Source organism: Vicia villosa, unplaced genomic scaffold (genome assembly GCF_029867415.1).
Source record: "Vicia villosa cultivar HV-30 ecotype Madison, WI unplaced genomic scaffold, Vvil1.0 ctg.005349F_1_1, whole genome shotgun sequence".
In the NCBI taxonomy this organism is placed as follows: Eukaryota; Viridiplantae; Streptophyta; class Magnoliopsida; order Fabales; family Fabaceae; genus Vicia; species Vicia villosa.
In genome coordinates this window covers 6075-78163 of record NW_026706609.1, presented here as the reverse complement: position 1 = coordinate 78163, position 72089 = coordinate 6075, and the positions used below count along the sequence as shown (strand labels likewise).

Sequence of the window (72089 nt, the reverse complement as noted above, 5' to 3'; positions counted from 1 at the left end):
GAAAAGCTTCTTTTGATCATCATCCATTTCTTGCCTTGTAAGCTTTACGCCACTAGCTTTCACTGGATGTTTGTAACCATCCATCAGAAGATCCCATAGATCAGCATCCAGACCAAGAAAGTAACTTTCCAGTTTATCTTTCCAGTATTCAAAGTTTTCACCATCAAATACTGGTGGTCTTGTATAACCATTGTTACCGTTGTATTGCTCAGCAGAGCCAGATGTAGATGCAGGTGGATCTGTTGGAATTTGACCAACCATCTTTTACTGAAGCGTTTTTCTCTTCCTGAATCTTTTCTAAACACGGTTAAGTGCTTGCACCTTAGAACCGGCACTCTGATGCCAATTGAAGGATAGAAAAACACTTAGAAAGGGGGGTTTGAATAAGTGTGGTCTTAAAAACTTGAACGATAAAAATAAATTGCACAGTTATTTTTATCTTGGTTCGTTGTTAACTAAACTACTCCAGTCCACCCCCACGGAGTGATTTACCTCACCTGAGGATTTAATCCACTAATCGCACGGATTACAATGGTTTTCCACTTAGCCCACGACTAAGTCTTCTAGAGTATTCTGATCACAACTTGATCACTCCAGGAACAACTGCTTAGATACCCTCTAAGACTTTCTAGAGTTTCCTGATCAACACGATCACTCTAGTTACAACTGCTTAGATAACCTCTAAGACTTCCTAGAGTATTCTGATCAACACGATCACTCTAGTTCCTTACAACTTAATGTAATCAATTCTAAGAGTATTACAAATGCTTCTGAAAAGCTATAATCACAATTGTGATATTTCTCTTAACGTTTAAGCTTAATCTCACTAATATATTACAACAGCAATGTAGTGAGCTTTGATGAAGATGAAGTTTCTGAGCTTTGAATTGAACAGCGTTTCAGCAAGTTAATATTCACAGAATTGGTTCAGAGTTGTTTCAGAGTTCGTAACCTTGCTTCTCATCAGAACTTCATACTTATAGGCGTGTGAGAAGATGACCGTTGGGCGCATTTAATGTTTTGCGTGTTCCGTACAGCATTGCATTTAATGTTTCACGCTTTTGTCAACTACCTCGAGCCTTGTTCACGCTGTGTCTACTGACGTTGCCTTTAATAGCTTCCAACGTTCCTTTTGTCAGTCAGCGTAGCCTGCCACTTGTACTTTCTTCTGATCTGATGTTTGTGAATATAATATTTGAATATCATCAGAGTCAAACAGCTTGGTGCATCGCATCTTCTTCTCTTCTGACCTTGAAGTGCTTCTGAGCGTGATACCACGAGAACTTCAGTGCTTCTGCTTCTGATCTCAAGTTCTTCTGATGCTTTCATAGACCCATGTTCTGATTCTGCCTTGACCATCTTCTGATGTCTTGCCAGACCATGTTCAAATGTTGCATGCTGAACCTTCTGAGACAAAGCTTCTGAGCGCTGATTTGTGCATACTCTTTATATATTTCCAGAAAGGGAAATTGCAATGTATTAGAGTACCACATTATCTCACACAAAATTCATATCCTTGTTATCATCAAAACTAAGAATATTGATCAGAACAAATCTTGTTCTAACAGATCGTTGTGAAACCGTCCAAGGTATCGAATTAGATCTGAAGGTAGATCGTTGTGAAACCGTCTGAGGCATCAACTTAGATCTAAAGGTAGATCGTTGTGAAACCGTCCAAGGTATCGAATTAGATCTGCTTTTCTTGTTGATAAGTGATTTGGAGAGGGAGAGCTCTTCAGAGTGAATTTTTGGTTTGATTACATCTGAAAGGACTGCTTATCTGAATAGGATTCAAGGTGAACACTGCATGTGATTGAGAACATCTTTGCTGAAGACACCTGTCTACCTGAAAAAATCAAGTTAGTGATATGCAATGTTTATGATGTATGTAATGTATGAAATTCTCGAACTAAAGGAGAAATATGCATGTTATGTAGTGTATAAATATGTATGATGTATGATGTATAATGTATGATGTATGATGCATGATTTATGCTGTATGATGTATGATGCATGATATATGATGTATGATGCATGATTTATGCAGTTTAGAGCGTATCAAGCTTCTGATTGGGAAAATAAATCCCTGCTAGCCATCTGGAAATGAAGGCATTGTGATTGTTGTCGATCTTCGCTATCCTGCTTGAGTACACTCAGTTGGGAACTTCCTTATGAACCAGGATGTTCTATTGAAGGATCTTTGATTACCGCTCGGGGATAAAAAGTAATTTGAAAGTTCTGACTTTGATGTCCTTTGAAGTGGTAATGAGGAAGATGCATAATCCTCCAATGCACTATTTGACCAAGTCCTGGTGTGGAGATCACACCTTCTGGGGATAGTAATCTGGACAGCCCTACTGGGGAATAAGATTCCTCGAATCACTTTGGAGAGAAAAATCTCATTGAGAAACATGCTGAGAAATGCATTTCTGTTGAGGAATTTTTCTTTTGATGCTGGTTTTAGGATGATGTCCAAATGATTGGGACATTACCTGAATGTTATTCCTGTTTTTCCTGGTAAACATCAATCATATTCAAATGCACATGTTCATTCAAAATTATCATTGGGACGTTTACGTATTCAAAACAGAAAAAGTGAAAATGTTGATTTTGAGCATAAGATGTATTGATTTTTTGAAAAAGAGCCATGATAGGCTGATTAGCACAAGGAGACAAAAAATCCTAGTAGTAGGAAATTGTCATAAAGTTTTGAAAAGTATTTATAAAGAGAAATAGTTATGTGAAAACAATCCAGTCGAGTTTCAATTCTGCTATTGCCAATCTGTCTTCGAGCATCTCATCCCTTACTTGTTGGAAGAAAGTAATTGGACTGATCGGTGTCTTTGATGTGTTGAATCTTGAAGGTGAGTAGGTAAAATAAACGGGACATAGTCGTACGCTTTATTCCCTAACTTTTGCCTAGGCTGCCCTTTCAGGTTTTCAGCCTACCAGGATAATTATTTTTTAGTCTCTAATTTTTGCTTGGATCGCCCTTTCAGGTTTTCAATCCACCGAGACACTCAGTTTTGTCTAAGTCGTCCTTTCGGGTTTTCAACTTAGCGAGCTTTTCTTTAAGCAAAGTACTTTTTGACTATGTCCGCATTTACAGGGTACGGGAAATCTTCTCCATCCATAGTAGTAAGCAACATGGCTCCACCGGAGAATACTTTCTTGATTACGAATGGTCCCTCATAAGTGGGAGTCCACTTGCCCCTGGGGTCACCTTGTGGTAGGATGATGCGTTTGACCACCAAATCACCGGCTTGATATGCCTGACCCTTGACTTTCTTGTTGAAGGCTTTGATCATACGTTTCTGGTACAACTGGCCATGACAAATAGCCGCAAGTCTTTTTTCATCGATCAAGTGTATCAGGTCCAATCGAGTTTGAATCCAATCGTCTTCGTCTAGATCGGCTTCTTTCATGATCCTTAGGGAAGGAATCTGGATTTAATTGGGAGAACTGCCTCCATACCGTAGACTAAAGAGAATGGAGTTTCCCCTGTTGAAGTACGCGCAGATGTGCGATAACCATGAAGAGCAAAAGGTAACATCTCATGCCAGTATTTGTAGGTTACTGTCATCTTTTGTATGATTTTCTTGATGTTCTTATTGGCAGCTTCTACGGCGCCATTCATCTTTGGTCGATATGGAGAGGAATTATGATGTTTGATATGGAACTGCGTGCAGAGTTCAGTAATCGTCCTGTTGTTTAAATTTGTGCCAGTGTCTGTGATGATCCTTTCAGGGATGCCATACCGACAAATGAGATTGTGCTTGATAAACCGGGCCACAACATTCTTGGTGACAGAAGCAAATGAAGCTGCTTCTACCCACTTTGTGAAGTAATCAATAACGACCAGGATAAAGCGATGTTCGTTGGAGGCAGTAGGCTTGATTTCTCCAATCATATCAATACCCCACATTGCAAAAGGCCAAGGAGCCGTCATAACGTTTAATGGAACTGGAGGTATATGCACTTTGTCGGCATATATCTGGCATTTGTGACAGGTTCTGGAATGATGATGGCAATCTGTTTCCATGGTTGACCAGTAGTAACCTGCTCTTAGGATTTTTTTAGCCATTGTATGTCCACTTGAATGATTACCGAAGGCACCATCGTGTATGTCTTCCATGATCTGTTTCGCTTCCTTCTTGTTTACACAATGAAGTAAAGTCGAGTCATGGTTGCGTTTGTATAAGGTTCCATTACTTAGGAAGAATTTGGCGGCAAATCTTCTTAGAAACTTTATATCGTTAATGGATGCCCCTTCAGGGTACTCCTGGGCTTCGAGATACCTTTTTATTTCATGGAACCATAGTTTGTCTTCCATTCCTTCGGTATCAATCTCATTGCAATAGGCTGGTTCGTCTTGCCTGTAAATGGTGATCATTGGCGCCTCGTTGTCCCACCGGACTTTGAACATGGATGACATGGTAGCTAAGGCATCAGCTAGTTGATTTTCTTCGCGCGGGATGTGTTCAAAAGTGATCTCTTCAAAGTAAGGAATCAAACTCAACACATATTCTTTGTATGGAATTAGGTTTGGGTGCTTCGTGTCCCATTCCTCTTTGACTTGATAAATCACAAGTGCCGAGTCTCCGTAGACCTCCAGGAACTTGATTCTTAGATCAATTGCAGCTTTGAGACCCAGAATACATGCTTCGTACTCGGCTATATTGTTAGTGCAGTTGAAACACAATCTGGCAGTGAATGGTGTATAATTTCCTGTAAGGGAAATGATCACAGCTCCGATGCCATTGCCAAGTGCATTAGAAGCTCCATCAAAAACCATAGTCCATCGGGATCCTGGCTCGGGTCCTTCTTCCAGTTCTGGTTGTTTGTAGTCGGTGACTAGCATAATGTCTTCATCCGGGAAATCAAAGTTTAATGCCTGGTAATCATCCACTTCTTGATGAGCCAGATGATCAGCTACCACACTTCCTTTGATTGCTTTTTGCGAAGTGTACTAGATGTCATACTCTGTTAGAATCATTTGCCATCTTGCTATCCTTCCAGAGAGCAGGTTTTTCGAACACGTATTTGATTGGATCCATTTTGGAGATCAGGAAAGTGGTGTGATTTAGCATATACTGTCTTAGTCGGCGAGCTGCCCATGCTAAGGCACAACAAGTTTTTTCGAGTAGTGAGTATCTTGTTTGAGCTGCTGACGGTGCGTCTGAGTGAATTGAAGTTTGAAAATTTGTATGATGGTACTTTGAGATATATGGAGGTCCATGAAATCCATTTGAAGTCTCAAAAACTTGTTTCTCCTGAAAAAACAATAAACCCTGATTAGGGACTGTTTGTGTAGGAGACAGTTAAGCGTACCTGATTTTTGTGCAGTGCTGAGTCTCTGCTAATCATGTGATATTCAGAAGACTTCTAGAACAAAAATCTTGAAATTTTTGAATGCAAAAGTTTGATTTGATTGATGGTACAAAACACGGAGAATTGCACTGTCTGCGGTTTGACTGTCAACTGACCGTTCAGAGTGAAATTTCAACAGTCAAAGTTAATATATTTTTTTTTGTTTTGTTTTATTTTTTGTTTACAAAAGATTTAACTATGTACCAATTGCGTCAGTACTATTTATCTGTAAATAAATATCAAATAAATAGCGTGTGTGAAGTGATAAACAGTAATTGGCGTTTGTGTAAGAATAAATCCAACAGCAAGCCAAAATACCGTGTAAGAAAAATTCTAAAAACCAAGTATTCATAAATCAGGATATGAAAATCCAAGATTATATGAAACTCTTAATTTTTAGATTGAAGTTTTTCTTGAAAAAAGATGTGGGCAAATTTTGGGGTATAATGTTAGAACAAGATTTGTTCTGATCAATTATCTTAGTTTTGATGATAACAATAATATGAATTTTGCTTAAGATAATATGGTACTCTAATCCAATGCAATTTCCTTTTCAGGAAATATATAAAGAGTATGCATAATTCAGCGCTCAGAAGCTTTGTCTCAAAGGGTTCAGCATGCAACATCAGAACATGGTCTGGCAAGACATCAGAAGATGGTCGAAGCAGAATCAGAACATGGGTCTATGGAAGCATCAGAAGAACATGAGATCAGAAGCACTGAAGTTCTGATGGTATCACGCACAGAAGCACTTCAAGGTCAGAAGATCAGAAGATGCTTTGCACCAAGCTGTTTGACTCTGATGATATTCAAACGTTGTATTCACAAACATCAGATCAGAAGGAAGTACAAGTGGCAAGCTACGCTGACTGACAAAAGGAACGTTAAAAGCTATTAAAGGCAACGTCAGTAGACACAGCGTGAACAAGGCTCGAGGTAGTTGACAAAAGCGTATAACATTAAATGCGATGCTGTACGGAACACGCAAAGCATTAAATGCACTCAACGGTCATCTTCTCCAACGCCTATAAATATGAAGTTCTGATGAGAAGCAAGGTTAACGATTCTGAACAAAACAACTCATATTAACTTGCTGAAACTCTGTTCTATTCAAAGCTCAGAATCTTCATCTTCATCAAAGCTCACTACATTGTTGTTGTAATATATTAGTGAGATTAAGCTTAAACGTTAAGAGAAATATCACAATTTGTGATTATAGCTTTTAAGAAGCAATTGTAATACTCTTAGAATTGATTACATTAAGTTGTAAGGAACTAGAGTGATCGTGTGGATCAGAATACTCTAGGAAGTCTTAGAGGGTATCTAAGCAGGTTGTAACTAGAGTGATCGTGTGGATCAGAATACTCTAGAAAGTCTTAGAGGGTATCTAAGCAGTTGTTCCTGGAGTGATCAGTGTGTGATCAGAAGACTCTGGAAGACTTAGTTGCTGACTAAGTGGAGAACCATTGTAATCCGTGCGATTAGTGGATTAAATCCTCAGTTGAGGTAAATCATCTCTGCGGGGGTGGACTGGAGTAGTTTAGTTAACAACGAACCAGGATAAAAATAACTGTGCAATTTATTTTTATCAGTCAAGTTTTTTAAAGCTACACTTATTCAAACCCCCCCTTTCTAAGTGTTTTTCTATCCTTCAATTGGCATCAGAGCGCCGGTTCTAAGGTGCAAGCACTTAACCGTGTTTAGAAAAGATTCAGGAAGAGAAAAACGCTTCAGTAAAAGATGGCTGATGAAACTGCAAAGTCTACATCTACATCTGGCTCTGCTGAGCAACACAACGGTAACAATGGTTATACTAGACCGCCGGTATTTGATGGTGAAAACTTTGAATACTGGAAAGATAAACTGGAAAGTTATTTTCTTGGTCTAGATGGTGATCTATGGGATCTTCTGATGGATGGTTACAAACATCCAGTAAATGCCAGTGGCGTAAAGCTGACAAGGCAAGAAATGAGTGATGATCAAAAGAAGCTTTTCAGGAATCATCATAAATGCAGAACTGTTTTGCTGAATGCTATCTCTCATGCTGAGTATGAGAAGATATCTAACAGGGAAACGGCCTATGACATATATGAGTCCTTGAAAATGACTCATGAAGGAAATGCTCAAGTCAAGGAGACTAAAGCTCTCGCTTTAATCCAGAAGTATGAAGCCTTCAAGATGGAGGATGATGAAGACATTGAAAAGATGTTTTCAAGATTTCAAACTCTTACTGCTGGATTGAGAGTTCTTGACAAGGGATACACCAAGGCTGATCACGTAAAGAAGATCATCAGAAGCTTACCCAGAAGATGGGGTCCTATGGTGACTGCATTCAAGATTGCAAAGAATCTGAATGAAGTTTCTCTGGAAGAGCTTATCAGTGCCTTGAGAAGCCATGAAATAGAGCTGGACGCAAATGAGCCTCAAAAGAAAGGTAAGTCTATTGCATTAAAATCCAATATCAAGAAATGCACTAACGCTTTTCAGGCTAGAGAAGAAGATCCTGAAGAATCAGAATCTGAAGAAGAAGATGAACTGTCCTTGATCTCCAGAAGGCTAAATCAACTCTGGAAGAACAAGCAAAGGAAGTTCAGAGGCGTCAGAAGTTCAAAGAAATTTGAACGTGGAGAATCTTCTGATGACAGAAGATTTGACAAGAAGAAGGTCATGTGCTATGAATGCAATGAGCCTGGACACTTCAAGAATGAATGTCCAAAACTTCAGAAGGAAAATCCCAAGAAGAAGTTTCATAAGAAGAAAGGTCTTATGGCAACCTGGGATGAGTCAGAAGATGATTCAGACTCTGAAGATGAGCAGGCTAACTGTGCGCTGATGGCGACAGAAGATGACGGATCAGAATCTACATCAGAATTAGATTCTGAAGAGGTATTCTCTGAACTTACTAGAGATGAGTTAGTTTCCGGTCTAACAGAACTTCTGGAATTCAAGTCTCAGATTAGTCTCAAATACAAAAAGCTGAAAAAGCTATTTGAATTTGAAACAAAGAAGCTTGAGTTGGAGAATTCTGAATTAAAAGAAAAACTTTTAAAATTATCCAATAATGTTGGATCTCCTTCTGATTCAGAAAAATCCACTCCTAGTCTAAACCATATTCTGAAAGAATATGATTTAAGTTTCAGGAAGTTCTTATCTAGAAGTATTGGCAGAAGTCAGCTAGCTTCTATGATATATGCTATGTCTGGAAACAAAAGAGTCGGCATTGGTTTTGAGGGTGAAACCCCATACAAACTTGAACCTGTTGATGAAATGAAATTCACATACAAGCCATTGTATGATCAGTTCAAGTATGGCCACTCCCATGATATTAGGCACACTTCACATGCTCAAAGTTTTCACATAACACACACCAAAAAGCATGTGACACAACCTAGGAAATATCATGAAACTCACATTAAAAATTATCATGCTGTTCCTCCTATTGCTTACAATGTTAAACCCAAGTTCAATCAGAACTTGAGAAAATCTAACAAGAAAGGACCCAAGAAAATGTGGGTACCTAAGGATAAGATTATTCCTATTGCAGATATCCTTGGCTGCAAAAAGGACAAAGCACAACATGTCATGGTACCTGGACTCTGGATGCTCACGACACATGACAGGAAGAAGGTCTATGTTCCAAGACCTGGTGCTTAAGTCTGGAGGAGAAGTCAAGTTTGGAGGAGATCAGAAGGGCAAGATAATTGGCTCTGGAACTATAAAGTCTGGTAACTCTCCTTCCATTTCTAATGTACTTCTTGTAGAAGGATTAACACATAACCTCTTATCTATCAGTCAATTGAGTGACAATGGTTATGATATAATCTTTAATCAAAAGTCTTGCAAGGCTGTAAATCAGAAGGATGGCTCAATCCTATTTACAGGCAAGAGGAAGAACAACATTTATAAGACAGATCTGCAAGATCTTATGAGTCAGAAGGTGACTTGTCTTATGTCTGTTTTTGAAGAGCAGTGGGTCTGGCACAGAAGATTAGGTCATGCTAGTTTGAGAAAGATTTCTCAGATTAACAAACTGGATCTTGTCAGAGGACTCCCTAATCTGAAATTCAAATCAGATGCTCTTTGTGAAGCATGTCAGAAGGGCAAGTTCTCCAAACCTGCATTCAAGTCCAAGAATGTTGTTTCTACCTCAAGGCCATTAGAACTCTTGCACATTGATCTGTTTGGCCCAGTCAAAACAGCATCTGTCAGAGGGAAGAAATATGGATTAGTCATCGTAGATGATTATAGCCGCTGGACGTGGGTAAAATTCTTGAAACACAAGGATGAGTCTCATTCAGTGTTCTTTGATTTCTGCATTCAGATTCAATCTGAAAAAGAGTGTAAAATCATAAAGGTTAGAAGTGATCATGGTGGTGAATTTGAGAACAGATCCTTTGAAGAATTCTTCAAAGAAAATGGTATTGCCCATGATTTCTCTTGTCCTAGAACTCCACAGCAAAATGGAGTTGTAGAACGAAAGAATAGGACTCTGCAAGAAATGGCCAGAACCATGATCAATGAAACCAATATGGCTAAGCATTTCTGGGCAGAAGCAATAAACACTGCATGCTATATTCAGAATAGAATCTCTATCAGACCTATTCTAAATAAGACTCCTTATGAATTATGGAAGAATGAAAAGCCCAACATTTCATATTTCCATCCTTTTGGATGTGTATGCTTTATTCTGAACACTAAAGATCATCTTGGTAAGTTTGATTCCAAAGCACAAAAATGTTTCCTTCTTGGATATTCTGAACGCTCAAAAGGCTACAGAGTATACAATACTGAAACATTGATTGTGGAAGAATCAATCAATATCAGGTTTGATGATAAGCTTGGTTCTGAAAAACCAAAGCAGTTTGATAATTTTGCAGATTGTGATATTGATATATCAGAAGTTGTTGAGCCAAGAAGCAACGCATCAGAAGCAGAGCTTCTCAGAAGCAAAGAATCTGAAGATCAAGTATCAGCTTCTCTGGAGAATCTAAGCATTTCTGAAGAACCATCTGTCAGAAGATCATCCAGACTCATCTCTGGTCATTCAGAAGATGTCATTCTTGGAAAGAAGGATGATCCAATCAGAACAAGAGCATTCCTTAAGAACAATGCAGACTGTCAATTAGGTCTTGTATCTTTGATCGAGCCAACTTCTGTTGATCATGCTCTAGAAGATCCAGACTGGATAATTGCTATGCAAGAAGAACTGAATCAGTTTACAAGGAATGATGTTTGGGATCTTGTTCCTAGACCAGATGGATTCAATATAATCGGTACAAAATGGGTCTTCAGAAACAAGCTCAGTGAGAAAGGTGAAGTGGTAAGGAACAAAGCCAGACTGGTGGCTCAGGGTTATAGTCAGCAAGAAGGGATTGACTATACAGAAACCTTTGCACCAGTGGCCAGGTTAGAATCTATTCGTCTATTAATTTCATTTGCCACTCAACATAACATCACTCTCTATCAGATGGATGTTAAGAGTGCCTTCTTAAATGGTTATATAGATGAAGAAGTTTATGTCCATCAACCTCCTGGTTTTGAAGACTCTATGTCTCCTAATCATGTTTTTAAACTAAAGAAATCGTTGTATGGATTGAAACAAGCTCCCAGAGCTTGGTATGAACGCTTAAGTTCTTTCCTTCTGGATAATGGTTTCACTAGAGGAAAAGTGGACACTACTCTCTTTTGTAAGACCTTTAAAAGGGATATTTTAATTTGTCAAATATATGTAGATGATATTATTTTTGGAACATCTAATGCTACACTTGGAAAGGAGTTTGCTGAGTCTATGCAGGCTGAGTTTGAAATGAGCATGATGGGAGAACTCAAGTATTTCCTTGGAATACAAATAAATCAAACATCAGAAGGAACATATGTTCACCAAACCAAGTATGTGAAGGAACTTCTGAAGAAGTTTAATCTTCTAGACTGCAAAGAAGCCAAAACTCCTATCATCCAACATGCATCCTAGGTAAGGATGAGGTAAGTAAGAAGGTAGATCAGAAGTTATACAGAGGTATGATTGGATCTCTTCTATATTTGACTGCTTCTAGACCTGACATTCTGTTCAGTGTTTGTTTGTGTGCTAGATTCCAATCAGATCCTAGAGAATCTCATTTAACTGCTGTTAAGAGAATTCTAAGGTATCTGAAAGGTACTACTAATGTTGGCTTAGTTTACAGAAAATCTAAAGAATACAACTTAGTAGGATTCTGCGATGCTGACTATGCTGGAGACAGAATTGAAAGAAAGAGTACTTCAGGAAGTTGCCAATTTCTTGGAAGTCATTTGATCTCCTGGTATAGCAAGAAGCAAGCAACTATTGCTCTATCAACAACAGAAGCAGAATATGTCGCTGCTGCTGGTTGCAGTACACAGATGCTCTGGATGAAGAGTCAGTTAGAAGATTATCAGATATATGAGAGTAACATTCCTATATTCTGTGATAATACTTCTGCTATATGTTTATCTAAGAATCCTATTCTTCATTCAAAGGCTAAACATATTGAGATTAAACATCATTTCATAAGGGACTATGTTCAGAAGGGTGTTATATCTTTAAACTTTGTGGATACAGACCATCAATGGGCTGATATTTTTACAAAACCCCTAGCTGAAGATAGGTTTAAGTTCATTCTGAAGAACATCAGTATGGATTTATGCCCAGAATGAGAAGATGTGAAGTTCTTACGTATGAGTATCTTCTGAAATGAATGTGGATTTTTTTTTAATCAGAAGTTCTGATTGAAATCTTTTAGAAATTATGATTCGGTTATTACTAACGTTTCATTGTCTAAGTTGATTCAGAACCTCTTTTAAAGCAAAACAGCTGTAACGTTTTATCTCGGGATGGTAAACCTGTCGTTACTGTTCATGAATAAGCGCGCGTGCAGTTGAAGGGACGCCGACCATAGGTAACTGTGCTAGTCACCTCATTTGTCTTTATTATCTCTCCTCATGTCACGTAACATTAAATGCTATCCATCATTTGTTTCATTTTATTTTCTTTTAAATATTCTTCAAACGCTTCTCCTTCCCTCTTATTTTTTCTCTATTACACTCTGTCTTTGTTTTCCTTCTCTATCTTTTTGCATTCATATCAAACCCTAGCTGTTCATTATCTGCAAATCCATCATGAACTCTTCATCAAGCCCAGGAAACCATGAAAATGATCAAAACAAAAAGAGAAAAGCTGTTGAAACATCTTCTTCCAAACCCAAAAAGATAAAGATCACCTATGACCCTCTCAAGGTGAATCCATTCGAAGCAAAGTTATCTGGAAACTATTCTAGACGTGTGTTTCAACCCCCTGGTGAAAGCCCTCCATCATCTCCATCTTCTTCCTCATCTTTTTACCTTCAAGACTCAACTTCCTCCTCATCTAACCTTTCCTCTTCCTCAACCCATTCCAAAGAAATCTCTTCATTTTCACCTGCTGAGAATGTTGTCTCTGATAAAGATTGTGGAAGATCTGCATCAGAATCAAGTCTCCCTGACCCCTCGCCTGGAAGCCCAAGAAGCAGTCAATGATGCGTTTTCACTCCTTCATGGCAAGGAAAACTGCAACTAATGACAGGGTTCAAGACATGCTGGCACAGATTTTGTCTTAGCTAGGGTCTTAGTCTTTGGTCTTAGTAGTTTTCTTTCCTTGGTGCATCTGCTTGTTAAACATCTTCTCATGTAATATCTTTTGATTATCAATGAAAAGTTTCTGTGTTTTTACACTCCAGTGATTTTATTTGTCGTTTTATTCATCTGAATCTTTTGAAATATTCTTTTTGATGTTATGACAAAAAGGGGGAGAAGATAAATGATAAATGATTTGATTAATCTATCAGTTGCTGGGTAAAGCTCCCACACATTTACTAACAAGAACTGCAAGTTCTATATGGTTTAAGTGTTTTGCAGGTATAAAGAAGTGAAGAGAATCTTCAAAGCAAACACAAGAAGCAAAACCATAAGAAGTGTTATTCTGTAAAAAGAATAAGCTCATGGAAACTGAAGCAAGCTAAGTGCTGTCAAGCTTCAGAAATCAGAAGCAAGAAAGAAGAATGAATCAGAAGCACTGATAATAGAATTTGATCCATATTTGTCTATTTGCTCTGACAAAATTCTATTTGCTCTGATACATTATTTTAGCCTATATGGCTCTGATACATATCATGTGTTCTAATATACATTTTATGTTTTGACTCGTTCATGCTGACTTTTGTCGTTTAGTTTTTGTTCTGTAACATTTCAGGATGTAGAGATGCTCTGATGATGCTCTGGTACATTCAACAATGTTCTGATACAAATCTAGCATGAAGTGATGTTGGTAGAAATTCAAAGTTCTGAAGCTATCCGAGGGAAGCAGAAATCAGAAGCTGTGAATGTTCTAAAGATCCAGAAAACTCAAGTTCTGAAGCTGTCCTAAATGGAAGCAGAAATCAGAAGCTGTGAATGTTCTGAAGATCAAAGAAATTCAAGTTCTGAAGCTGTCCTAAATGGAAGCAGAAATCAGAAGCTGTGAATGTTCTGAAGATCAAAGAAATTCAAGTTCTGAAGCTGTCCTAGATGGAAGCAGGAATCAGAAGTTGTGAGTGTTCTAGGGATCTAAAGAAATTCTAGTTCTGAAGCTGTCCAATGGAAGCAGAAGTCAGAAGCTATGAATTCTCTGAAGACAGAAGCATATGTGATCGTCTCTACCGAAATAATCAGGGAAGTCTTTTATTAAAGTTCTTCGAGTATTTATTTCAGGGGGAGATTATTTATCTCAGGGGGAGATTGTTAATCTCAGGGGGAGACATATTCATATGCTTAGGCTATAGCTGTGTAATTTGTCTTTTGCCGTCTGCTCTTTCTGATCGCAAATTCATATCATTTATATATGTTTTTGTCATCATCAAAAAGGGGGAGATTGTTAGAACAAGATTTGTTCTGATCAATTATCTTAGTTTTGATGATAACAATAATATGAATTTTGCTTAAGATAATATGGTACTCTAATCCAATGCAATTTCCTTTTCAGGAAATATATAAAGAGTATGCATAATTCAGCGCTCAGAAGCTTTGTCTCAAAGGGTTCAGCATGCAACATCAGAACATGGTCTGGCAAGACATCAGAAGATGGTCGAAGCAGAATCAGAACATGGGTCTATGGAAGCATCAGAAGAACATGAGATCAGAAGCACTGAAGTTCTGATGGTATCACGCACAGAAGCACTTCAAGGTCAGAAGCTCAGAAGATGCTTTGCACCAAGCTGTTTGACTCTGATGATATTCAAACGTTGTATTCACAAACATCAGATCAGAAGGAAGTACAAGTGGCAAGCTACGCTGACTGACAAAAGGAACGTTAAAAGCTATTAAAGGCAACGTCAGTAGACACAGCGTGAACAAGGCTCGAGGTAGTTGACAAAAGCGTATAACATTAAATGCGATGCTGTACGGAACACGCAAAGCATTAAATGCACTCAACGGTCATCTTCTCCAACGCCTATAAATATGAAGTTCTGATGAGAAGCAAGGTTAACGATTCTGAACAAAACAACTCATATTAACTTGCTGAAACTCTGTTCTATTCAAAGCTCAGAATCTTCATCTTCATCAAAGCTCACTACATTGCTGTTGTAATATATTAGTGAGATTAAGCTTAAACGTTAAGAGAAATATCACAGTTTGTGATTATAGCTTTTAAGAAGCAATTGTAATACTCTTAGAATTGATTACATTAAGTTGTAAGGAACTAGAGTGATCGTGTGGATCAGAATACTCTAGGAAGTCTTAGAGGGTATCTAAGCAGGTTGTAACTAGAGTGATCGTGTGGATCAGAATACTCTAGAAAGTCTTAGAGGGTATCTAAGCAGTTGTTCCTGGAGTGATCAGTGTGTGATCAGAAGACTCTGGAAGACTTAGTTGCTGACTAAGTGGAGAACCATTGTAATCCGTGCGATTAGTGGATTAAATCCTCAGTTGAGGTAAATCATCTCTGCGGGGGTGGACTGGAGTAGTTTAGTTAACAACGAACCAGGATAAAAATAACTGTGCAATTTATTTTTATCAGTCAAGTTTTTTAAAGCTACACTTATTCAAACCCCCCCCCCCCTTTCTAAGTGTTTTTCTATCCTTCATATAACAGTAACCCTAAACCCTAACCCTAATATTTTTTGTTTTAATTATTACTTATGCCAAACCCTATTGGGGATCCGCTGGTTTCATTTTCCCCTTCCCCATATTGCTATTGTTATTGCCATATTAAACTGCGTGGTTAGTAATCCTAGGGAGTGCAAGCCTTGTCAATTGAATTAGCTAATTAAATTTACAAGATAAAATATCTGAATTAATCACGTGATTGTTGCACCCACACACACTTTTGGGGTAACCTCTCTGTTGCCTGTTGCCTTGTTGCCTTGTGTTTTTTGCAGAATAGCCATGTCCGTCGAATACGAGGATACCTCAGCCATGTTGCCTCGATAAATAAAGGTCATGCGACCCTAATGATGCTGCCTTCGATACACTAACATGACCTCGACCCTCGGAAGTTGCCTATGAAAAAGGCTGAGGTATCTTCTGGTTGCCTACGAATAAGGCTATTCTGGTCTTTCCCTTAGACTACCTGCCCCTCTATGGCATGGGTCAGTCTTATGGCGAACGACATTACGACGACCCTTTAACCTCCAAATGAAAGGCTTTCTGCCCTCTTATGGTAAGGATAGACCCTTTCACCCTGAAAGGCTAAAAGAACTAATTCTCAAAACTATAAGGTAAATTTCCCTTAATTGCTTTGCCTTGCTCTAAAGTTTTTTTATATTCTTTCTCAAAATTTTTCAAAAATGGCTACGCTCATTTACGAGCTAAAGTCCACTTTCCTTCTTCTTCTACATTTCTGAAAACAAAAGAGCAAAGCAATTAAGAGCCCATGGAAAACCATGGATGCAAAGGGTGCCTTACACCTTCCCTTTGAATAATTACCCCCCGAACTCAAAATCTTTTTAAAAGGTATTTTCCTGTTCTTTTAGCCTTTCCGATATTTGGATAAAATAAAAGTCGGTGGCGACTCTTGCTTAACCGCGACATTTTCGATTATAAAAGTCAGTTCACCGTATTACAGAACTGGCGACTCTGCTAGGGATAAAATTCGATAAAAGAGGGGTTACCTTAAAAGTTTAGGATTCACTTTAAATGTTTTCTATTGTTTGTTTTGCTTGTTTTATTTTTCAGGGCTGTTTTGGGAAAATTGAAGGACGAATCCTATTCCCAGACTCAAGAACACGTAAGATTAGGAGCGACATAGTCATGGAGACCCCCCTTGTGCATGCTTGGGGTTGGTCAAAATGAAGTTCGCGCTTGAGTTAGGCCTCCACTGGTTATTGTGTACCTCTTTTGCATGAGAGAGGTTTATGCATGTATCTTTGGGTGCGTCGGAGCTCAAGGACCTTTAGTCACCTTTAACCCATCTTGACTTTTAGGAACGTAGTGGGAGGGCTATTCTTGATGCATGCCAAGTTATGGTCGCTACCCGATACTACAGCTCAGATAGGTTTCTTCCTAAAGTATCATTGCGTGGTATGCATGTACCATGTACGAGGGTGCTTTAGAGGGGGCTGACAATTCTGAGTCACTTGGTAGAACCCGTTGATGAAATCTCCTTATCCATAGAAATACCCTTGGGAAGGACACCTGATCAGACTCCATGCAAGCCTTAAGCCAAAAATCGCGTGACTTGTGTGACTTGCTTGACTGGTGTGACTTGTTTGTGTTTACTACTAACCTTCATTTCCTCGGAGGTTTTGTTAAAAGGACGTGTTTGCCCTTACTATCTCACGCTGTGCCTAACGAACTGCATTCGCATAACATTCATGACATCATAAGCATGACATGATTTAATTAACCCTTTCAAGGATCTTAGGAATTTAGGGCGCACAATTTCAGGTGCTCTTATCAAGGACTGAATTCCTATCTAGGGGCAAGAGGATTTATTTTCCTCTGGCCACGTACCTTCCAATTCAGAGACACAGTACCTATCAAGGGGCAAGAGGATTTATTTTCCTCTAGCCATATACTTTCAAATCCAAAAGTATCCCGAATCAGAGGCGATGACCCACTCGATATGGTGAGCTTGGTTCTCAAAGAAAGACGTTCAAAGACAAAGATTAGATTTCTTCAGACAAAGACGCAACCAAATCATTTTCTAAAGTTGCTAACTAAATTCTTTAAAGATCCTTGAAAACATTTCATTTGCATTCATAACATCGCATAACAGGTTTCCTATGATGGGTTTCTCATCCTTCCTCGCTGTTTATTTCAGCATCATGGATCTCGAACAATCAGTTAAGGATCTCCAAGCTCAAAACACTGAGTTCCAAGCCTTAATTCTGAATTTGTCCAAGGGGCAAGAAGAGCTGAAAACCATGCTGACTAAAAAGAAGAAGAAGGGTAAGAAGACTAAGGTGAAAAAGCTTAGACCAATCTTGCAACTCAGAGATGCTGAAACCTCTGAAGACAGTGACGAAGATGAGCAAGATGATGATGCTAGTACCAAAACTGAGGCAAAAAGTAACCATGATTCTGCCAAACCCTCTGAAGAAGAAGAGGACTACCACCATGAGGATGAACATCCTGATGACAAATATAAGTTGCTGGAGGAATGTATGAAAGCCATAGAAATTCAGAAGGTACCTGGACTGGATTTTGAAGATCTAGGACTCGTCTCTGGAGTTGTTATACCTCCGAAATTCAAGATTCCAACTCTTGCAAAATACGATGGAGTCTCTTGTCCTAAGCTGCACTTGAGGTCCTATGTAAGAAAGATTCAAGCTCGTACTACTCATAAGAAGCTATGGATCCATTTCTTCCAAGAAAGCTTATCTGGAACTCAACTCGAATGGTACTATCAATTGGAAAGTGCTAACATCCGTACCTGGGAGGATTTGATGGGTGCTTTCTACAAACAATATCGATACAATTCCGATCTTGCACCAACTCGCATGCAACTACAAAGCATGTCTATGGGACCCGAGGAAAGTTTCAAGGAGTATGCTCAGAAATGGAGAGATCTAGCTGGAAGAGTCAAACCCCCCTTAGCTGACAGAGAATTGGTCGATATGTTCATGAATACACTGACTGGTCCTTTTTATAGCCATTTACTTGGAAGCTCCTCGTCTGGTTTCACCGACCTCATACTGACTGGAGAACATGTTGAAAATGGTATCTGAAGCGGAAAAATTCAAGTGACTACATCCTCAGGTACTGCAAAGAAGCATTTCAATGGGAGGTCAGATTCCAATGCTGTGCATGGGCAGAAAAGGATAAACCAGGATCAATCTATTGGGGCAATTCTGAGCTCCACACCGGCGCCTCAACAAGGTCGTCAAAACAAACAAGATAGACCCCGACGTCAATTCACAAAGGTCAATATGTCGCTAGCTCAAGCCTTACAACATCTGCTAAAGGCAAATTTGATCACCCTAAGGGATCCTCCTAGGAATCCTAACACCTCTGCTCCTAGTTATAAGCCCAATGCGAGGTGCGCATATCATTCTAATAGTCCTGGACATGACACAGAGAATTGTTGGCCGTTGAAGAACAAGATCCAAGATATGATCGACGCTGGCGAAATTGAGTTCGACACCCCTGCAACTCCTAATGTGATCACTGCTCCCATGCCTAATCACAACAAGATTGCTAATGCTATGGATGGCTAGAAGGATGAACTTTTTAGATCATTAGATTTATTTTCATTTGCAATTTCTATTCTGTTTGTTTAAACATTCGAATTATGATAGACATTATCTATTTTAATAATCATCATCAGTGCATTGCATATGTTTGTCTTGAATACATTATTTCGCTATCACTCATTTTAAATTGCGTATTTACTTTGCATATGTTTTGTGTTTATTCAACTCCTGCTAAGCTGTAAGCCTTTTGTGGGAGGATGACGAAAACGATACCGCAACCTCATACAATATGCTTTTGAACGGACTATGTTGACGATGTACAGGCATTGTTTCAATTCCTAAACAGTGGAGATATAAGGATGTTAATCCCTCGTTAACCCCTTTGAGCCTAAGAAGTAGAAGTTCTTTCGTGTACTAATTGAAAACCCTTGATCATAACCTGGGGCAGGGTAGTTCTCAGTTAATTTGGTTGTGCATTCTATTTTAAGAGAACCATTCAATACACCTTTCAACAAAGGTTTCAATCGCAAACGTTCAACCGCACGCATCAAAGAAGTGGTGGAAATGTCAATCAAAAGCCAATGATGGTCCATCAATCATCAAACAAGGCAGTCAATATCTTTAAAAAAAGAAAAAATGAAAAACATATATACAAGGAAAAGCCTGCTAAGTAAAAAATCAAAAGAATGACTTAGGCAAAAATCAAGGCATCCCGCTGACTGTAAGACAGTTCAGGCAAAAGTTAGGGATATCAAAAAGATGAAAAAAGAGAAGTCAATAAATTCCTGAACAACTCAAAGTTGTGACTACCAAAAGGAGGAAGTGACTACCATCTCAAAAGTTCTCTTTACCCGTGAACCATCATCATTATCAAAGGTGCAAATCCAAAAGTCTCTTGGAACCTGAATGCATAAGTTGAATTAACTGAGCTTAGGACTGAAGATCATCATGAAGAGGGGTGGGTACAATCAAATTTTGAGCCATTATCCTTTGTTTCTTAAACCGTGAACCAAGCCACGTTACAACCCTTGAAAGTCCTAACTGAAGCATGGTTAGTTCGAAAGCATACTCTTACCAAAAAGGTACCCTGACTCCTTAAGGTTTACCAAAAATACGGAGTTGATATTTCGTTTTACAAACATTACATTATTACAAAAATCATATTTTTACAAGTGTCATGTTTTTACATCTCATGCTTTAATGTTTTTTCTAAAGGAAAAATCAAGACAAACGTATGCATTGCATCTCATGAATTCATTATTAAAAATATTCTGCTACATAATTTCAAATGTTAGCATCAGAAATAACTTGCACAGGGTACAACTAATGACTGAAAGTTATCCCGACAGACAAGATTACTCCGAGAAGCAATGTCTCCTACGTATACAAGGGGCATGGCACGCTTCGCCCAATCAATCTGGGGCAATCCAGTCAAGATTCAAATAATCTCTCAAATTCCAAAAAGTCAAAGGCATACATCACAAGTGGATTTCAAACTATTTCCCGACCAGTCAGGGGCATCATACTAAGTACTAGGGGCATGTCACCCATAGTGAACATCTCATAAAGTCCTCGCGAGGCGAATATTTCCAAGCTTCCTGCTAACTGGGGCAAATCTATGCAAGTCCAGTTCAACTCCTTGATCAATACTCAGTGGCGTGTCCTGAATCGAGTAGTAAGTTACTATGATACTGGGGGCAACTTTCAAGACACCCACATCTCCTCACAGAGCCAGGTTCACAAGATCATATGCCCACAAAGTAATCATTAAGAAGATATCTTCGAAACATACTCGTCCAACAAAAGACATGGCTCCTCAACAGAGTTTACCTCTTCAACATTGCCGGTTCCCCGACACTTTTCTCTTATCCAACACGGGTTACTAATACTTTGTGTCCCCAATCAGGGTACATCAAGTTAATGATCATCCCCAAGCGGAAACCATAAATCCCTAGCTGTACTTCTTCAAGACAAGATCAAACGACAAAATCACAATGATACAGAGATTTATTTTCTCAAGATACTCCAAATAGCATAAATCATTTTCATACATCATGTGTCATATTAAATTCATACATAACATACATACGCCTCATTGTCTATGAATAACATTTGCATTCATAAACATTACAATACATGCATCACAACATTGCATACAACTAATATTCCTTTTTCAGCCTACCTCTAGAATCAAATAAACATTGTCTTCTAGATATAGTGCAGAGATAATCAAGTCAAAGATTTAATTCTGACGCTCATTCAAGATGAAGATTTAGTTCTGATACTTAATTTTGGATATCTTCCAAAAATAGCTCAGAGATAATCAACACATATATCTAAATTCTGATACTTAGTTCCGGATATTCTCCAGAGATAGTTCAGAAATGATCAAGACAAAGATTTAGTTCTGACACTTAATTTTGGATATCTTCCAGAGATAGTTCAGAAATGATCGAGACAAAGATTTAACTTTGACACTTAATTTTGGGTATCCTCCAAAGATAGTTCAGAGATAATCAAGACAGAGATTTAATTCTGATACATAATAGTTCAGAGATAATCAAGATAGTTATTTAATTCTGACACTTAATTTTGGGTATCCTCCAAAGATAGTTCAGAGATAATCAAGACAGAGATTTAATTCGGATACTTAATAGTTCAGAGATAATCAAGATAGTTATTTAATTCTGACACTTAATTTTGGGTATCCTCCAAAGATAGTTCAGAGATAATTAAGATAGAGATTTAATTGTGACAATTATTTCGAAGATAGTTCAGAGATAATCTAGACGACGATTTAGTTCTGATACTTAGTTTCGAGCATCCTCCATGAATAGTTCAAAAGACTTAGATCTAATTCAGTTACTACGAATGGTGCTGACACGATCAATCTCCAATAAACTTTCTCTCAAGGCCTGGATGGCATCTTTAAGCCCATCCCCGACAAGAGTCCCTACTTCAGCTAGGGCAAATTTCTTGGTATTCTAGTGTTCAATCATCTTCCACCTTCAGATACCGACTGGTGTACAAACCACTCTACATCTTCAGGTTTAAGATAATTGAACAGGGGCAGCTATCATACCCCAAAATTTTCCCATACTATTTCTCTGATACAAATCCAAATCAATATACAAAGCTCCTCGACACATTCCTCTACAAAAGGCTATAAAACTAGGGTTTTCATTTCTTCAGAGAAAAATCAAGTTCTGACAACCCAAGTGGACCTCATAACTTTTCATATGATTCAAATAACCTCTATGCCAAATTTCAAGCCCTGATTCAAAGGATAGCTCAGTCAATGGCCCAAACGATCAATAATCGACTGGTTGATCTAAAATTCAAACAATGGTCAAACCACAGTCAAAACTCCTGATTTTTTGTCAACATCCTCATATTGAAGTATCATTCACCATTTGATCAAAAATTGATCATGGTTCATCAAGGAAAGAACAAAAATCAATAAATAAGAAAGTTTCTAAATTAGGGTTTTGCATAGGAAAAGTCAACTGAACTTTGACCAGCCATAACTCTCATATGGAACATCAAAAAATTTCCATCCCATGCTCATTTTGAAGGAAATTTGATTCTCTACAAAATTGTGTCTCACATGCCAAGTCTAAAAATACTTCATTTGAGAGATATGGATCAAAACATTATAGGTCCTTTTCAAAAGTCAACAAAAAAGACACTTTTTTCAAAAGGACATAAAATGAGCATGGAAAATATTTTTGATATGAGACCAAAGACACTGGTTAGAGGACTCTCTAAGGTTTCTAAAAAGCCCTAGAACACTTCCATACCTTAAAAATTGAGAGAGATAGGCCTTGTCAAGATTGGACTATTTTTTAGGGAAAAATGTGAAGAAACTTGAAACTTTTTGCAAATGGGCCCAAGTTCTTTTTACCCAATCTTGATCCACAAGTCATTTAAAGTCTCAAATCAATCACCACGAATTTTTTAACATTATTTGATTTTTTATGAATTTTTTATCATTTAAAATGATGATTAATTTATATAAATCATATGAAATTCAAATATTCAAATGGAGATCTTATTTGAATCAAATCCAATCATCATTTAATCCCATATTTCACACAAATTCGTGCTCCTCATGAGTGATAAAAAATATTTAAATTTGGCAAAAGTAGAAAGATTGAAAAATCATATTTCAATCAATTTCCCAATCAAAGATTTAAAGGGATTCACTCCAATTTTGTTAACCTAGATCAGTTTGTTATATAAGCATAACATGACCAAGGATTAGAGGATTTTGCTGGACACGGTTTTGCAGCCAGAACAGCTTTGGTTAAGCTCTCAAACTTTTCAAAAATTCTGAAACCGAACTCAAGGTTAGAGGAAAATTCCAAGCGCTCCAAGCATTCCAATACATTCTCCTGTGTTTCTTGAAGCTTTCTAGACCATTACCTACAATCAACACGCTCAGAATCATCATCGTTATCCCACGGTTTGCGTTTTTTCTTTTATCCTTCGATTACATCGTTTCATGCCTCATCAATGAATTTGAGTTGTATATTTGTGTTTGTTACCATGCCTGGAATGATTCTGGATAAGTAATTTTCCTGTTATGTGTGCATCCGAGAATTCACCATGCTAGGGTTCAGAACTTTTGATTTGGGACTTTTTGATTTAGGGCGAATTAGGCTTTGATATAGGTGTCATTGAATTCGTATGGCCAAAACGAATCGGATTATGGTGTTAGAATTCGTTTTTTACGCATGTGTGAGGTTTTGATAATTCGCAGGTGTAATAAATATACGTTTTTACAGCTAATCTGTAAAAAACGCTGTAAAAGATGAGACTGCAGGTGACAGCGAAGAAGATGATGTGCTGTCTTCGTTTCATTGGTCCGTTTTGAATTTTCGCGCACAAATTCACCATCTCATTCGCTTCCTATTATAATTCGTTGGGAGCACTTAATAAACGTGAAGCGCAGTTGGTCGGAGTGGTGAGAAGCGCTTGCTGATCACCCTAGAGTCAGGGGTTCGACCCTTGGCTCTAGCATTCTTTTTTTGTATTTTCTCTTTACAACATCTCACGCAGCTCGCATACAAAAGGACCACCATACACCTCTCGCTCCCAGCCGTTAGATTACTGGGCCATCAAATCCAACGCATGCTAGGACGCCAGTGCACCATAAGCCTCACACGCCTGCCCACATCCAATCATAAGCTGAGTTTCCTATATTTTTTATTTTTATTTTCTTTTACATAGTTTTCATTTATTTTATTTCCTTTGTTTAATTTATTTATATACTTTTTTTTCTTTTTTTTATAATATATTTATTATTATGTTTTATTTATAATAATTTTATTTTATTAAATATTTATTTATTTAATATTTAATTCACATGTTTGTTCTAATTATATACTTATTTGTTTTCTTATATTTAATTATTTATATTATTTATAAAATTCATATTCCAAAAAATCCATAAAAATTATTTTTACACTCGATTTAATTTTATTATCCCGATTTAATTAATTAGGTCGCGAGACCAATAATTAATTAAATCGTTCGTGTTTCTTATTTACTTTGTACCCTAATCAGGTTTACGAAGATCCTGTCCTACACTGAAAATATTTCTGTTTCTATGCCTTTTCAGGGTCGACTTTCCAAATACCTTCCGACTACGCGCCCGATCAAGACTCAAAGCTAAGTACCCTATTTATTTTTAAAAGTCTATTTTGTTTCCTTTTGATTTTAGGGTTTGCCCTTAACTTTTCTTGAACTATGCCTACATTCACCCTCTTCTTTTCTGCCTTTGCCTTCCTTTTTCAGGGTTTACCTCCGAGGCTTCCACCGATCGCCAACCATATCAGATCAAATGCCGAGCTAAGTATTTTGTTTATTTTATTTGTTTTCTTTTAATTTCTTTATTCTTTTATTTTTAGGGTCAACTGTGTTTGCCTTCGAACCGATAACGCACTCACTCCTCTGTTTCTTCTTTCTTGTCCAATTTTCAGGGTTTGTCGACTGTCAAAGCTACGAGTATCGGTAACCCTAAACCCTAACCCTAATATTTTTTGTTTTAATTATTACTTATGCCAAACCCTATTGGGGATCCGCTGGTTTCATTTTCCCCTTCCCCATATTGCTATTGTTATTGCCATATTAAACTGCGTGGTTAGTAATCCTATGGAGTGCAAGCCTTGTCAATTGAATTAGATAATTAAATTTACAAGATAAAATATCTGAATTAATCACGTGATTGTTGCACCCACACACACTTTTGGGGTAACCTCTCTGTTGCCTGTTGCCTGTTGCCTTGTGTTTTTTGCAGAATAGCCATGTCCCTCGAATACGAGGATACCTCAGTCATGTTGCCTCGATAAATAAAGGTCATGTGACCCTAATGATGCTGCCTTCGATACACTAACATGACCTCGACCCTCGGAAGTTGCCTATGAAAAAGGCTGAGGTATCTTCTGGTTGCCTACGAATAAGGTTATTCTGGTCTTTCCCTTAGACTATCTGCCCCTCTATGGCATGTGTCAGTCTTATGGCGAACGACATTACGACGACCCTTTAACCTCCAAATGAAAGGCTTTCTGCCCTCTTATGGCAAGGATAGACCCTTTCACCCTGAAAGGCTAAAAGAACTAATTCTCAAAACTATAAGGTAAATTGCCCTTAATTGCTTTGCCTTACTCTAAAGTTTTTTTTTTATATTCTTTCTCAAAATTCTTCAAAAATGGCTACGCTCATTTACGAGCTAAAGTCCACTTTCCTTCTTCTTCTACATTTCTGAAAACAAAAGAGCAAAGCAATTAAGAGCCCATGGAAAACCATGGATGCAAAGGGTGCCTTACACCTTCCCTTTGCATAATTACCCCCCGAACTCAAAATCTTTTTAAAAGGTATTTTCCTGTTCTTTTAGCCTTTCTGATATTTGGATAAAATAAAAGTTAGTGGCGACTCTTGCTTACCGTACATTTTTCGATTAAAAGTCAGTTCACCGTATTACACTCAGATTAATTTTGCTGAATACACATTCTCCAACCAGTTGATCCATCAAATCATCAATTCTAGGTCACGAATACCGATTCTTGATAGTAACTTTATTCAACTGTCTATAGTCTGCACACAATCTCATAGAACCTTCATTCTTCTTTACCAACAACATCGGCACACCCACAGAGACACACTAGGATGAATGAATTCTTTCTCCAACAACTCTTCTAATTGACTCTTCAATTCAGCCAACTCAGATTCCGACATACGATAAGGCGCCATCAACACAGGACTAGTTCCAGGAATCAATTCAATAGCAAATTCCACTTCTCTCTCAGGTGGAAATTCTCTAACGTCTTCCGGAAAAACCTCCAGATATTCACGTACAACCGGTAATTCACTACTCACAACTTTTCCTTTCAATTCCATTGATGCAAATAGCATAAACACAGCAGCCACGTCTTTAACCGCCTCGCCCACCTGTCTAGCAGTCATTTCCAAGTCCTTAGCACCAGCAGCTTTCGGAAAAATAATTGTCTTCGTAAAACAATTAATATGAACCCGATTGAATTCCAATCAGTTCATTCCCATAATAACATCAAGTTGTTCCAACGGAAGGCACACAAAGTCCATTCTGAACTCTCTACCAAAAATATCAATCGGATAATTCAAACAAGCAAACGAAGTAGTCACTGAACCCGACGCAGGAGTGTCAATAACCATACTTCCATATATATCAGATATTTGTAAATTCAATTTTTTAGCATAATCCAACAAAATAAACGAATGAGTCGCTCTGGTATCAATAATAGCAATTAAAGGTGTGCCATGGATAAAACACGTACCTTTAATCAACTGATCCTCAGGAGTAGTCTCGGACCCAGACAAAGCAAAGACTTTTCCACCAGCTTGATTCTTCTTCGGTTTCGTGCACTGTGGATTGTTATGACCTTCTTCATCGCAGTTGTAGCAAGTCACACTCTTCATTCTACAATCGAAAGCAATATGACCCACTTTACCAGAATTGAAATACTTCTTCTCTTCACTCTTGCACTCATTCCTACGATGTCCAACTTCACCATATTTAAAACAACTAACAGGAGCACTAGAATCTCCACCACTAGGCCTTTTCCAATCACCAGCTTTTGGATTTTCGCTACCATATAGCTTACCTCGGTCCATATGTTTCTTCCCTTTCTTGTCAACCAAATCGCGAGAGTGAGATGACTTCACCTTGATATTATCCTCCTCAAAGATCCTACTACAATCCACCAAATTAGCAAATTGACAAATCCTCTGATACCTGATCCCTTGCTTGATCTCATCACGAAGACCATTCTCAAATTTGATGCACTTCGATAATTTTCTAGCCTCATCATTATAGTAGTGAGTATAGTACTTAGAAAGTTCCACAAACTTGGAAGCATACTTAGGAACAGACATATTACCTTGCTTCAGCTCCAAGAACTCAATCTCCTTCCTTCCCCGAACATCTTCAGGAAAATACCTCCTTAGGAATTCTCTCCTAAACACAACCCAAGTGATTGCTACACCATTAGCGTCAAGTTCAGCTCTAGTAGCAACCCACCAGTCATGAGCTTCTTTAGATAACATGTGAGTAACATACCTCACCTTCAGGTTCTTAGTGCAATCAATCACCCGAAAGATCCTTTCGATTTCCTTTATCCACTTCTGAGCACCATCAGGATTGTGAGTGCCTTTGAACAATGGAGGATTGTTCCTCTGAAATTCTCCCAGCTGTCTGTTAGCACCAAGTCCAGCTCTGTTGGATTCCCTCCCAGCACACAAGCAATCATGCCCAAAGCTTCGACAATCTCTTCATCGTTTCTTCCACCTTTTCTAGCCATTGTTCTGTAATCACAAAACAATTTCCATTAGAACAGAAGTATCGACAGTATAAACATCACACTAGTCGTATACAAGGGAATAATAACAATAAGACACTAGTCACAATGACCAACTATGCTCTGATACCACTATTATAACACCCTTATAAACCCCCACATAAATTAATATAATGTTCATAGTAAACATGAAAACAAGGATGTCACAATTTTAAAATAAACAAAACCCCAATCGATTGTCATGCTTTACGAGGAACGAAATACTAATTTTAATAAATCATGTTCAACACAGCGGAATTTATTTAAAACGGAGTAGCATAATCTTCACTGATGCATAAACCAATTAAACATAATCCAAAACCAACAAAAATAAGAGTATAAAAATCAACTCTAAACTAGCGTTCCCCAGTGTTACAAATCAGAGTATGACACCGACGCAACTAACAGACTAGCCTATACCCTATCCTTATCAAGCTCAATAGCCGCTACTCCTCAATCTGAAAAATGTTAACAATAAGGATGAGTCTCATTCAGAATTAATAAATGTTATAAGTTCATAAAAAATAAAACATCATAAGCACATTATTCACCCAACTACAATATATTTAGATTTTCAGAAAACATTCATCAACCACACCAAATACAATTAACCACATCACTATGAAATAACACTGGAAATCTTCCAATCATGTTATAGAAATATATATACAATGCACTGACACTATGCATGTGGTACCAATTCGTCATGGGATTAACCCATCTGACCGATCTAAACATCACCGAGATACGGCCATGTCAGCACTAATTCCACACAATTAGAATTATGCTATCCACTTATCCAAAACATGACCTGGATTCAGCCACCAAAATGAGTATGAATGCATGCATAACATATGACATACTATAAGCCTCGGTTTTTTTTGGGACGCGAACTGACTCTTCTTTTATTATTTTGAATTGTGAAAATCAGAGAGTCGCCACCGACTTTTATTTTATCCAATTAAGGAAAGGTTTATAAAAGAAACAAAAAAAGACCTTTAAGAGATTTTGGGTTCGGGGGTAGGTTATACAAAGGGAAGGTATTAGCATCCTTTGTATCCATGGTTATCCATGGGCTCTTAATTGCTTAGCTCACTTGTTTGAATCGTTTGTCTTGCTTTGAAATGCTTGTATGTGGTTTTAAATATTTTGTAAAGAGTTAACTTTGTAATGATCCTTGTGCGGATGTATACAAAGTATTTATCTTTCGAAAGATATTTTGATGGTTCGAAAAAGATTTTTAACTTCGTAATGATCCTTGTTTGGATATATACAAAGTGTATTCTTTTGAAAGTTTGTTTTAAAAAAACAATGATGTGTAAAAGCTTTTGTTGTTTTTGATTGAGCAAGCAATTAGGAGGTATACCCTAAGTTTACAAGGTTCTTTCCTATTTCTTTCAGAAAGTTTTCTTTGACTGGATACAGAAGAAAAAAATTTGAAGTTTTGCATTTTAAACAGTTTAATTGATTTTGAAAAGAGTAACAGAGGGATTACCCTAAGAGGTGCCAGTATGATTGTGTTTTGTTTCAGATATGTTATCTTTGAGATTAGTGATATAGGGCATAGCGCTTCAGTTATTATTCTCGACATACACGCAATTTTATATGTACAGGAATTTAAAGTGCGGGAATGTAAAATGCGGAAAGTAAATCTACGCTATTACATCGATTGTGCGAGAGATGTAAACTACACTATTTAAATGAATTTGACAACCTATACACTTATCTAAGAATTTAAATTGCAATATGATAAAGGGAAAATATTTTTGGATTTTTGGATGGTTGATTTTAATTAAAATTAATGCATAATTAATTTAATTAAAAGGTCAAGAATTAGAAATAAAAATTTAAACCTAGAAAGTTAAGTCTAAAATATGTCAAAATTGTTTGCTAATTAATTTTAAAATAAAATTAATTTTTTTGTGATTTTTGAAATGATTTTGATATTATTAAGTTAATTAACATATAATTACACAAATAATTGTAGACATAAATTAAACTTAAAGAGAAAAATATACTAATTATGTACAAAATTAGTTCACAATATATGAACTTAATTTAATAAAAAGAAAATATTTTTTCTGATTTTTTGATAGGTTGAAATAATTAAAAAGCTAATATATAAATATATACTAATTAATTAAACAAAATATTTTAATTATAAAGAAAAATAAAATATTTTTATGTCAAAAATTAACATAGTATTTTATCAACCTAAAAATATTTTTTGTGTATTTTTCTGATTTTTAAAACTATTTTAAATAATTTTTACAAAGAAAACTAAATAAAATAAAATAAATAAAAAGAATGATCAGGTGTGGTTGGCTGGTAAGTCCATAGCATGGACTAGCGAAGCGTATGCGTTGGATTGAATGACTAAGTAAATCTGATGGTGGCTGGAGCGAGGATGCATGACACGTATAGGACCTGCAAAGCACTGAATCAGAGATTTTTTAAAAAATAAAACGCACACGCTCTGGCCAATGGGGGGAGCCACGTCTCATCTTCTTCCTCAGAAAGGTCTTTTACACCGCTCGTTTACAGGGTGCTGTAAAAGGTTTCAATCTATTACACCTGTGCAACACGAATAGGGGTTAGACACCAAAGAAATTTGGCGCGAGGTCATGGTTCGATTCGTGTAGTTCATACGAGTTTAATGGTACCACTTAGAACCTGTAATTTTGCCTAAATCATGAATCCCTCTTTTTGAACTCAAAAACCCTAAAATGGTAAGTACTCATACAAGTGACCAAACTTCAATTAAAGCTCCAAAAACGTTCACAAGGTAACACCAATCATGAATATGCCATTAGAATTTATGTATCATGAGTGTATAATTGAAATCGAAGAAGTTTTTAAAAGTGCAAACCGTGAGTTATATGTACGTGTTCTTGAGGTTTCAAGGCTTGAAATTGATTTGGTTATGTTCAGTGGAGGTTAGGGAACGTGTTTGAGTGTTTAGTTTGGATTGAAATGAGCTTAAACTTAAAATTCAAATTTCAAATTTCTTTCAAAATTTCAAGTTGTTACAAGAGTGATACAAGCATAGGATTAGTTCAGAATTCGTGTGTGTCTTCTTGCTGAAGTGTCCTAGTCCATTTATAGGCCATAGAAGTGCTGCAAACTTAAGCTACCAAGCATTGATTGCTTTTGAACTTTTGAATTTTTTAATATAAAAAGCTTTGAATTTCTTGGCCATGGCTTGAATTTTCTTCACCCCTCTTGCCATAGGTTCTCTGTGCCTCTATGTTGCAAAAGTTAAGCTATCTTGGTGACTCAAGCTAAGGACAAAGCTTTGGATAATTGTCTTGAACCATTTCTTTTTTAATTTAACTTTAAATGTAATAAAATTAAACTAAAAAAGAAATAAAAATGTTATGGGCCTTAGGTTGGTCGTGGGAGGCCTTTAACATTATTAGGATCATGTTTGGATCATGAAAACTTGGCCTCTTTTGGAAAAAAAACAATTTTGATCAATGTTGGTTTCATGCATTTCCCCAAAAAATAGCCAACTTCAATAAGGCATATCTCCCTCAATTTTGATCCTATGAAGGAGTTCTTGTACTTTTTAGTTTGGAGAAGTTATCTTGATGTTATGGGCTTTGAAAAAAAAGCACTTTTTGTTGACTTTGAAAATGACCTGTAATGTCTTGGCTCATATTTTCCAAATGGTAAACCCAATGATCATGGGACCAATTTCATTTGAAATATAATTGAATTTTCTTCAAAATGAGCTTTGGTTGGAATTTTGTGGATGAATGAGGAGAGACTTATGGCCGGTCAAAGTTCAGTTGACTTTTCAGAAGAAAACCCTAATTTTGAAACTTGGAGTTTTGCCAATTTCTGAACTTTTCTTGATGAATTATGATCAACCATTGATCAAATGATGAATCTTTTGACAAAATATGGATGTTGACAAAAAATTTCATTTTTGACTGTCTGTTGACTTTTCGGTCAAACTGGTCGTCTGTTGACTGTTTGAGCTGTCGACTGTGCGTCCGAGCGAATTGAAGTTTGAAAATTTGTCTGATGGTACTTTGAGACATATGGAGATCCATGAAATCCATTTGAGGTCTCAAAAACTCGTTCTCCTGGAAAAAAAACAAAAACCCTAGTTAGGGACTGTTTGTGTAGGAGACAGTTAAGCGTACCTGATTTTTGCACAGTGTTGAGTCTTTGCTGATCCTGTGATTATCAGAAGACTTCTAGAACAAAAATCTTGGAATTTTGAAATGTGAAAGATTGATTTAACTGATGATACAAACACGGAGAATCGTGCTGTCACCGGGTTTGACTGTTAACTGGCTGTCCGGGTATTAACGTAGCAGTTAAAGTGAAAACTTAACAGTTAAAGTTAATTTTTTTCTTTTTGTTTTTGTTGTGTTAATGGTGAGAAATTATTTACATGATTTGTTAGAAAAACACAAACATAATAAATAATTAAAATACACCGCACGCGAACGAAATAACCGTCAATAATAAGATTGAAAAGGATTTAATGCACAGAAATATAAATATTTAACTAGCAATAAACACACATAATATTATCTTACTAATTAAATGACAGTACAACAGATAGTACAATATTTAATACTGACAGTACAAATATTACATAAAAAAATATAGCGAACAGTACGACAAACATAATGAACGGTACATTATCTAAAAGCAAAAGATACGACAAACATTAAATATGACGATTAAAAACCCATGCTATAAACAACAGAAAATAGATGAACAGAAGTCTAAGCATCCCAGGTCCGCATTTTTCAGGACTATGCAGACAGAAAAGGGACATGATCACCGTAAAAACAGTGATGACTATAAGAAAAAGTGTATCCACCCATTTTTCCATTTTTTGCCGGGGAAGAAGAGGAAATAGTATGATAGAAATTTGGGAGATGAATGAAATTTGATGTGAAATTTTATGGAAAAAATGAGGAGTATTTATAGAGTGAAAAGAAGGATGGAGACGTTGGGGATTGAAGTGATACCGTACAAAAAAGGAAAGTTTGAATGATAGTAGGTTTTGAAAGAAAGTGTATGGTAGGGTTTGAAAAGAAAGATGTATGGAATAAAGTTAAGATTTGATTTGAAAGAAAGAGATTTGAAAAGAAAGGAATAGATTTGAAAATAATATAGTACAAAAATTAGTGGGAAACAAAAAACCAATAATAATTTAATTGTTACCAGTATAATCTGAATCCCCGGACTCTGTGCCTGCAAAATTTAATTTTGTACCGACTGTGTTAGTATTATTTATCTAAAAATAAATCTCAAATAAACAGCGTGTGTGAAGTGATAAACAGTACTTGGCGTTTGTGTAAGAATAAATTCAACAGCGAACCAAAATACCGTATAAAAAATATTCTAAAAAAACTGAGTATTCATAAAATCAGGATATTTATGAAATAAAATCCAAGATTATATAAAACTCCCAACTTTTAGACAGAAGTCTGTTGCCTTCTCTTTGGAAAAAAATGCGGGCAAATTTTGCGGTATAACACATACTTACCATCGTCACCGATCACGATGAACAAAATCATCTCAACCCACATCACCAAATTTAGTATGTTCATATTCAGCATCATTAAATCATCACATCATACATCATTATAACAATCACAACACAATCATATCATCACCACATTACTACATTGTTACAATTGGCAATATATACACAGTGTATAACTTCGCCAAATAATTAAATCGAGTTTTAAAATAAAATAGAACTAGCGCTCATCACATCATTTAATTATATAAAACATCTCATTAGCTTTACAACGACTAAAACGGACTTACGGATCAAAAGTTATGAATTATTTAAGAGATTAAAATTTTTAAAAAGTTGTCAGGTGTAACCGGTTACAGCAGGGTCGTTACCCGGTTACGCGTTTACGTAAGTCTATTCGCTATTTTCAAAACTCCCCTGTAATCGGTTACAGCATGGCTGTTACCCGGTTAAAGCACTCAAAAAATCTCAGTTTCTCTATTTTCCCACGCGGTAATCGGTTACAGCAGGGTTGTTACCCGGTTACAGCGTACCCAGTAGCAGAAAATCTCCATTTTGATATCACCTTCTCATCTCCAACTCAATCTAATTCGTACCAACATAATTATAACACCAAAACATAATCAAATCACACACTCTAACACATTTCTAACATACTTAGGGGTCATTTAGCATCAAGTATATTTCATAACCATTTTAATTCATCAATTACATCTAATCTACACCATTTATCCTAAAATCCCAAAACCTAGCATACATCCCATTGAGATAAACAACATATCTACTCAATCTTATCATTCATAAATACATAATAGATGATAATTGGAATAGTCCCCCTTACCTTAGCAAAATTTCTTGGTTCTTCCTCTTCTTCTTCCAAAGTGTAATACGGTGAACTGACTTTAAAGAAATGTCGCGGTAAGCAAGAGTCATCCAATAAGAAAGGCTAAAAGAACATAAAAAGACCTTTTAAAATATTTTGAGTTCGGGGGGTAGGTTATACAAAGGGAAGGTGTAAGGCACCCTTTGTATCCATGGTTTTCCATGGGCTCTTAATTGCTTAGCTCACTTTGTTTTCAAAATGTTTGAATTATTTGAAAAATAGGGTGTGAATAGAAATTTTGAACAAGAACTTTAGCTAGTAAATAAGCGTAGTCTTTTTTAATTTGATTTTGAAAAAAGTGGGAAAAAATATTTTGAATTTAGAGCAAGCAATTAGTAGCAACTACCCTAAGTTTTAAAATTTGTTCTTTTACCTTTTCAGTTTGAAAAGGCTATCCATACCATAAGAGGGTAGGAAGTCTTTTCATTGGATGTAAAGGGTCATCAAAATTATCTTTCGCCATAATACTGACTCTGCCATAAAGAGGGCAGGTAGTCTAAGGGAAGGATAAAATAGTCATTTAATATTTAGGCAATAGGAGAGGATACCTTTGCAATTGGGAAAATCATCATGTTTTACCGAGGCAGCTTCGAGGGACAAAATTGATGATATCAATGAATAAGACAACCTTTGCTTTAGGTATCCTCAGAATCGAGGGACTTGACTATTTTAACAATTTAAAGGCAACAGGCAACAATAAGGCAACAAGAGGGATTATCCTAAAGGTGTGTGGGTGCACAATCACGTGGTTAATTTCGATTACATTTATCTTGTAAAGTTAGTGATTCTATGTTTAATTCATGGTTTATCACTCTCTAGGGTTACTAACCACGCAGTTTAAAAATACAGAAGATAAAGGCAGAATTTAAAAGTTCCTACGCTATTACAATAAACACATGTGGGCAGAAAAAATAAAGGCAGAAAAATAAACCTAATTACTATTACAATAAAACCCTTGAAGGGTAGCAGAAAATAAAAGCGAGAAAGAAAGGTAGAAAACTTTTTGCGTACATAACTTTTGGTGCAGTCACATAATAGAGGAAGAGTTGGGCGCGAAAATAAAAAGGCAAAAATAAAGGCAGAAATTTAAAGCAGAAATTAAATAAAAGCAAAAATTGAATAAAGGCAGATAATTTTAAATAAAATCAATGCAAATAACTTAAATAAAAAATGAAATTTTTAAATAAAATAGATAATTAAAATTAAAGGCATGCGACAATCACAGGGTATGGGGTGAGAAGAGTAATTCGCGAGGTAATTAAGAAATTCAATGTTTAATTGCAAAAGGCAAACCTAAGCCTTAAAAGTTAATGGCTAAATAACCTAAGGGTAAAATCCTAGTTGACGGACAACACCTACCTAAGGTGTCATTTTTAAAGCTTAAGGTTAATGGCTAAAAAACATAATGATATTAAATTAAAATTATTAAATCTAAATTAACATAAAAACCTAATTTAATTAATTAATTATTTGACCTAACTAATAAACCTAATTTAAACTAAACTTAATTAAAGTTGTTTTAATTATTAAATTAAAAGCTAATTTTATTAATTAAAAATAAATAAATTTTATATATAAAAAAAAAGGTTAATTTATTTTTAAAAGGATTAAATAAAAAAGTTTAGTTAAAAACATTTAATTAAAAAGAAAATACAAAAAGAGGATAGTTATAAAACAAAAATTATAAATAAATAAAATGAATTAAAGAACCTGGGCGCTGGGATCCAGTGTGGTGGTTCATTGAGGATGTACCATAGGCATGCGTTTCTGATCCTTCAAATTGGCCTTCATTGGAGATCCAGTGGCCAGGATGAGAGAGTGCACCCTGCATACACGTGGGTGTGTGTACGTGATCTGTAAACAAACAGAAGTTAAAAAATTGTGACCTAAGCTAAGTTTCGAACTCATGTCCTGATAGTCATTGGTGGTTCAGGACACCTGCCAATTGTGCTATGTATATTCGCTGTACACCCAAAAGCTATTAAAAAACATTAAAATTATTGAAAAGATAAAAAGTTAGACCATCTCCAATGGTAGTTCCTTTTAATAAGTTCTCCACCTAGACATGCCACATCATAGTACCATTGCATTGCAATGCAACTATGAAAAAATTGTGGTACCCAATCAAATTAGTTTATGAGGTAAAGTTGTGGGCCCAATAATAACTTTTTAGAATTATACAATTAAAATAAAAATTATAAAAATTATTTTAAGATGATGTGGCTAGTGGGACCCATAAAGAACCCAAAAATGGGTTACACCATTGGAGATGCTCTTAGTGGAGCAAGTCAAACCAGGGCCCACAAGCAAGCGAATGGACCAGTGAGAATTAGAGAGAGAGAGAGAGAGAACGAATCAGTTGACCAACGAATCAGAGCATGGTTCAAGGGTCAAGTCTCCACGTCATCGTCTTCTTCCCCACTACACCTGCGGATTCATCCATGGATTTTCCTGCGAATTTTGTTGCGGAAAATCCTTGGGAATTTAAAACCTGCAATAACGTTGTCAACAAGAGCGGATAAAAGCCCAGATCTAACAATTAAGCCCCCCTGAGTTTAAATATGGTGCTCGTTTTGCCTAAAAGCACAAGGGAGGGCGAATCCGAAAAGAAACTCCATAGTGCCCTAACAATGGTGATGGCTCGTTTACACACCAAATCTCACTCGCGATGATTGCAACCTGTTCTAAACATTAGCATGAACTCATGTACGTGGTTAGTTTTGATTAAAACAGAAGAACATAAAGCCTACAAAAATAAACCATGAACACCATATGAAGAACATGAGATGCAAGTTATGAACGTGATTCCACTTACATTCTGATCCTATCTTACCTTATAATATCTCAGAAGTTGATTGAGACAAATAGATGGCCTTGAATCCTCATAGAATTCGTTCTTGCTCATGCCCTAGTTTGCTTGATTTTTCAAAGAATTTTGAAAGGTGTTCTTAAGGCTGCCAACCCCTGTTTTTCGTCCTCCAATTTTCTGTGTTTTCTCAGTATATATAATAGAAAAAGTTAGGTTAACAATCTTCAAACAAATCTCTTATGATCATGGTGAAATATTTGATTAGAAATTTGTATACAAATCTTTCTAAAACTAGTTTTTTGAGTCCAATATAATGCCAATCAGGCCTTGAACTTTTAAGGAGATATATGATATTTGGATCACTTGATACGATTGGAAAATAAATCTCATGATTTAATTCAATTATTTCATATTTTTATGTGACTTATTAATACTTAAATGAATAAAATTCACCTAAATAAAAATAAGTGTTATAAAAATAAAATAATTGGCTCAAGAATATTTATTTTTCCCATGGATACGTTTGAATTCCAAAAGTTTGGCCCAATAGTTCAAAATCTCAAACTTCTCCACTTTGCAATTTATGCATTTTCTCAAAAACTGCCCAACTCGTGCAAGCCATAACTCATTCAATTTTTATCATATGGAGATGTTCTAGGACTTTTTGGAAAGCTCAAGATGTCCTGTATAAGCCACTTTGGAAACTTTTTTGCATTTGGAGACTTTATCTTGATGATATGGCTCCTGACAAAAAACTGCTTTTTGCGACCTTCTAGAAGGACCTGTAATGTTTTTGCTCATATCTCCCATACGGTGCATTTTTGGACCTGGCTTGGGAGAGTCAAAGTTGTAGATAATTCAATTTCCTTCAAATTGAGCTTTGGATGGGAAATTTCTGATGTTCCATGTGGAAGTTATGGCTGGTCAAAGTTCAGTTGACTTTAAGTCAAAAACCCTAATTTAGAAACTTTAGGTTTTGTTGATTTCTGAACTTTCCTTGATGAATCATGATCAATTCTTGATCAAATGATGAATGATACTTGAAAATTAAGATGTTGACCAAAAATCATAAGTTTTGACTGTGGTTTGACCATAGTTTGACTTTTAGGTCAACTAGTCGATTATTGATCGTTTGGGCCATTGGGTGAGCAATCTTTTGAATCAGAGCTTGAAAATTGGCATGAAGATCCTTTGAGGCATATGAGAGGTTATGAGGTCCACCTGAATTGTTAGAACTTGATTTTTTCTTGAAGAGAAGCAAAAACCCTAGTTATGGGTTGTTTGTTTAGAAGAGTGTGCATCCACTTAGATCTTGAGCTGTTGATACCTGGATGAGCTTGAGCATAAAAATGTGATGGGAAAATTTTGGGGTATGAAACAAAGCTCTTTCACGTTCTTCTTTTTTTTCCTCTTTTGCTCTTCTCTTTTTTGCTTCTTATTTCCTCTTTTTTCTTTAATTCCTTGATTTATGAAAATAAAATCCAACTTTAGTAAGACCTAAAACTTAACACCTCCTTTTTACTAACCACAACTATGGCCCAATAACGTTATTTTTCAATTTCTTCAATTTAATCCAATTAAAATATAGAGTAATCCAAATAATTAATTTAAATTTTAATTAAATTAATAAATGGGAAATATGGGGTATTACTGTGTACAAATTTAGCAATATAATAATATCTAACAAAAAAACTTAACCAATTTAAAAAAGAAATTATAAGAGCCTAATAAACTAATGATTTAACATTCAAAGAGTGTATGTTTATAAAAATTAAGTGAATGATGTTAGGACAAGATAGAGAATCTATGTTCAGAATCTAGTTTGGATGATAACAAACATATATTTTGTGAGTAACAATTTTATTACTAATGGTTTCATTTAGTGTGCAGATACTATGTTATAAATCTTATATAGGATTCATCAAAAAAAGAATACAATAAATAAATAAGAAACTGGCTCAGATATGAAAGAATACATGAAGAATCAAATACTCAGAAGATTAACAAAGTCGAAACATCAATCATCAGATGTTATGATCCAGAACATACCAAACAATCAAAGACAACAGATAAAGAAGCAAACAAGAAAAGATGGAAAATTAGCTTATTTAGAAAGAGCACGCAACTATAAGAAGCTTTGGTTGAGACCAGAAGATCACGCACGTAGAAAGATCAGAAGTTCTAAAGACACAGCGCAGTGACATTCAAAAAACAAACGACAAAAGAGTCACTTGCGAACCAATGAAGAACCTACAACTCAGCATACAAATTGAGTAAAATATAAAGATCTTAGAATCTAAGGAATATTCGTTAGAAACATCATCACATGCAAAACAGTTGCAACATTTAAAAGGAACAACTCCCAAGGTTGAAAGAAGAAGTAACCCACATGCAGCGCATTGGAAAGACAACCTTAACCAAAAGAAACACGCCATCCACTATAATCATCAAGCTAAAGATAATATTCTTCCGAGAACAACACTTGTCACAAAAGACTCAATCTAGAAGAAGCATTAAAAGCAATATTCAAACAAATCTCAAACGGCTAAATTCCAATGGTAACATACCAAGCTCTATAAATAGATCAAACTTCAGACTTGAAAGTATGTATTCTTGCATGCATTTGAGTATGCATCTAGAGTAAGCATCAGAATATGTATCTAGGATACATCTACAAAGAGCAGAAAAAGATAGATCCTGAGAAGAAATCAGTAAAAGAAGCTGAGCATGAAAGGCAGATAAGTATCTTCATGAAACCATGCATCAGAAGTTCCACATGAGGCAACACATACTTAGTATGTGATATTATAATGTGTTGTGATACACTAACTATATGCCTAATATAAGCAAAGAAGAAATCTCTGCTGTTAAGCAGTATCCTCAACTGGAGTTATTAGAAGTTCACTAATACCTGGTCAGTTAATACATTGTTCACAGTGGATGACTTGAGAAACTGATTACACTGAGTTGTTTCTCGAAAAAGTGTTTCATGTTTGCTTATGATCATTAAATGTGTTATAGGCTGTAACAAGCTTTATGATCAGTAATCAAGAAGAAGATGAAGATCTACTCACGAGAAGAAATCAAGATGAGAGTTGATGCTCCATATCTGCTTAGGTAGATGAGAATGAGATTGTCTTATAAGAAGGAATTAATTTCAAGAGCTGAAGCTTTAATCTCCTTACTCAGATAAGAGAAGACCAAACCACAAGGCGCATTCAACGTAGAGTTGTTGCTCTAAATCTGCTTAAGAGATGAAGATAAAATAATAAGCAATCAACAATAGAGTTGTTGCTATGAATCAGCTTAAGAAGAGTTGAAGATGAAGATCATGACAAGAAGCATTAAACATATGAGCATTGTCTCTTAATATGCTTATTAGAAAATGAAGAAGATCTCATCCAGAAGTTCAAGAATATAAGACTACAAGACTATGTATTGTTCTTGTTATTAATTGTAAAACACATAGAGTTGTTTCTCATAGTGTGTTATATCTTAGGAAACTTCTGATAGAATGTTTAGGCTCCAGAAGTGACTACTAGTCAGTGAGTCATAAACATACGTTTTGAGAATAGGAGACCATCTGCTTGATTAAGAAACACACCTATTATCTCCAGAAGATAGATGAACGTTATATCCTACCGGGATCCTTGAATGGTTCATTATCGGAAGTTAGTCACAGCTGTTAGCTGTGCAGGAATTAATCACAGTAGGTAACTGTGCATGTTACTAGTGTGATGAACGTTATATCCTGCTGGGATTACTGAACGGTTCAGTCAACTAGGGGTTAGTCACTTGCGGGTAGCTTGTGCAGGGTTCCTGACTCAATGGATGTTATATCTCGAGGAGATCACTGAACGGGTCGTTGTCCATATGGTTAGTCACAGCAGTTGGTTGTGCAGGATGGTTAGTCACGACGGAGGATCATGCAGTTGTAATCATGATTTGATTATAATGGATTAAGACCTCTGTTGAGAGGAAAATCACCTGAAGAAGGTGGACTGGAGGTAGCCTTAGTTAGAAGGTGTCCAGGATAAAAATGAATGTGTCTTTTACTTTCTGCACATGTCATTTTAACGTAGAACTTCCAAGATTTAATCTGTAGAAGTGTACCGAGAAAGTCAGAAGTTATGATATCCTTTAGAAATTAAAATGAACATCTTATTGGTTATGCAATTCTACATCTTCATGCTTCTGCAACATTAAACCATAATCCAATAGATGATTAAGTGAAAGAAAATACGTTAAAGAAAAAGAAAGGGAATTTTAATTGATAAAGAACACAATTCAATCCCCCCTTTCTTGTGTTTTTCTCCACCTTCAATTGGTATTAGAGCATGGCTCTGTATTGATCTCAAGATCAAACACTTTACCGTGTAGAGAGATCTAGAAGAAGAAGAACCACGCCGAGTTGAAATCAAAGTCAAACTCAAACACTCAGTATAATCAGAAGATGTTAAAGGAGTTTTATGGATAAACATCAATCCTCTCAAACAGCTCAAGACATCGGAAATAGGAATGTGTACTGAATTGTAATATTTGAAGACATTCAAGATCAAGGATTGTCAAACATAGCTGATCAATGCCAAGACAGTCAACTTCAACTCATCAGAATCTAATCTAAAGAAGAAGACATTGTGAGAACGAAGTTTCTAAAGCAGGGAATGGCAGAATATTTTCTTAAATGAAGACATTCAATCAGGAGATAAACAAACAAAGTTGACTCAAGTCAAATTGATCGAGTCCATTCAGTTAAGATCAAGATCAAGAAATGGAGACACTTCAAGATAAAGATCAGAAGTAGAGAAATACAGAACCCCTTCTTTAGAAGATTCTCAAGCTCAGACAAAAACAATAAGGAAGGCTTATAACCCAATACGGTCATATTTTTCTAAAACTCTCTCTTTTATCATTCTACAAACTTCAAAATGAGTTTATTGATTATGTACATAGATTTCTTCTGTATACTTAGTTTAATTACTACCTAATCTACTATCTGTCATCATCCATGCATGTGCTGCATCTCTGTTTCTAACATTAATTACTACATATTTATTAGTTGTCTCTAAAAATCTATCTCTTTGATCTTAGCATATCTACTCCTACATGCTCACAATTGTATCATCATAAATGGCTAACACCTCTTTATCATCTTACCAAAATGTCTGATATAAGTTGTTCTCATCAAATTTGTTTTGAAAAGAAAGTTAACTAGATATGTTGTTTTGCTAAAACACCTAAATATTATAGACAAGAATAATAATGATGAAGATCTCTTAAGTTTATCAGAAGTTCTGATCTCACATAATTTCTAGAAAACTAGGCATAAAAGGATTAGCTGTATTTTAAAAGGTGTTTAAAGTTTTCAGTATTTATGAGTTTTTAAAACCTTTGGCGATTAAATTCTAACCCTTGATGGTTCATACACGCAAAACCCTTGGATCCTGAACATGTGTTCAAATATTTTTCTAAACGGAGGAGTCGGCGTAGCTTTTAGTCCTATGTCCTAGGTATCTATTCCAAATCTCTTCGTACCACGCTACCTCCTCCCAACCGTCAGGATCATCAATTGCAAACAATTATTAGGTCTAACTAGGGGTTCCTTTTTCAAAATTTCCTCTACCATTATTTATACTTCCTAATATACTCTTTAGCCTTCATCTCTTCACCAGTTCTTCTCAATCCAATAAACTTCCTTCTCAAACCCATCTCCTACTCCTCTTCAACCGACTTCCTTCTTCAAAATGGATGTCCAACCTAGCCTCACCATTCTCAAAGAAAAATTCATAGGTTTGGCTGCAATTAATCAGCATTTGGCAGAACTTCTTGTAGCTCAAGGCTGCTACAAGTATGTTGTTCTTCTTCACGGACCCATCTTTACAAATCTAGTAAAGACCCTCTAGGTAAATGCATCCATCAGTGATGATCACCTCAGTATATATGCTAACATTCTTGGCATTCCTCTTATCATCACAGCAGAAGTCATTCCTGATTTAATCGGTTTTGAGCCAAATCCCTCTGCCCTAGACTTAGAAGAGTTGGATGGTTGGAATACCTCAAACTATCTGAATAGAGAGGTGACTCGGTTTTTTAACAATGCTGCGTTTCTGACTCCCTTCAGACAGTCTCTTTTTAGGTTTGTTTTGTCCAACATAACTCCTAGAGGAAACTTTCACCAAATCCTATCAAATAGAGATCACTTTCTCATTTATAAACTCGAAAATGGCCAACCACTGCATCTTCCAAAGATTATCTTCTTTCATATTAAAGAATCTCTCACTGCCTTTGGATGTGGCCATAGCTTTCAAATTCCTTACGGAAGAATTCTATCCGCTCTGTTTGTATCCGCTGAATTATTTCAGATTATCCGGAACGCAGAATGTGAGGACAATGATGACATTCTCCTGGAAGAAGAATTAGAACCATTCTATGCTTAAGATGTCTGTAGCTTTCTCATGTGTAGCTTTTAATTATTTGTGTTAATCTTTATTGAAAAAATGTGTTTTGATTAACTTTTTATTTATGCTTAACTTTTTTATGTTCTTTGCCAAAATGTTTGAACTCTAATAAACAAACATATAAAAGTGAAATTAAAAGATAAATTCTGAAAACATAACATGTTCTAATAAGATTTCTAAATACACTTTTAACCTATGTATCATGAGAATCTATTTCAGGGGGAGCAGAATTAATAGGACAATCTAGTTCAAGGGGAGAGTATATATCTCAGGGGGAGAAATTATTTCTAAGTCTGATCCTACCATCTTAAACGCTTTCTATGACAAAAAGGGGGAGAAAGAATAGTATATTTTTGATGAAAATTAAAGTTTCTTGATTGAACATGAAAAATGAGATGAAGTTTACTTGCTTAACTATTATTCTCTCATAAAATTGTTCCATCAAAATACATGGTTTTTATCATAATCAAAAAGGGGGAGATTGTTAGAACAAGATTGAGAATCTATGTTCAGAATCTAGTTTTGATGATAACAAACATATATTTTGTGAGTAACAATTTTATTACTAATGGTTTCATTTAGTGTGCAGATACTATGTTATAAATCTTATACAGGATTCATCAGAAAAAGAATACAACAAGTACATCAAAAACTGGCTCAGATATGAAAGAATACATGAAGAATCAAACAATCAGAAGATTAGCAAAGCTGAAACATCAATCATATGATGTTCTGATCAAGAGCATACCAAACTGTCAAAGACAGCAGATAAAGAAGCAAACAAGCAAAGATGGAAAACAAGCTTATTTAGAAAGAGCACACAACTATAAGAAGCTTTGGTTGAGACCAGAAGATCACGCATGTAGAAAGATCAAAAGTTCTGAAGAAACAAGGCATCGATATTCAAAACGCAAACGACAAAAGAGTCACTTGTGAACCAATAAAGAATCTACAGCTCAGCATACAAATTGAGTAAAATATAAAGAGCTTAGAATCTAAGGGAGATTCGTTAGAAACATCATCATATGCAAAACAGTTGCAGCATTTAAAAGGAACAACTCCCAAGGTTGAAAGAAGAAGCAACCCACATGCAACACATTGGAAAGACAAGCTTAACCAAAAGAAACACGCCATCCACTATAATCATCAAGTTAAATATAAGGTTCTTCCTATAACAACACTTGTCACAAAAGGCTCAATATAGACGAAGCATTAAAAGCAATATTCAAACAAATCTCAAACGACTAGATTCCAACAGTAACATACCAAGCTCTATAAATAGATCAAACTTCAGACTCGAAGGTATGTATTCTTGAATGCATCTGAGTATGCATCCAGAGTAAGCATCAGAATATGTATCTAGGATACATCTACAGAAAGCATAAAAAGAGAGATCCTGAGAAGAAATCAATAAAAGAAGCTGAGCATAAAAACAGATAAGTATCTTCATGAAACCATGCATCAGAAGTTCCACAAGAGGCAACACATAATTAGTATGTGATAATCCATTGTGTTATGATACACTAACCATATGTCTAATATAAGCAAAGAAGAAATCTCTAATCTCTGCTGTTAAGCAGTATCCTCAACTGGAGTTATTAGAAGTTCAGTAATACCTGGTCAGTTTATACATTGTTCATAGTGAATGACTTGAGAAACTGATTACACTGAGTTGTTGCTCGAAAAAGTGTTTCATGATTGCTTATGATCATTAAATGTGTTATCAGATGTAACAAGCTTTATGATCAGTAGTCAAGAAAAATATGAAGATCTACTCACGAGAAGCAATCAAGATGAGAGTTGATGCTCCATATCTGCTTAAGTAGATGAGAAGAAGACGGTCTTACAAGAAGGAATTAATTTCAAGAGTTGGAGCTTTAATCTCCTTACTCATATAAGAGAAGACCAAACCACAAGGAGAATTCAACGTAGAGTTGTTGCTCTAAATCTGCTTAAGAGGTGAAGATCAAATCAGAAGCAATCAACAATGGAGTTGTTGCTCTAAATCAGCTTTAGAAGATTTGAAGATGAAGATGATGACAAGAAGCATTCAACACAAGAGCGTTGTCTCTTAATATGCTTATCAGAAAATGAAGAAGATATCATCCGGAAGTTCAGGAATAGAAGACTACAAGACTATGTATTGTTCTTGTTATTAATTGTAAAACACAGATTTGTTGCTCATAGTGTGTTATATCTTAGGAAAATTCTGATAGAATGTTTAGGCTCTAGAAGTGACTACTAGTCAGTGAGTCGTAAACATACGTTTTGAGAATAGGAGACCGTTTGCTTGATTAAGAAGCATACCTATTATATCCAGAAGATTGATGAACGTTATATCCTGTTGGGATCCCTGAATGGTTCATTATCAGAAGGTAGTCACAGCAGTTGGTTGTGCAGGAGTTAGTCACCGCAGGTAACTGTGTATGTTACTAGTGTGATGAATGTTATATCCTGCTGGGGTCACTGAACGGTTCAGTCAACTAGGGGTTAGTCACTTGCGGGTAGCTTGTGCATGGTTCTTGAGTCAATGGACGTTATATCTCACGAAGATCACTGAACGGTTTGTTGTCCATATGGTTAGTCACAACAGTTTGTTGTGCATGATGGATAGTCACGGCGGAGGATCGTGCAGTTGTAATCATGATTTGGTTATAGTGGATTAAGACCTCTGTTGAGAGGAAAATCACTTGAAGAAGGTGGACTGGAGGTAGCCTTAGTTACAAGGTGAACCAGGATAAATATGGATGTGTCTTTTACTTTCTGCACGTGTCATTTTAACGTAGAACTTCCAAGATTTAATCTCCAGAACTGCACTGAGCAGTCAGAAGTTTTGATATCCTTTAGAAGTTAAAATGAACATCTTATTGGTTATGTAGTTCTACATCTTCATGCTTCTGCAACATTAAAACATAATCCAATAGATGATTAAGTGAAAGAAAAGACGTTAAAGAAAAAACAAAGAGAATTTTAATTGATAAAGAACACAATTCAATCCCCCCTTTCTTGTGTTTTTCTCCACCTTCAAATGATTGTATTTTCATTAAGTTTTAGAAAAGATTATGATATAAGTATATGAGCTTTTTGTGTAACAAATATGAATCCTTCAATGTTGAGTTTTTTTGAACAACATGTAACTTTTTCTATAAAAGTTTATCAAACTAAATTATTTATTGCAACTGTACATGTAAGAAACTCCCATGTGATTCGAAGACAATTACGGAATGAGCTTATCAATCTTGAACATATCAATATTGGCTCTCGGTGCATGATAGATGATTTCAATGCAGGTATTGATTCTCATGAGAAATTTAGTAGATGTCCTCCAAACAAACTTTTTAATGATGAGTTTCTTAGTTGGACAAATCAAAATGAACTTATGCATCTTGATACTGTTGGTAGATATTACACTTGGAACAAGGGGAGAAAAAGTGATGCTTACTCTTTTGTTAGGCTTGACATAGCTATTTGAAATCAGAATTGTCTAGATAATTGAAACATTGTCAATTGCTCCACTTTGATCAATAATTACTCAGATCATTACCATATTCTTCTCCATTTTGACAAAGGTAGGTTTAATTCAGCTAGATAATTCAAACTTCTGAAGTCTTGGACTCTAGATGATAGTTGTAGACAATTGATTATTGATGCTTAGAATACGGGTGTCGCTGGTTATCTTATGTTTATTTTACCCGCTAAGTTGATATCTCTTATAATTTAGTAAATGGAACAAAGAGACATTTGGAAAAAATATATATTAAAGCCACTCAAGCTACTAAAGAAGTTAGCAATGCACAAATAATTATTAATGATGCATGTTACAACAATGATATTGGTATATGTTAGGGACATATGTGATCACATCGGTGAATTAATTCTTTGAATAAGATTGGATCCTTCCTAATCTCGATTTAATCAATATAAATTAGATACCTAAGAAGTACAGAGTAGATACCTAAGCAGTACTTCTGCAGTAAGTGAGGCAAATAGAATCTACAACTACCATTATTATAAATAATAATAATAATAATAATAATAATAATAATAATAATAATAATAATAATAATAATAATAATAATAATGTATTCAATTAATATTATCAAAAAGCCTCCAAATGAAAATTATTATTAAAAAAAATATTTAAGACCTAGAGTATATATATATATATATATATATATATATATATATATATATATATATATATATATATATATATATATATATATATATATATATATATATATATATACACACACCTTAGCTATTAAAAGTGTTTCTATAAAAAAATATTTTTCTTATTTACATCATAAATTCTACGTCAATCACACTTACAATAATAATTTTATCTTCATAATAGAAATTAGGTAATTATTTTTTTTCTTTAAGTTTGTATTTATTATTTTGTATAATATTTTTTTAGTTATTTATATTGTATAAGGCCTTTGTGATTCATCATGGGAATGATAGAAATGAAGTGTAGAATGGAAGATTTTGAAGTTCTAATTCATATCTCTTTAAAGAATGTTTATATTGAAATTAAGATCAAGCCATTGACAACTTAATATAAAATTGATATATGAGACAACAACTATAATTACTTACATTTTTGTCTTTTCTATTGCAACCATAATAATTTATTTTATGTTTTTTTTAATTTATAAACATTTTAAATAAAAATAAATCCTTAAATTATTTTAAATCCTTTAAATTTTATTTTTGTATATTATTTTCCCTCTCTCTTCTCCTATTCACAAAAATAAAAACTACGTCAAATAAACAAGGAGATGTTGTTGAGTTATTTTCGTACGTGCATGCTTGCATGTCATATTAAAGACCCCACGAAATTCCGAGGAGTTTGGTAAACCACAAAAAGCCAAACAAAGTTTAACTAACAAAACAAAGGGCGAGGAACATGAAATAGCAAACACGTGGTATCAATGGTTACTCCAACAGCCTATAATACCAAGAAACCATAGTCTTTGGTTTCTATCATCCTTTTTTGTGTAGCAAATTTCATTGCTTCATCATCTCTATATATTCTTTTCTGTTTTTTCCTTATTCTCTCCATTTCTCTCTACCTGTTGTTTTATGGGTGGGTAGAGACGTGGAGAGATAGAAAAATCTTAATAAAAATTTATTAAATAAATAAATAAATTTAGCTTATTTTCTTTCATCATGACTTCAGATATTTCATTCGAGGATCTGAAGAACGAGAATGTTGACCTTGTAAGCAATATAAATAGTATTCTGGATTTTGTTTAATATATATCATTTGGTTTGTTTATAATGAATGATAACAAGTTGTTGTTGCATGTGTAGGAAAACATTCCAATTGATGAAGTTTTTCAGCAGCTAAAATGTACAAAAGAGGGTCTCTCGTCCGAGGAAGGAGAGAAGAGGCTCCAGATTTTCGGACCAAACAAACTAGAGGAGAAAACAGAAAGCAAACTCCTCAAGTTTTTAGGTTTCATGTGGAATCCATTATCATGGGTTATGGAGGCCGCTGCTATCATGGCCATTGTATTGGCCAATGGAGGGGTATGTATGTCTTTCATTATTTACAAATGTTTCGTATCGATACCTCTAAAAAAAATACGTGTGTATGTGTCTGTGTCCGACAGCAACACTTGTGATCATGTTTAATTTATTCTCGGATAATGACTTGTATGCATAACAGGGAAAGCCACCGGATTGGCAAGATTTCATTGGTATTGTGGTGTTGCTTGTCATTAACTCAACCATTAGTTTCATTGAGGAAAACAATGCGGGAAATGCTGCAGCTGCTTTGATGGCTGGTCTTGCCCCCAAAACCAAGGTAACATTTGCTTATCATGAGTTTCATTGACGAAAATAATGCCGGAAATGCTGCATCTCAAACTCACCCAATTTTAATTTTGTAGATCTTGAGAGATGGAAAATGGAGTGAGCAAGAAGCTGAAATTTTGGTACCAGGAGATATCATCAGTATCAAGTTGGGTGACATTGTCCCAGCCGATGCCCGTCTCTTGGAAGGAGATCCCTTAAAGATTGACCAGTCTGCCCTCACTGGCGAGTCTTTGCCGGTAACAAGGATGCCAGGGCAAGAGGTCTTCTCTGGCTCAACTTGCAAACAAGGTGAAATTGAGGGTATTGTCATTGCCACTGGTGTACACACCTTCTTTGGTAAAGCTGCACACCTTGTTGACAGCACCAACAATGTTGGTCACTTTCAAAAGGTACATACATATATGTGATGATATCTTTTAATGTGTGTCCGGTGTCAGACACGGACCAATTTATATGACATCGATACATATGATTACATTCAGTTAATCTATTTTCTCAAATTATTATGGATGTGTCAATGTCATGTCCGGTTTTTCGTGTCATATGATCCAAATTTAGACTAATCTATGAATACTAATTTGATTGCTTTGCATCAGGTGTTGACATCCATTGGTAACTTCTGTATCTGCTCAATTGGTGTGGGAATGATTATTGAGCTCCTTGTGATGTACCCAATCCAGAATAGAGCTTACAGAGATGGTATTGACAACTTGTTGGTGCTTCTCATTGGAGGTATCCCAATTGCCATGCCAACTGTCTTGTCTGTGACCATGGCTATTGGATCTCACCGCCTTTCTCAGCAAGGAGCTATCACCAAGAGAATGACAGCCATTGAAGAAATGGCAGGAATGGATGTTCTCTGCAGTGACAAAACTGGAACTCTCACTCTTAACAAGCTTTCCGTGGACAAGAACTTGATTGAGGTTTGTGACTCACATAAAAGATAACATCAACAAATATGAACTTACATAATTGTTTATCAATGCAGGTTTTCCCAGCTAACATGGACAAGGACAGTGTTGTCCTATATGCTGCAAGAGCTTCAAGAATTGAAAACCAGGATGCCATTGATGCATCAATTGTGAATATGTTGGGTGATCCCAAGGAGGTACTTGTTATTTATTATGATTTACATTCTTGTATGAAATATCATTGTAATTGGCTTATTACTATGACATGTTAGGCGAGAGCTGGAATTACCGAAGTGCATTTCTTGCCATTTAATCCTGTGGACAAGCGCACAGCTATTACCTTCATCGACCAAAGTGGTAACTGGCACAGAAGCAGCAAAGGTGCTCCTGAGCAAGTAAGCGAATGGATCAAATGTCCTGATTATAGCATTCAAATTATTCCTTGAAAAATAATAACATAACAGTGCATATCATAATATATTTAACTACTTATTTATATGTATCAGATTATTGAGCTCTGTGAACTTAAGGGAGAGACTTTGAAAAGGGCACACAAAACCATCGATGGGTATGCTGAGCGTGGGCTACGTTCCTTGGCTGTTGGTTTCCAGGTGAATAAAGAGTCTAAATATGACTGGCTGTGATTTTATTTCTAAGCATAATTAATAAATTTTCCAACAAATGCACATGATTACCTTTTTTTTTTTTTGCAGACTGTTTCAGAAAAGACCAAGGAGAGTGCAGGAGAACCATGGGTCTTCTTGGGTCTCCTACCCCTCTTTGACCCTCCAAGGCATGACAGTGCTGAGACAATTCGCCGCGCTCTTGACCTCGGTGTTAATGTTAAGATGATCACTGGTGACCAACTTGCCATTGGAATAGAAACCGGTCGCAGACTTGGAATGGGAACCAACATGTACCCTTCTTCCTCCCTTCTTGGCCAATGCAAGGATGCATCTATTGCAACAATTCCAATTGATGAGCTCATTGAGAAGGCTGATGGATTTGCTGGAGTTTTCCCTGGTAATGACATTAATTTAAGCCGATACCGAGCACTCTAACTCAGAAAATAAGTGAAGTTTTAAATTGCAGTCATTCACATTGCAAAAACATGAAAAAAATTATGTTGGGACCAAATTTATGGTCACGATCCACGAACCTTTTTTAAAAAACATGAAAATTGGCTAACAAAAACCTTTGACATGTGGCATGCAGAGCACAAGTACGAGATTGTCAAGAGGTTACAGGATAGGAAGCACATTTGTGGTATGACCGGAGATGGTGTAAATGACGCACCAGCATTGAAGAAGGCAGACATTGGTATTGCAGTCGCTGATGCAACTGATGCCGCAAGGAGTGCCTCAGACATTGTCTTGACAGAGCCAGGATTGAGTGTGATCGTGAGTGCTGTGTTGACAAGTAGGGCCATCTTCCAAAGGATGAAGAACTACACAATCTATGCAGTTTCCATCACAATCCGAATCGTTCTTGGGTTCTTGCTCATTGCTCTAATATGGCAGTTTGACTTTTCTCCTTTCATGGTTTTGATCATCGCCATTTTGAATGACGGGACCATCATGACCATCTCCAAGGACAGGGTGAAGCCATCTCCTGTTCCTGACTCATGGAAGCTTAAGGAAATCTTCGCCACCGGAGTCGTTCTTGGAACATATATGGCCATCATGAGTGCAGCTTTCTTCTTTATAGTTCATGACACCAATTTCTTCACAGTAAGTAGCTCATGAAAACCCAACACTAAAGGAAACAAGTTCCATAACAAAATGAAACCAATAAACATGTTGTCTTTTCAGGAAACTTTCGGTGTCCGCTCAATTGCAGACAGCGAGGAACATCTTAACTCAGCTCTCTACCTCCAAGTGAGTATCATTAGTCAGGCACTTATCTTTGTTACCAGGTCAAGGAGCTGGTCATTTGTCGAGCGTCCCGGTTTGATGCTTCTTGGAGCCTTCATTGCTGCACAATTGGTTAGTTAACATTTCTTTCCATCAAACACTGTTATTTTCTTAACCAAAATGTTTCCATCACACATTTGGTTTTAACTTTGGCATTCAAATGCTATCAACCTAGGTGGCAACTGTCATTGCTGTGTATGCACACTGGGACTTTGCTAGAATCAATGGAGTTGGATGGGAATGGGCTGGAGTTATCTGGATCTACAGCATCATTACGTACATTCCTCTCGACATCCTCAAGTTTCTTATCCGCATGGGACTCACGGGCAGTGCCTGGGACAACATGCTCCAAAACAAGGTCTAAAACAAATATCACCATTATATAAAGATTAAAGCTTTCTTTTTTATTCTATTTATGTGTCTGTGGCCTTTATATACGAAGATGGTATGCTGTGTGAAATAGCCGATGCGAGATTTCGTTATGATTTCTTGATACACTCTGGCGACAAATATCATTTTGCTATTTTATTCACAATATATTGTTGGTGTGATGATGCAGACTGCATTCACAACAAAGAAGGACTACGGGAAAGATGAGAGGGAGGCTCAGTGGGCAACGGCTCAGCGCACAATGCACGGCCTTCAATCCCATGAGGCCCCGAAGCACGGTCACCACCATGACCACTCTGAAATGGCTGAACAAGCTAAGAGACGTGCTGAGAATGCTAGGTGAGTATTGACAAGTTGGCTTCAAAATAATGCATCTATACCATAACCTGTTACAGAAACAACTCCAAAACTAACTAGCAATTTCTTTGGTGTTGGAAAGATGCTACTTAGATAGTTTCTGCAAACATTTTTACAAGAGCATGCGCTGATGTTTCGTCGTTTCATTGAATTTTGCAGGCTAAGAGAGCTACACACACTCAAGGGACACGTTGAATCAGTTGTCAAGTTGAAGGGTCTTGACGTTGAAACCATGCAACAACACTACACAGTCTAAAAAAATATTTAACAGTGGAAGAAAAGAGCCGATTCATATTTGTATAAACAACTGGCTAGCTTAGGCTGCTCATGAAGATGTGGTCGGATACCTCTGGCTTGAAATTAATTTATCCTCTTTTTTGTTGTCCAACATTTTTTGTTCTTCCGAAATTTGAGTAAAAATATGATAGATCTTATATACTCCCAATCCCATTTTTACAAGGATGTGATAATCACATTGACACTTAGCATAGGTTAATTAGGTTTTGTAATAACATAGATGGCTATTTGCAGAAGCAAAGGAAATGCTGTAAATAAAATCGAAAGGTTAGAAAACACTATGTTTAAGCTTTATAAAGCAATAAAATTTATATGCAGTTTTTACATGCTATTTTTGTTCATCACGATTCAATGTGTCGATTTGACTTAATAAAGTCACAATTTAGATGCCTGATCCTAGTTTATTTTAGAAAAATGTTTGTGGCTGCCCTTTTTTCATACACCTATGTGACACCTGATTAATCATGTGCAAAAGTATGGTTAATTCAATTGAACGGATAATTAGTTCAATTTACATGATAAATTTGGTTAATTCATATAGTTGAATTAACCATAATTTTAACAGAAAGGCGCCAAGAAAAATATATTTTTCAATATACTGCAAAACTATGATGTCCTCTGAGTAGTTACAGTTGAATGCTAAAATTTGGGGTTAATGTTTTTCCAAGAAGTCAACTCGGATGGAATTACTCCTTCATTACAGGAAAGCGCGGCATGCGCCATCAAATTACCTAGCCAGCCATGATATAACAATCCTCTTGAACCTAACCCTCCAAATAACCAATACTTACATCTATGATTTCTGCCTATCAAATCATTAATACAACCCAAAAGTGGAAGCGATCCTAGAGGAGTGAGTGGAGGCATTGCCCTCAGACCAGCTTTTGCTCCAGTGAAAACCCAATCCTTTATTCCAGGATATATAGTAGATGCTTTCGGCAAGAGCTCGTGAAGAGCGTTTGAAGCTTCGTCAATTGAAACATCTGGTGATGAATTTATAGATTTCCACTCCCAAGTTGAGCCCACTTTTAGACTCCGAGAGCTCTCAACAGCTATCCATGCATCTGATAATATGGAAGGTCCATGCTCAGGATAACACCTGGAAGACAAGGCTAGATAATTCTTAAATGGGATATTAACTTAAGAGCAATCAATATCAAGTTGTATTCAATAAAGATTCCTTCCGAGAAAACAATACTCTTGATGTAATACGGCCTAATAGTTGTTTCATGAGACGCCAATTGTACCAAACTAAAGACTTTTTCAGATTGAAAGCATGCTAAACATATAACTTTACCTCGTAATATCAGGTGGTTCCATGTTCAAAATTACACCCCTACATGTCCTTAAAGGAAGCCTCCCAGAAATCTCAGGAAGGGTGTTCGCTTTTGCACCCAGGCATATGATGACTGCGTCGTATTCCCCTGAGACATGAAACATATTTAATCAGTCTTGAGAATGTAGAGCTTGGATTAAATGTATGATCTGACTAAGAAAAAGTTATCGTAAAAAAGCTAAGAAAAAATATTTTAACTAATGTGCTTATAGAAACTGAATCAGAAAATGAATTTCTTTATTGACTGAACGTACAAATCTCTGCATGATTGAATCCTTTTCCTTTGTTAACAATATCATATCAACCAGCTCCATTAATAGCCCGTGTCTCCTTGCTAATTGCTCTGAGTGCTCTCTCCGCAAACAGGCCCAAGTGCGACAGTTTTATTGGTGGAAGCAGCCTACACAATACCACTTCTCTAAATTTGATTTTAACTTCCAGAGGTCCTTCAATTCCACTAACAAGGCAGCAACCACCTTGTTAGTAACACCCCGCACAGCAGTTCCGGTGAAGAAAGCTTTGTTACTATGTCAAGGACCTATAGCTCCATCCTTAGTAAATACCTACTTACCTTTCATGCTGGCTTCGTACAGATCGTCTATCCATGCAGCTACAGCTGTCTAGGAAATGATTCCTATCCATGCGGCTACCGCCCTCCACGAAATAATTCCTCTCGTCTTTACTCTCTATCTTCTCCTCTGTCAAGTCATGACTGCTTCTGTTTGAGGAAGCTCTTCCTTAACATAGCTACCATCAAGTTTGTTTCCTTGATTTCCCTTGAAACGATTTTGGTTTATTAGAATTGTGGTTGGGAGGGCTAACTCAACCTTACAAAACCAACTTGTAAGCTGAGTATTGTCCCCACTTTAACACACCCCTCACGCCCAATGTTAGGTGCTTGGCTTGGGGCTAAGCCCAACAAATGTGTCAAATAGAGAAATATATGTTATATTTGCTGATGTGGCTAGTTTGTTAGAGGGGAATGATAGTTATATAAAGGATAGGGATAGAAAGAAGGGGGGAGTTATTTTAGTTAGGAACCAAAAGGTTTTGGGCAGAGAGAATTGTTTCTTCTCTGAGGAGCTTAGCTCTGGAATTGCAGGGGTTAATCTTCTGTAATAGTTCCTATTTTCAATTATTCATACAATTTTTATTTCTCTTGAATTTGGGTTCCTATCACCCAACACTATTGGACTTAGGGTGTGGATATAAATGATAGGTGGCCTAATAGAGGAAACCAAATAGCATGTGGCCCAACAAATCTTTAACAAGGCTCGGATTGCATCTAGAATTGTGGTTGGGGCTAACTCATCTTTACAAAACCAGATTGTCTCCACTTTAACATGAGTGTTCCTTTGTTTCCCATAAAATAGTTTTTACTCTTTGCAAACTGTGTTCAATGTTCAATCATGCTTCTTTTCATTCCAATCAATTTCTAGTCAAAGCTGATGAATTTATCATGCTTCTTTTCATTCAATCAATTTCTAGTCAAAGGTGATGAATTTATCATTCTGGTTGATTCGCTCCAAGAAAACCACCAGAGGTGAGCTTCTCTATCCAATGCCATTATAGATTTGTTTTTCAGGTAGGCAAACATTAGTTGTTAGGTTAGTATTTTCTCCTTCAACTCCTTTTAACCTTAGCTCAAACCTATAGTGTTTTGGGCTTGCGAGCCGATGTCAGCACAGTTGTTGCGGCTGCTAATGCCGCTCCAAAGTGCTAACACGTCTGCTATTAGGGTTTCGGAGGGTAAATTCCCCACGCTCTTATTAAAAATCGTTCTCTTTTTTTTAAGCTCATAAATTTCAATCCCATGTCCCAACCAACTCTTTTAAAGGTGATGTTCTATTTTTCATCCTGTTATTTGCTTGCTTACAAACAATCGTTTTGTTCTCCATCTAACTTTTAGCTCTGTTTTGTTATATTCTTCTTCATTGATTAAGTTTTATTGCTCTATACTTTAGGTTCTTTCACTATTAAGTATGATGGTCTCTTTAATCTTGTGTATTTTTCAATTTTTTAGCATTTATGTTTACTTTGTACACAGATCGCAATCCGCTATACGTCTATAGCATTTTAGGGGGTCAGTGCTACGCAATACGATATGAGATTAACTACCCAATCCCCCCTACTCATTCGTCATAGTATTTAATTCGTCTTGCTCTTGCATAAAAATACCAAATTCAAATTGTTGCATCCACCTAATTTAGAGGGAAAACCAAAAGTAGTTATCATGTTTACACTCAGAGAACAACACGGTGAGTAAAAGAACGAAAACCTAAAAGAATTGCAAAGCATTATTACCTTCAAACTCAGAAAGTCCATAGACAGATTTTTTGTGTAAACTGAGTTGTTTCTCCCCAGAGCCCTGACAAGATGATTCTTTCACTAAATTCTCACATGCTCGAAAAAGTGCCTAATAGTATATTAGCAAAATGAATGAAAGTCAGCGGTAAGGTAACCTGAAAAAAGAAAAAGGAAAAGAAAGAACTCACACAGCAGAAAAATTAAGAACTAATCATGCAAACCTCGAGGTAGTGTTGAGGATTGATATTTAGCGCTTCAGGCATAAAAAAAGCTGTGTCAAATGGTAATAATACACCAGGTAAGAGACCTTGTGCCTCTTCATCATTAAGTGTTTCTACTCTGCAGCAAGGAAAACAAGTCTTGGCATTCTAAAAACAACATAACGGACCATTATCAGTACGAAACTCAAGTTTAATATAACCAATATTTCCACAATGTATCAAATCAGAGAGATTACATCATTCAACTTGGCCATGTTCTTCATATCCATTGCCGGTCGTAAGATACCCCTGAAGTCAGCTGATCATCAGCATTGTAAAGAAACTCTAAGATTCCATAGGAGGGCGGCAGAAACTAAAGTCAAACTAAGAAGGAAAACATTTTCAAAGATGAGACAGTGGAAAACAATCTAAAATACCTTTTATTAACCACAAAAGCTTTCATGTCTTCAATTGTGCAGTCTTTGGAAAGACTAGCTTCTTCGGCAATTCTCAAAAGCTTGATGCTTTCTTTCCAACACTGAGAACCCTCCCAGAGAGGCTTAACTAGATCATTCAGGACATTCCAAACAATGCGAAGAAAATAAACCATTACATCCATAGACAGTAGTTGAAGATGAAAAATGAGAAATGTTGTACCTTTTGGGGAATAAGGATGAAGAAGACCTCCAGAGATTCCAGAAGCACCACCCCCAATACCCACTTCATCAAATATATCAATTTTTAAGTTCAACTCCTTAGAACTTTGCTGCAAGGCCAAGGTTTATTCTCACCAACATTAGGGTTAGTTACACTGAATCATTTATATGAAAGAGAGAAAAAGTAGAGATGGGAGTACCTTGAACAAATGCCAAACCACAGAAAGGCCGACGAAACCAGCGCCGAGGACGGCGAACCTGGAATAGGAGTAGTAGTGAGTTTATAGAGGTTGGTTATTGATGAGATGAGTAAAGGAAGAAGAGATTACCTGAGAGAATGTTGTTGAGTTAGAAGAGAAGGATGTTGTTGAGCATAGACAGCGTTGTTGTGAGTTGTGGAAGATGATGAACGGCGAGGTAGAATCAGTGGGTTAGGGTACGAACATAAATTTGGAGACTTCATGTTCTGTTTGTCTCCCTCCCCCAACCCCCGGTAAGACTGTGCTGAAAAGAGGCAGACTTTACTAATGATGAAAAAATAATTGTGCATTTCTTGAAAAAATAAAATGTTTAACATTACACATATTTGCTTCTATTGTAATATCATAGGTCATGCCATACACCTTGTTTCGTTGCGGAGCTATAAATGATGATGATTACGAAAATTATTATGGAACAAAGCTTCTGATGTACTATGTTCACGTGACACTGTGATCGAATGTTGCGATCATGGTGCTTCTTGAACTAGAGGTATCGGTGCTTCTTAACGATGTAGTTGTCTTCAATACGATGGACCTAAGAAAAGTATCTGTATGGTTAGCACTTTAACGCCCAAGTCAATTTATGATTTAGGATCGAAGGTAGTAAAAGTGAAGATTAGAGATTGTGTACTTTATAACCTTATACGAAGGTATTTATATCTTGAATGTGGCGGAGTAGACTAGGTAATGAGTCTCATGCTATTGCGCTTCTAGATGATGCGGAGCATTGGTTCTCAAGTCGTTGGCTGGCACAGAATAATTGGTCCTAATACTCAACGAGCATGTTTAATGGTAGTGGAGTCTTTCAATAATAGTGGTCAGCCCCAAACAAGTGAGCCAAGACTAGCAAATAATTTTTAAGTTGGGATGACAAGTAGACTCAAGTCAACGGGTGAAAACCCGAGTTGATTGGGTTTGGGTTCGGGTGCCACCCGATATTTCGGGTTCGGGTTTAGGTAGTGTGAAACCCGCACCCGAAATCTCACCCGAACCCGATATATATATAATATTGTGGAAAGTTGTAGAAAAATGTATTTTGTGTATTTTCTTACGGGTTTGGGTGAAATAACCCGAAACCTAGCGGGTGTGGGCGTGGGTGTTGTTTTGCCACCCGAACAATATTTGGGTTTGGGTTCGGGTGCGGGTTTGGGTAGTGTGAAACCCGACCCGACCCGACTCGTTGTCATCCCTATTTTTAAGTTTAATATAAATTATACTCAAAACATAAAAACTACTGCAATGTTTGTAATATCTAAACGCCAATCCCCGGCAACGGCGCCATTTTGTTAAAAGGATAAGTATCTCCTTTATTGTTTCCACAGGGACTAGTGCGATACTACCGCCGTTCTTCAATTAAGTGTGTTTTGAGCTAAGTTTTGGAAAGAGTTTGGTGACATGAAATATGGATTGCATAAAAAGTAAACAAGGATAGCAAACTAGGGTTTAAAAACGATGTGAGAAAGTTGTGCCAAGATTAGTTTTCGCTAGCTTGCTTCATATATACTCGATTAATCATGCATATGAACTTATTAATGATTAATACAATCATGTATCCTATCGATTCCATTTATCTCTAAAGCAATATCGTGAATATTATCATATTAACTATTAGATGATCTCCCATGCCAACAATCAACATGATAATCTTAAAAGCTTGATACAAGTGATTATCAACTCATAAATCTATCTCTAGAGTATGTTTATTGATAGATGGATATCTTTTAGGTCAAGGTTTGAAACATATCTCTCAATAGTGATTCAAAACAATAAATAAAACATGAATAACAAGATATTCACCATATATTAATCATTAACCAAGTTCATACACAAAAGATTAAAAGAAATACATATTTACAAACTAACTACCTCTAATCTTGACACAAAAAGAGGTTTAGCTCTCCATAACCATGGAAGCTTCAACAACAAGGAACATGACAAGATTTGCTAGGATCAAACTCAAAAAAGATGAAGAAAGATGCTTGGAAAATCTTGAATTTCTTCTTGAACTTAGTTTTTCCTCTCACTTTTCTCGTCCTAGGTTGTTGTGAATGAAAGTAGTATGGAAAAGAATATAAGATCCACAAGCTATCTACCAAAGTGCCTAAAATTACAAGTGGTCAAAAAGTAGCTCCGCTAAGCGGAATACACAAAATATCTTAAAACTAAACAGAGTCTGCTTAGCGAGATTGGTCCGCTAAGCAAACACAACAATTTGGTTCGCCTCTGTTTTGCGTTGTACAAAACGCGCTTCAAGCTGGCTTGTTGAATTTCATTTCCTCCACTAAGAGGCATGTGTCCGCTAAGCGGACCTTCTGGCTTCTAACTTCTTCCTTTTTCTTCCAAGCCTCTTCTAAGAGCATTTCTACCACACTTTCCATTCCATTGTTTCCCATAGCTTAAAGACCTATAATAAAAGCAATTAAAAGTCAAAAAAAACTAAATATTTACAATCATACACACTTTTATTTATTTACCAAAGTATTGTACATAATTGAATCAAAACTTGGGAAAGAAGTTAAAGAATACCACAAAAAGTATGAACAAAATAGGTACAGATTGAATTCTAACAATATGTACAAAGTGTGGAAATCTCTTTATTGAATCAATCTTGGTAAAAAATATCGACTAATTGATTTCTCCGAATATTCTGAGCTGAAACATAAGATTCTTGTAGCAAATAAAAATGCCTGATTCACTTTCCAGATCAGCTCCTGCAGTTAGGATGTCATGCCAGAATGTCATGACTTCTTGTTTGACATGTTGAAGACTGAATGCTAGTTCATCTTGCATCTCTTTCAACGTGATTCTTGTAGCAAATAAAAATGCCTGATTCACTTTCCAGATCAGCTCCTGCAGTCAGGATGTCATGCCAGAATGTCATGACTTCTTATTTGACATGTTGAAGACTGAATGCTAGTTCATCTTGCATCTCTTTCAACGTGATCTTTCTCAGTATGTTTTAGAAAAATGCATGTCAACCATCAGAAAACCTTCAAATTTAAAATAACTAATTTGTCAATAAGTAAGTAAGTAAAAAAATTAACATTTAAAAATACTTGTTATTTATTGGTAATATAATTGTCGCATAATTGAAAAAACAATATACACTAATCATAGATGTCTAATGTTTTTTTATAAAAATAAAAATTTGTAGCATTTTTAGTGTAAATGCAAACATTTTATCTTACAAAAATACTAACGCTTTTTTTAATAAATTAAATGCTTAAATGCACCTTTGGTCCCTGTAAGTTAGCAAGTTTTTTATTTTCGTCCCTGTAAATTTTTTTTGTTGGTATGAGTCCCTATATCTTACTTTTTGCTTGCGGTTTAGTCCCTAAAGCCAAAATCCGCAGGAAAATCTGCAGGTTTTTCTACGAATTTTCCTACGAATTTTGATTTTATGGACTAAAACAAACGCGAAAGTGAAATATAGGGACTCAGACCTAGAAAAAAAACTTACAGGGACGAAAATCAAAAACTCGCTAACTTACATGGACCAAAGGTGCATTTAAGCCTAAATTAAATGTTTAATATCATATAAATAGGATAACAGTTAAAATGAGAAAAAAAATTCTTAAGTGTTTCGGAAGAAAATAATAACTTGTGATTTGGTATAACTTTAATGTTTAATGTAAACTCATAAAAAATAATTCGATAATTAATTTATTATTATAGTAATTCTAAAAGGTTTAAATTAATATTATCTCAATTATTTAAAAATAATTTTATTAAAAAGTTGAATAAATATTTTTATTTATTTATTAGATTTGAAATAAAAATGAATAACAAAACTTTAATAACAATAACCCCTTAAATAATAAAAATTTGAATTTAAAAACTTTTTACATTTCCATTTATGAAAACAACACATTAAATAGCAGTGATTATTATTAATAAAAAATTATCACACAAAAACCATATTGAAGGACATATTAATAATGATAATAATAAAAAGATGGCGTGGTGGGCTCTTAAATACATCATGGACATATTCAAAATCGAAAACTTTGGCCCATTAAGGAAAAATTCAAATTCGCTCACTATGACCTTCATGCATTTTCTCAAATATTTCTCAACTTTAACAAGTCATAACCTTCTCAATTTAACCCTATGAAGATATTTTTGACCATTTTAAAAGCTCAAGACGTCCTCTAAGTTCTCCTTTTGATTTTATCTAAATTGGAGCTTCCATGTTCATGTACCACTCTTTGAGAAAAAGTGTCTTTTTATTGACTTTCAAAAGGACATGTAATGTTTTGACTCATATCTCTCAAATGAAGCATTTCTTGGGAATGAGCTTTACTTGGGAAATTTATGAATTTCCTTGAGAATGGGCTTTACTTGGGAAATTTATGATAAAGTATGTGAGAGTTATGGTTGGTCAAAGTTCAGTTGACTTTTCCTACATAAACCCTAATTTAGAAACTTTGACTTTGTTGATTTCTGAACTTTTCTTGATGAATCATGATCAACCCTTGATCAAATGATGAATGTGACCTCATATCCTTGATGTTGACCAAAAACCTTGACTTTTGACTGCATTTTGACCACAGTTGACTTTTAGGTCAAACTAGGAGACTGTTGATCACTTGAGCTTGAAGAGATTGTTTGAACCAAAATGGCTTAAAATATGGAGGGAAATTTTGGGGTATGGCAGAAGCTATCCCTTTATATCATATGATGACAACAAATTACCTAAGTCTTGTATAGACCAGATTCATAGGCTTTTGAGAAGATTTGTGTGGGGTGATACAGATGAAAGTCCAAAATTACATGTCATATCTTGGGACACTATCACGCTGACAAAGCATCTTGGAGGTACAGGTTTAAGAGACTTAAATGTCTTGAACCAGGTGTGTTTAATGAAGTTAGGATGGAATATGCTCAATCACTTAAATGATCTTTGGTGTAAGGTTTTGAGAAGTAAATACAAAATTCAAGACAACATTGAGTGCTTGATTACTAGAATCACAAATTCGAGTTTATGGAGGTATGTCGTTAGAACCTTACCTCTGATGAAAATAGCAGGAACATGGATATTTGGTGATGGAAATAATATTAGGGCTAGGGAGGACAGCTGGCTAGGGCAAGAGTTTTGGCTGATTGAACATATTAAACATTCCAGGCTACCTTATAAATGCTAAAGTATGTGACCTTGTCAATGAGGATGGTGATCGGAACATTAATATGATGGATAGTTAGATGTCGACTCTGTTAGAACAAGATTTGTTCTGATCAATATTCTTAGTTTTGATGATAACAAGGATATGAATTTTGTGTGAGATAATGTGGTACTCTAATACATTGCAATTTCCCTTTCAGGAAATATATAAAGAGTATGCACAAATCAGCGCTCAGAAGCTTTGACTCAGAAGGTTCAGCATGCAACATCAGAACATGGTCTGGCAAGACATCAGAAGATGGTCAAAGCAGAATCAGAACATGGGTCTATGGAAGCATCAGAAAAACTTGAGATCAGAAGCAGAAGCACTGAAATTCTCATGGTATCACGCTCAGAAGCACTTCAAGGTCAGAAGACAAGAAGATGCTATGCACCAAGCTGTTTGACTCTGATGATATTCAAACGTTGAAGTCACAAACATCAGATCAGAAGAAAGTACAGGTGGCAGGCTACGCTGACTGACAAAAGGAACGTTGAAAGCTATTAAAGGCAACGTCAGTAGACACAACGTGAACAAGGCTCGAGGTAGTTGACAAAAGCGTGAAACATTAAATGCAATGCTGTACGGAATACGCAAAGCATTAAATTCTCCCAACGGTCATCTTCTCAAGTGCCTATAAATATGAAGTTCTGATGAGAAGCAAGGTTAATAATTCTGAAAGAACTTACTCTGAAAAACTTGCTGAAACGTTGTTCAACTAAAAGCTCAGAAACTTCATCTTCATCAAAGCTCACTACATTGCTGTTGTAATATATTAGTGAGATTAAGCTTAAACGTTAAGAGAAATATCACTGTTGTGATTATAGCTTTTCAGAAGCATTTGTAATACTCATAGAATTGATTACATTAATTTGTAAGTAACTAGAGTGATCAAGTGTTGATCAGGATACTCTAGGAAGTCTTAGCTTGTGTCTAAGCAGTTGTAATTAGAGTGATCATGTGGTGGTCAGGATACTCTAAGAAAGTCTTAGCTTGTGTCTAAGCATTTGTTCCTAGAGTGATCAGGTTGTGATCAGGATACTCTAGAAGACTTAGCCGTGGGCTAAGTGGAAAACCATTGTAATCTGTTGTGATTAGTGGATTAAATCCTCAGGTGAGGTAAATCACTCCGTGGGGGTGGACTGGAGTAGTTTAGTTAACAACAAACCAGGATAAAAATAACTGTGCAAATTGTTTTTATCGTTCAAGTTTTTAGACTACACTTATTCACCCCCCCCCCCCCTTTCTAAGTGTTTTTCTATCCTTCAATTGGCATCAGAGCGCCGGTTCTAAGGTGCAAGCACTTAACTGTGTTTAGAAAAGATTCAGGAAGAGAAAAACGCTTCAGTAAAAGATGGCTAGTGAAGTTCAAACAAATCCAACTGCATCTACATCTGGCTCTGTTGAGCAATACAACGGTAACAATGGTTATACTAGACCACCAGTATTTGATGGTGAAAACTTTGAATACTGGAAAGACAAACTGGAAAGTTACTTTCTTGGTCTAGATGGTGAACTATGGGATCTTCTGTTGGATGGTTACAAACATCCTGTTAAAACTACTGGTGTAAGGCTCACAAGAAGCGAAATGACTGATGATCAAAAGAAAGAATTCAAAAATCATCACAAATGCAGGACTGTTTTGCTGAATGCTATCTCTCATGCTGAGTATGAGAAGATATCTAACAGGGAAACGGCTCATGACATATATGAGTCCTTGAAAATGACTCGTGAAGGAAATGCTCAAGTCAAGGAGACCAAAGCTCTTGCACTAATCCAGAAGTACGAAGCCTTCAAGATGGAGGATGATGAAGACATTGAGAAGATGTTTTCAAGATTTCAAACTCTGACTGTTGGATTAAGAGTTCTGGACAAAGGCTACACCAAGGCTGATCATGTAAAGAAGATCATCAGAAGCTTGCCCAGAAGATGGGGCCCAATGGTGACTGCATTCAAGATTGCGAAGAATCTGAATGAAGTTTCTTTGGAAGAGCTGATCAGTGCCCTGAGGAGTCATGAGATTGAACTTGACGCAAATGAACCTCAGAAGAAAGGTAAGTCTATTGCATTAAAATCTAATGTTAAAAAATGCACTAACGCTTTTCAGGCTAGAGAAGAAGATCCTGAAGAATCAGAATCTGAAGAAGAAGATGAACTGTCCATGATCTCTAGAAGGGTAAACCAACTCTGGAAGAGCAAGCAAAGGAAGTTCAGAGGCTTCAGAAGTTCAAAGAGATTTGAACGAGGAGAATCTTCCGGTGACAGAAGATTTGACAAGAAGAAGGTTGTCTGCTATGAGTGCAATGAGCCTGGACATTACAAGAACGAGTGTCCAAAACTTCAGATGGAGAATCCCAAGAAGAAGTTTCATAAGAAGAAAGGTCTTATGGCAACATGGGATGATTCTGAATCAGAATCAGAATCAGACTCTGAAGAAGAGCAAGCCAACTTCGCGCTGATGGCTACAGAAGATGATGGATCAGAATCTACATCAGAATCAGATTCTGAAGAGGTATTTTCTGAACTATCTAGAGAAGAGTTAGTTTCCAGTTTAACAGAACTTCTGGAACTCAAGGCTCATCTTAGTATCAAATACAAAAAGCTGAAAAAGCAGTTTGAATTTGAAACTAAGAAGCTGAAAGTGGAAAATTCTGAACTGAAGGAAAAAGTGTTAAATCTATCCAAAGATAGTGGATCTCCTTCTGAAACAGAAAAATCCATTCCTAGCATGAATCATATTCTGAAAGAATATGAATCGAGCTTCAGAAAGTTCTTATCTAGAAGTATTGGCAGAAGTCATCTTGCTTCTATGATATATGGTGTTTCTGGAAACAGAAGGTTTGGTTTTTGCTATGAGGGTGATACCTCACATAAATTTGAACCTGTTGATGATCTGAAGATCACATACAAGCCATTGTATGATCAGTTCAAATATGGCCATGCTCATGATATTAGGCTCACTTCACATGCACAGAAGTTTAACACTGTTCACACCTAGAAGCATGTGACACATCCTAAGAAATATCATGCTGACAAACCTAAAGAATATCATGTTGTTCCTCCTGTTAAATATTTTGCTAAACCCAAGTTCAATCAGAACTTGAGGAGAACTAACAAGAAAGGACCCAAGAAATTGTGGGTACCTGAGGAGAAGATAATTTCTGTTGCAGATATCCTTGGCGGCAAAAAGGACAAAAAGCAAAATGTCATGGTACCTGGACTCTGGGTGCTCGCGACACATGACGGGAAGAAGGTCTACATTCCAAGACCTAGTGCTTAAACCAGGTGGAGAAGTCAAGTTTGGAGGAGATCAGAAGGGCAAAATCATTGGCTCTGGAACCATAAGTCTTGGTAACTCTCCTTCCATAACTATTGTACTTCTTGTAGAAGGATTAACGCATAACTTATTGTCCATAAGTCAATTAAGTGACAATGGTTATGATATAATCTTCAATCAAAAGTCTTGCAAGGCTGTAAGTCAGAAGGATGGCTCAATCCTATTTACAGGCAAGAGAAAGAACAACATTTATAAGATTGATCTTTCTGATCTTGAGAAGCAGAAGGTGACTTGTCTTATGTCTGTTTCTGAAGAGCAATGGGTCTGGCACAGGAGATTAGGACATGCTAGTTTGAGAAAGATTTCTCAGATTAACAAACTAAATCTTGTCAGAGGACTCCCTAATCTGAAATACAAATAAGATGCTCTTTGTGAAGCATGTCAAAAGGGCAAGTTCTCCAAACCTGCATTCAAGTCTAAGAATGTTGTCTCTTCCTCAAGGCCGTTAGAACTTTTGCACATTGATCTGTTTGGCCCAGTCAAAACAGCATCTGTCAAAGGGAAGAAATATGGACTAGTCATCGTTGATGATTAGAGCCGCTGGACATGGGTAAAGTTCTTGAAACACAAGGATGAGTCTCATTCAGTGTTCTTTGAATTCTGCACTCAGACCCAAACTGAGAAGGAGTGTAAAATCATAAAGGTCAGAAGTGATCATGGTGGTGAATTTGAGAACAAATTCTTTGAGGAGTTCTTCAAAGAAAATGGTATTGCCCATGATTTCTCTTGTCCTAGAACTCCACAGCAAAATGGAGTTGTAGAGCGAAAGAATAGGACTCTACAAGAAATGGCCAGAACCATGATCAACGAAACCAATATGGCTAAGCACTTCTGGGCAGAAGCAATAAACACTGCATGTTATATTCAGAATAGAATCTCTATAAGACCTATTCTAAATAAGACTCCTTATGAATTATGGAAGAACAGAAAGCCCAATATTTCATATTTTCATCCTTTTGGATGTGTATGTTTTATTCTGAATACTAAAGATTATCTTGGTAAGTTTGATTCTAAAGCACAAAAGTGTTTCCTTCTTGGATATTCTGAACGCTCTAAAGGCTACAGAGTATACAATACTGAAACATTGATTGTAGAAGAATCAATCAATATCAGGTTTGATGATAAGCTTGGTCTTGAAAAACCAAAGCAGCTTGAGAATTTTGCAGATTTTGATATTGATATATCAGAAGCAGTAGAACCAAGAAGCAAAGCTGCAGAAGCTGGCAGTCTCAGAAGCAATGGATCAGAAGATCAAGTTGCTGCATCTTTAGAGAATCTCAGGATTTCTGAAGAGCCAACAGTCAGAAGATCACCTAGACTTGCTTCAGCTCATTCAGAAGATGTGATCCTTGGGAAGAAAGATGATCCTATCAGAACAAGATCATTCCTAAAGAATGACAATCAGAAGCAGTGATCAGAATCAGTAGGCGTAAAGTCTATTCAGAAAAATACTATTGTCATCTATTTTCGGATGGTGAACGCGTGTCTGTACGGTTAGTACAAAGCGTGCAGTTGAAAAGACGCCGACCTAAGTAACTGTGTTAAATCATTTCATTTACCACGTTCTCTCACCTAACGTCACTTATCATTTAATGTAAATTGATTTCTCTTGATTTTCTAATCTTATTGCATTTTTTTTTAATCCGTCTCTATATATTCTTTTCAAATCATCTCATATATCTTTTTCGCTCCTTGTCTCTCTTTCTTCTTGCATACTCTCTTTTGAAAACTTCTTAGTCGCTTCTAAAACCCTAACCGAAAACCCAGAATTTGTTCTTCCTCGTTGTTCATTCTGTTTCAATGGCTGCTTCTTCATCTCAAAATGATGATTCATCTACTCCTCTCCATATTCAAGATGAAGTAAATCAGGAACTCACCCCAGTCGTTGCGTGCTCCATTCCTAAGGATAAATTAGAAGTTCTATGTGAACTCATGGTTGATTTTGATAACATTGAAGAACACGAATTTCATCTCAAAGAAGATATAATTTTTCAAGGATGGACTTCGTTGTTCGCTGAGTTCTGTGGACCAGTCTACCCAGATCTTGTCAAGGAATTCTGGGTACATGCAGTTGTCGCCCCTAAATCAATCTTGTCCTTCGTCCATGGAAAGTTTGTGGTAGTGACTGAGAACATCCTAAGGATGATGTTTGATCTGAGAAACGCTGAGGGAGCTTTTGAAATCGATCAAAGGGTAAATTGGAAAGATGTTTTATCTACTCTCTACCCAGACATAAATGAAACAAAGAATGTCAAGGACATGAGAGATCTCTACAAAATCTGGACCAAGATTCTTCTTGGGTGTTTCTATCACAGGAAAGGGACACATGCTTCTGACTTCGTCAACAATGAGCAAAAATACATTCTGTATTGCATTGCCACTAAGAAGAAGGTTGATGCTATCTACATTATCTTCAACCATATGTGGAAGGCTGTGAAGGAGTCCAGAAATGCCTTCAGAGAAAAAAGTTGTACCATCATTCCGTTTGGTAGAATTATCTCAAATCTTCTAGTTCATTCCAAGATTGTTGAGGACCTGGAATCTGAAGGTATTATCAAAGACCTTGCTGTCACAACTGGGGCTTGTCTGAATGCTTTCACTTTAAAGAAGATGAAAGTGATTAAGGCTATCATTAAGACTCCCCAACCTCTTGCTGGAACAAGAATCAGAAGAGAACCAGTTCTAGCTGAATTTGAAACCTTCTTCAATAGTGAGGTACCAGAAGTCAGAACTAGGTATCTGAAGTCACAAAAAGAGGATAAAAGTCTTAAAGATCAAGAGAAAGGTGCTCCAATTAAAGTAAATCGCAAGAAGGAAGAAAGGACCAAAAGAAAGTTTGATCATCCTTCTGTTAATCGAGTGAAGGTTGTTCAGAAAGTTGCTGCTACCACTGAGAAAGAAGTGGTTCCTGAAGAAGTCATTGCAAAGGTTGTTAAGGCTGTTTCTGTTGATTTTGAGAAGAAAAAGAAGGAAGCTGAGAAAAAGAAGAAGAAGTTAAATAACAATGCTGAGATTGTTGAAGTTGTTGAGAAGAAGAAAACCAGAAAAAGGAAGATGATTCTTCAAGAATCCGATGAAGAAAATGTTGTTCAAGAGGCTGTGAATCAACAGGAAGTTCTGGCGAGCGTCAGAAGGAAAGAGATCTCTAGCGGCAAAACAAAGATTGTTGAAGAGCCGAAGAGTAAGAAGCAGAAGAAGACTGAGGCTGTGGTCAAAGCTCTTCAGAAAGCATCCAAGGGTATATGTATTTCTGAACCTGATTCTACTCCTGCTGGTATTTCAGAAGTTGCACCAATAGCGGTTGCCCCTATCCCTGAACCAGAAAAAGCCACATCAGAATCACCTATAACTGTCCATGTTCTTACACCTCCATCTTCTCCTGTAACTATTCCTTCTTCTCCACCCACCATCAATCCTGTTCTGGATATACCACCCCTTCAAACTCTCTTTCCACCTCACACTAATATCTCCATCTCTCAACCTCCTCCCCATGCCAACTTTGAACCCATTCCTTCTACCTCTCAAAACAACCATAGTGGTTCTGATCTTCCAACCTCTGCATCACATGAACAGCTGCTCCGTGATTGCAACTACACTCCCAAGCCTCGTCCTGAAGCTGAAGTGGTAGTGTTAGATTCTGATACTAAAGCAGAATCTTCTTATAGATTGGATAGAGAACCTCAACCTGATTTCATCCCCAACCCTGCCTTTTCAAAAACCAAAATAAAATCCCGCCTTGTCTACCCTATTGATTTCAAGAATCCGATGAAGAAAATGTTGTTCAAGAGGCTGTGAATCAACAGGAAGTTCTGGCGAGCGTCAGAAGGAAAGAGATCTCTAGCGGCAAAACAAAGATTGTTGAAGAGCCGAAGAGTAAGAAGCAGAAGAAGACTGAGGCTGTGGTCAAAGCTCTTCAGAAAGCATCCAAGGGTATATGTATTTCTGAACCTGATTCTACTCCTGCTGGTATTTCAGAAGTTGCACCAATAGCGGTTGCCCCTATCCCTGAACCAGAAAAAGCCACATCAGAATCACCTATAACTGTCCATGTTCTTACACCTCCATCTTCTCCTGTAACTATTCCTTCTTCTCCACCCACCATCAATCCTGTTCTGGATATACCACCCCTTCAAACTCTCTTTCCACCTCACACTAATATCTCCATCTCTCAACCTCCTCCCCATGCCAACTTTGAACCCATTCCTTCTACCTCTCAAAACAACCATAGTGGTTCTGATCTTCCAACCTCTGCATCACATGAACAGCTGCTCTGTGATTGCAACTACACTCCCAAGCCTCGTCCTGAAGCTGAAGTGGTAGTGTTAGATTCTGATACTAAAGCAGAATCTTCTTATAGATTGGATAGAGAACCTCAACCTGATTTCATCCCCAACCCTGCCTTTTCAAAAACCAAAATAAAATCCCGCCTTGTCTACCCTATTGGTGTAATTTTTGAAAAAGTAAAGAGGAATCTCAGAAGTATCTTTGACACCCTCAGAATTGTTGAAAGTTCTGGCTTGAATGACGTCGCTATGCGGAAGTTCTGGAGAATCTTACGCAGAAAATCAAATGCTCTCTTTATGGAACTTCAGGAAGTCTGTGTAGAAGCTGCTCCACGGCCTCGTGGAATTCTGAGAAGCTATGAAGACTTCTGGTTTGCTCGTCTCAGAGGAAGATATACCTTGGAAGAAAAGCCCTTTGTGGATGAATTGGAAGTAGCAAAACGGGCTGCTGCATTGGAAGCCAACCCTTGCAGGGAGATTGTGGTCTGGAGACCTCAATATCCAGTTCTGCTCGGGGATTTCAAAACCCTCTTTGACTTTCTGAGGGAAAACCCTTCTAAGGAAGACCCAAGCTTGGTCATTCCAGAAGTTGTTGACCCACCAGAAGTTGAAGGTCCTTCTGCCCCCAGGAATCTAGCTGCCATTCTTCAGGCACTTGAGAATGGAGATTCTGATATTCCAGCTGCAGAATATGAAGATGCTTCTATGCAAGAAGCAGATGTAGAAGATCATGTTGCTGAATCAGTTCCTGTTGAGGAAATCCCTGCAAATGATCTGTCAATGGAAGCTGCTGATCAAAATGCCATCCCATTGGATAGAAGCTGTGAAGCTTCTTCTGATGAACCTTCCCGTCTTGTAAAGACTCTGGAAGTTCTTCAGAAGAACCAGGATGAGCAAAGCTCAATCAATGCTGAGTTTAGAGCTTTCATAGAGAAGCAGAATGAGCACAACAATGGGGTTCAAGAGATGCTGGCCAAGATCTTGTCAAGGCTAGGGTCATCTTAGATTGAGTCTTAGTTGTTTTGTTTTTGTTTTTGCTGCATCTGTTTTTGTGCATCTGGTCTTCCTTCTCTTCGTGTACTTCTGTACTTGTCTGTTTGAACTTCAATGAAAATCATCCTTTTCTTCCGTGTATTTCTTTTTGTTTTTATCTGAATCTTTTATGTTTTTGATGATATGACAAAAAGGGGGAGAAATATGTGATAAATGATTTGATTTAATCAGTTGCTTTACTAACAGAACTTGCAAAGTTCTATGCTTTAAGTTGTGTTGTTGCAGGAATTGA

General features: G+C 36.5%; 3 protein-coding genes across 4 annotated transcripts; 1 reads left to right on the top strand and 2 right to left on the bottom strand.

Annotated features, from left to right (window-relative positions):
* Positions 1 to 26372: 26372 nt before the first annotated feature.
* LOC131642584 (uncharacterized) lies at positions 26373 to 27617 on the bottom strand (the record flags this gene model as incomplete). The annotated part of the gene is made up of 3 exons (XM_058912820.1): positions 27307 to 27617; positions 26849 to 27063; positions 26373 to 26521 (listed from the first exon to the last, which is right to left on the bottom strand). Coding segments are annotated over exons 1-3 (675 nt in total), but the record flags the coding sequence as incomplete, so codon positions are not given.
* A 20963-nt stretch (positions 27618 to 48580) lies between these two features.
* On the top strand, positions 48581 to 53594 carry LOC131642582 (ATPase 8, plasma membrane-type). The gene is made up of 14 exons (XM_058912816.1): positions 48581 to 48795; positions 48889 to 49107; positions 49247 to 49384; positions 49470 to 49784; positions 49992 to 50318; positions 50384 to 50503; positions 50579 to 50701; positions 50813 to 50917; positions 51020 to 51329; positions 51522 to 52036; positions 52118 to 52291; positions 52395 to 52577; positions 52779 to 52948; positions 53126 to 53594. The coding sequence occupies exons 1-14, from the start codon at positions 48745 to 48747 to the stop codon at positions 53220 to 53222; spliced, it is 2847 nt and encodes a 948-aa protein (XP_058768799.1). The 5' UTR covers positions 48581 to 48744; the 3' UTR covers positions 53223 to 53594.
* Positions 53595 to 53847: 253 nt separating this feature from the next.
* LOC131642583 (uncharacterized) lies at positions 53848 to 58346 on the bottom strand. Of its 2 annotated transcripts, XM_058912818.1 has the most exons (9): positions 58092 to 58344; positions 57963 to 58020; positions 57764 to 57872; positions 57544 to 57670; positions 57364 to 57415; positions 57128 to 57274; positions 56904 to 57015; positions 54561 to 54687; positions 53848 to 54362 (listed from the first exon to the last, which is right to left on the bottom strand). In XM_058912818.1, the coding sequence occupies exons 1-9, from the start codon at positions 58337 to 58339 to the stop codon at positions 53903 to 53905; spliced, it is 1440 nt and encodes a 479-aa protein (XP_058768801.1). In that variant the 5' UTR covers positions 58340 to 58344; the 3' UTR covers positions 53848 to 53902. The 2 variants fall into 2 exon arrangements, with proteins under 2 accessions (XP_058768801.1, XP_058768800.1); XM_058912817.1 differs by having other exon boundaries at positions 57544 to 57872; positions 58092 to 58346.
* Between the last annotated feature and the right edge of the window lie 13743 nt (positions 58347 to 72089).

Coding starts and splice junctions, on each gene's coding strand:
- LOC131642582 (XM_058912816.1), top strand. CDS start 48,745: ATGACTTCAGATATTTCATTCGAGGATCTGAAGAACGAGAATGTTGAC. Junction 49,108..49,246: donor TTGTATTGGCCAATGGAGGG/GTATGTATGTCT, acceptor TATGCATAACAG/GGAAAGCCACCGGATTGGCA. Junction 49,385..49,469: donor GTCTTGCCCCCAAAACCAAG/GTAACATTTGCT, acceptor TTAATTTTGTAG/ATCTTGAGAGATGGAAAATG.
- LOC131642583 (XM_058912817.1), bottom strand. CDS start 58,339: ATGTTAAACATTTTATTTTTTCAAGAAATGCACAATTATTTTTTCATC. Junction 57,873..57,962: donor TGGTTTGGCATTTGTTCAAG/GTACTCCCATCT, acceptor TTGGCCTTGCAG/CAAAGTTCTAAGGAGTTGAA. Junction 57,016..57,127: donor ATCCTCAACACTACCTCGAG/GTTTGCATGATT, acceptor ATATACTATTAG/GCACTTTTTCGAGCATGTGA.